The sequence below is a fragment of the Eulemur rufifrons genome, chromosome 21 (assembly GCF_041146395.1).
Source record: "Eulemur rufifrons isolate Redbay chromosome 21, OSU_ERuf_1, whole genome shotgun sequence".
Lineage (NCBI taxonomy): Eukaryota > Metazoa > Chordata > Mammalia > Primates > Lemuridae > Eulemur > Eulemur rufifrons.
The window spans coordinates 22,260,364-22,330,205 of record NC_091003.1 but is presented as its reverse complement, the minus strand read 5'-3'; the positions used below and the strand labels follow the sequence as shown (position 1 = coordinate 22,330,205).

Below are 69,842 nucleotides of genomic sequence, written 5' to 3'. Positions count from 1 at the left end.
AAATTTTTAGGTATCATTCAATATGTAAATATAAATATATATAAATCTACCTTCTCAAACATAAACTTTATGAAATTTAAATTACCATGAAGTGTATTCTGAGGAAATGTTATATCCAAGTTGAGATGCGCTATCAATATGTATCACAGATAGAATTTCAAAGGTTATCATTAACAAATGGAATATATCAAAAAATGATATTACACTTAATATGTAAATAATATATTCAACATTTTGTGTCAAATGAATAAATTATTTTAATTAATTTCCTTTTTTTTTTTTTTGAGACAGAGTCTTGCTCTGTCACCCGGGTAGAGGGCGGTGGCGTCATTGTAGCTCACAGCAACCTCCAATTCCTGGGCTCAGCGATCCTCCTGCCTCAGCCTCCCGAGTAGCTGGGACTACAGGCACCCGCCATCACACCCGGCTAATTTTTCTGTTTTTTGTAGAGTTGGGGTCTCGATCTTGCCCAGGCTGGTCTGGAACTCCTGACCTAAAGTGATCCTCCCACCTCAGCCGCCCATACTGCGGGGATCACGGGCATGAGCCACTGTGCTTGGCCCTCTTATTAACCTTCTGCTTTTCATTTTCTGTGGTAAATAGAAACTGCACATTCCTGGGAGGCTCACATGCTCTTGCTCCTGTACAGCACAGGAAGGGACTCCCCTGAGGCCAGAAGGGATTTGTCACCAGCAGGGGGCAGCAGTGCCACAGTGGGGAAGGCCCTGGGAGAGGCTGAACCTGCACAGGTGAGACCTGAGGAGGAGACCTGTCCCGGGGGGGCAGCAGGTGTCCAAGGTCCCTCCCCCACACTGGCAGGTTGGGACAGTTCATTCCATCCCCAGATGCAGCAAACACACTCTGAGTGTCACACTCAGACCTGGCCCCAAGGAAACGGATGGAGACACCAGGTGCCAATGAGCCCTTAACTAGGAAATGCATCAGAGAGGTTCCTGCTGTGGCCCAGGAAGCAGAGCTTGGGGGTGTCCCCACCATGGCCGGGACCCCTCTCCTGCTCACTCCCTGCACAGGTGCAGCCTCCTGGCCTTGCTCTGGGGCTCAGTCCCCACGGGTCCTAGGCTAGGCCTGGCCCCGACCCGTAGGCTGGGGACGCTGTATGGGGATCTCCATGGAAATGAGTCCCTGGTCTCTGACAGCCTCTCTGTCCCCCTTGCAGGCTCTGTGTCCTCTCAGGGGTGCTCAGGGCCATGGTGCAGACAGTCCTCAGCTGCTCAGGAGGAGACAGGGACGTCCCTGCTCTGACTTGGTACCTGCAGAATCCAGGCTGGTGCCAACAGTGGGCTGTCAGTGTAGCGACAAACATCCTCCTGCAGTGCTGAGCGATGGTTTCATGTCAGTCAGAACACAGGACCCCTGACCTTCAGCAGGGGACGGGCTGAGAATGACATCACATGGGGGTGACAACAAATTGGCCTCTGACATGGACAAAGGGAGACTTGAGACATACACATGCTGTCGTCCCTAGCCTGGCTCACACGATCCACCTTCATTAAGAAATACGCTTGGAATTGGGGTCAGGAGACCAGAATTCAATGTTGACATTGCCGCCCCCATATCTCCCTCCCTCTCCTCCTCTCTGACCCTCTCCCTCCCTCTCTCTCTCTCTCTCTGACACTAAAGCCTTTATTTGCCATCTGCTGTGACGTACACGCAACACTGACTTCCAAGAGTTCCCTCGAGAATCTCCGGACTGGGGTGACCCCGGCCCCATCTCCAGGTGTCGTGAGTCATCTACAGCACGGGTCCCTCACCCTGCTCTTCCCTTACCCCGGTCCCCCCCAGATCCCGGCCAGGCCCAAATCCATGTCCTGGTGCCCTAAGCCCCACTGTCACTTCATCCCCAGGCTCCTGAGGGTTCCCCCTGGGGACGGCAGATCCTCCGACCACGCAGGCTGCTGGTGTGTGTCGGTTCTGGGCCGCAGCTGCAGCTGCCAACGGACACACTCCCAGCCCCACACGGGGTGGCAGTGAAGGGCAGAAGGAGCCCAGGGTGACCAGGGACAGCCACTCATGAACGTCCCATGGAGCTCCTGCTGTGTCCCTGGTGTCATCCTGTGGGAACCAGGACGCGCCACCCGTGGTGAGACTGCTGAGCTCCCAGGACGGGGTGTGGCAAGGCCAGAGTGGGTCGGAGTGAACATGTGCTGGGCGGGTTCTCCTTCCTCTGACTTTGGGGCAGGAGCCACCCTCACCTGACAGTGCCCCGCACCCACAGCCAGCAGCAGTAATGGCCACCTCAGAGCCCCGCAGAAACAGCCAAGCCCTTGACCTGTGCGCAGGGCCACCCAGCACGGCAGAGAAACGTGCAGGACGCCCCCGGTGGACCTGCCTCCTCCTCCCGCAGATAGATATGCTCGCGCCTCGAGGGTGTCTGCGACCTCATGCCTGGCGTGAGGCAGGCAGGGCACGCAGGGAAGAGGAACCCTCCCCTGGGCAGCAGCCCGTGGGGCAGGGAAGCAGGGACCTGAGCAGCAGCTTCTGGATCTGCACCTGGACCAAGGGGACCCCTGAGCCTCCAGCAGCCTGTGCGGAGTGGCCACGAGGGGGCAGCAGAGAGTCACCTGGCAGAGCCCCCAGGGGCTGGGGCCCTGGGATTCAGGGGGATACTGACATACACGAAGGGTCAGTGACCACCTGAGACCTGGAGGGACAGGTGTCATCTTTTTCCAGCGTATCATCCTTGACACTGACACGCAAATCCTGTCCCTGCAAGATTTGTCTCTTGCACAATCCCCTTTTTACCCTAATACGAGTCCAAGCACTGCATCTACCAGAACACCATGGCGTGGCTGCTCAAACTCTGTCAGTGTCAGACATGTCTCGAGAATGGGGTCTGTAATGTGCCCTAAGTGCACACTGGGGAAACTGAGGCACAGCACCTGTGATCTGCACAGGAAGCTCACTCAAGGGCAGGAACTCACAGTAACTTCATAGCTCTTTAAAACTACATGTGCACTCTGCAAAGAACTTAATTCAAGCTCAACTAGTGGAGATTTTGACCTGAGGAAGACCCTGCAGCTGTTAAGCCTCATGGTGTCCCCTGTGGAAGAGGTTCCACAAATGCAGACAGACCCACCTCTGAGCTCAGCATGGCCAGGACAGCCCAGGAGTGAGGCCAGGAAACAGCCAGGGCTGGAGATGTCAGCTGAGACTTGGGGACCAGCAGGGGAAGGAGAATCTCTGGGACAGGAAGTGGCTCTGCAGAGGTCGCCCCTCCCCTCCCTGTGTCTCCTGGGGCTGAGCCCTAATCTGGAAACCACAGAGCTCCTCAGGCAGCAGCCCCTGGCCAGGGCTGATTTGCATCAGGGCAGGTCTCTCCAGCAAGGGGATAAGACAGGCCTGGGAGGCACCTGCCCAGCCTGGGCCTCGGGAAGCAGCATCGGGGGCGCCTCCACCATGGCCTGGACCCCTCTCCTCCTCGGCCTCCTCGCTCACTGCACAGGTGCTGCCCAGGGTCCCCGACCCGCCCAGCCCCAGGGCTCGGGGACCAGCCTGGCCCTGACTCTGAGCTCAGCAGGGCCCTGGCTGTGGTGGGCAGGAGGCTCTGACCCTGCTGAAGAGTGAGGGGCTGGTGGGGCCGAGACCCCCACACTGTGCTCGCTGGTGCCCTGAGGGCCCTTTCATCCCTGGATGGTCCAGGCCAGACAGGTGCAAAGGCCACCTGGGTGTGAGCCCCTCAGTCTCAAGCCTTTTCTCTCCTCATTTCTCTCCTTGCAGGCTCTGTGGCCTCCTATGAGCTGACCCAGCCACCATCAGTGTCGGTGTCCCCAGGACAGACGGCCAGGATCACCTGTGGGGGAAACAACATTGGGGGTAAAAGTGTGTACTGGTACCAGCAGAAGCCCAGCCAGGCCCCTGTGCTGATCATATATGGTGACAGCAACCGGCCCTCAGGGATCCCTGAGCGATTCTCTGGCTCCAACTCAGGGAACACGGCCACCCTGACCATCAGCGGGGCCCAGGCCGGGGACGAGGCTGACTATTACTGTCAGGTGTGGGACAGCAACACTGCTCACAGTGACACAGGCAGATGGGGAAGTGAGACACAAACCCCTTTCTCATCTGTGTCACCCTCTCCCTCAAGCCCAGGCGGACTGTGGACGCAGCACGAGCAGGGTGGCACCCACAGGCAGGCTCTGCAGAGGGTGGGCCAGGGCTGGACACTGCCTGGCAGGAGCAGGATTATCCTGTCAATCAGGGCCACTGTGTGAGTAGAGAATGGGGGTCTGAGTGGAAGGACAGACCGAGAGAGACCTCCGTTCACTGTCCTGTCCCTGGATGGCCGTATGGTGGTGACGGTCAGACCAACTGCTGGGATCTGTCCTGGGAATGGCCCAGCCCTGCTGAGGTCCTGAGCCCGAAGCTCCCACAGCAGCCTGAGATTCTGAATGGAGCAAACTATTGAAGTTGACATCGTGTCCCCTCCTCAGGGTGACCCACCCACCCAGCGCTGCTGAGCACCCTGCAGCTCAGAGCTGAGTGCTCGCTGGGAAGTGCTGCCAGGCGCAGAAAACTGTGTCCCCTCTGACAGAGGTCCAGTCTGATGACAGCCTGTGCCAGGATCCCAGCCCTGCCTGGGTGCCTGCAGCCTTGGTGGCAGCTGCTTCATGGTGACTGTCCCCTCTGCCAAGTGCTGCCTCCCTCGGTCCCCCAGGTCCTCTGTGCCTGCAAATATCCATCTCAGAGTCTGATTCTGACCCCACACTTGCCCAGTTGTGCAAGGATGTCTACTGTGGCTGGTTAGTTTGTCGCCAGTCAGGGTCCTCAGGATTCCCAAGCTCACACTTGGTTGTTGGCTGTCTCCCGCGGATATTTCTCAGCCAGGGTTACTTGTAACCAGAAACTTGAAAAAAACTTTGGGAAAAGTGTCATGAGAAGGCACAGTGTTCACCGGTGCAGTGGGCCATGTCGCTGCACAGTGGCCGTGCCGGTGCGTGAGTGACACTGTGCACGCTCTGCTCCACAGGACATGCTCTCTGCCAGCGGCTGAGCTCCGGCTGCTGTGCTCGGTAGCACCGTGTCCCCTGTAGACTCTGCATGGGACCCTCAATGGAAGGTCATAATAGCTGCAGCACAGAGGGACAGACAGGGGCTGAGGACACCACACCCCGGTTGTGCATAAGGGGACAAGGTCAGCTGGAGGAGGAGGAAGGTGAAGGAACCTGTCCTCTGAAGGTGGGATTTGCAGCGTGAATCTCAGCCGCCCATTGCCCGCCTGGCCTGGGGGCTCCTTGGAAACGTGGGTCACATGTGCAAGAGGTGAAGGGGACAATGACATGTTCACATTTTGGCCCATCTTCTCCCTTGGTTGTGTAACTCGCCCTTCTGCATGTGCTGTATTAGACCTTGTGCTCTGCACACACGTCTGAGGTCTGAATTAGTGATTCTGAAAGTGCAGATGGACGTAGGGACCAGGCCCTTTGGAGACATTTCCCATCCCATGAACCAGTGAACGCTTCCCTATAAGGGCTTTCATGTCAAAGTACAAGATTTTTGGATTTTGAAGAAAAACACAGTACACTGGCAATTCTTTTTTTTTTTTTTTAGCTTTTTATTTTATTTTATTTTATTTTTTGTAAATGTAACAATGTGTAGGCCTCTGGGGGTCCGAACATTAAAGTACAATGATAATTTTCTTTTTTTTTTTTTTTTTACAACATGAAATTATGTTAATGTTTTTAAAATTATTTTTTACTGTGATGAAATACATATGACAAAATTTACCATTTTAACCATTTTTAAGTGTACAGTTCAGTGGTGTTAAGTACATTCACGTTGTTGTGTAGCTATCACTATCAATACCATCCATCCACAGAACTCTTTTCATCTTATATAACTGAAACTCTGTACCCATCAAACAGTAACTCCCCGTTCACCCTGTTATTATTGTTTTTAGCTGAGAAGCATGGCTAGAACTTCTTTTATCTTTTTTTTTTTTTTATGAAATAATATGGGAAATATTCATGATAAATTATTAAGCGAACAGTGTAAGTTAAAAACAACAGTTTCATATTTTTTTTCCCCACCCCCCCTTTCCCGAGTCAGCACCTTCAAGTGTTACCACTCCCCAAACGGTGCGCAATGCACTCATTGTGTAGGCATAGCCCCATCCCCTCCCCCACCCCCCACCTCAGTCTGATGTCCAATTGGTGTCGTTCCCAGATTTGTATTTAGGTGATGATCAGGGAAACCAATTTTCTGGTGAGTACATGTGATGCTTGTTTTTCCATTCTTGGGATACTTCACTTAATGTAATGGGTTCCAACTCTCTCCAGGAGAACCATAGAGATGTCGTATCTTCATCATTCCTTATAGCTGAATGATATTCCATAGTATACATATACCACAGTTTACTAATCCAATCATGTATTGATGGGCATTGGGGTTGTTTCCACATCTTTGCTATTGTGAATTGTGCTGCTATAAACATTCGGGTACGTGTGTCTTTGTTACAGAATGACCTTTTTTCCTTTGGGTATATGCCCAGTAATGGGATTGCTGGGTCAAATGGCAGGTCTACTTGAATCTGTTTAAGATATCTCCATAACGCTTTCCACAGGGGTTGCACTAGTTTGCAGTCCCACCAGCAGTGTATTAGTGTTCCTGTCTCTCCACACCCACGCCAACATGTGTTGTTTTGGGTTTTTTTGATAAAGGCCATTCTCACTGGGGTTAAGTGAAATCTCATTGTGGTTTTGATTTGCATTTCCCTGATGATTAGAGATGTTGAACACTTTTTCATATGTTTGTTAGCCATTTTTATATCTTCTTTTGAAAAATTTCTATTCATGTCCTTTGCCCACTTTTTGATAGGGTTGCTTGATTTTTTCTTGCTGATTTTCTTGAGTTCTAAATAGATTCTTGTTATCAGTCCTTTATCTGATGTGTAGTATGCAAAAATTTTTTCCCATTCTGTAGGTGGTCTGTTTATTCTCTGGACTGTTTCTTTGGCTGTGCAGAAGCTTTTTAATTTAATCATGTCCCATTCATTTATTTTTGTTGCTGCTGTGATTGCCTTGGGGGTCTTCTTCATAAATTCTTTGCCTAGGCCAATGTCTGTAAGAGTCTTTCCTACATTTTCTTCTAGAATTCTGATTGTATCACGCCTAAGGTTTAAGTCTGTTATCCACCGTGATTTGATTTTTGTGAGAGGTGAAAGCTGTGGGTCCTGTTTCAGTCTTCTACAAGTGGCTAACCAATTCTCCCAGCACCATTTATTGAATAGGGATTCTTGTCCCCAGAGTATATTCTTTCCCACTTTGTCAAAAATTAGGTGCCTATATGAGGATGGTTCTATATTTGGATTTTCTGTTGTGTTCCACTGGTCTGTGTCCCTGCACTTGTGCCAATACCAGGCTGTTTTAAGAACCATGGCCTTGTAGTATAGTTTGAGGTCTGGCAAATTAATACCTCCCATTTTGTTTTTGTTGCTTAAAATTGCTTTTGCTATACGGGGTCTTCTTTGATTCCATACAAAGTGTATAATTATTTTCTCTATGTCTGTAAAGAATGATGTTGGTAATTTAATAGGGATTGCATTGAATCTGTAGATCACTTTGGGTAGTATAGACATTTTAACAATGTTGATTCTTCCGATCCACGAGCATGGTATATTTTTCCATCTATTTGCAAGTTCTGCTGTTTCTTTTCTCAGTGTTTCATAGTTTTCCTCATAGAGGTCCTTTACCTCTTTAGTTAGATATATACCTAGATATTTTATTTTGTTTGTTGCTATTTTGAAGGGTATTGAGTCTTTAATTTGGTTTTCCGATTGACTGTTATTGGCATATATAAGTGCCTCTGATTTGTGTATATTAATTTTGTAGCCTGAGACTTTGCTATATTCGTTAATCAATTCCAGGAGTCTCATGGTTGAATCCTGGGGGTTTTCCAGATATAACATCATATCATCAGCAAAAAGTGAGAGTTTGATCTCTTCCTTCCCTATTTGGACTCCCTTGATTCTGCTCTCTTGCCTGATAGCTCTCGCAAGGACTTCCAATACTATGTTGAAAAGTAATGGAGACAGTGGGCAGCCCTGTCTGGTTCCAGTTCTAAGTGGGAGTGCTTTCAGTTTTTCCCCATTCAGTATGATGTTGGCTGTGGGTTTGTCATATATGGCTTGTATCATTTTTAGGTAGGTTCCATCAATGCCTATTTTGTTAAGCGTTTTTATCATAAAAGGGTGTTGAATTTTGTCAAATGCTTTTTCTGCATCTAATGAGAGTATCATATGGTTTTTGTTTTTGCTTCTATTTATTACACTGGCAATTCTGACATGTTTCCCTGCTGCTTGGGCTGCAGTGAGGACGGCTCTGTGAGGCCCAGGCTCATGGAGACCTCTCAGGACATCTGCGCTGGGAAGTGACAGGGTTTCCAGTCCTCTCAGCACAACCTGGGACAGGTGAGGGACCCGTTCTCTGATCTGCTCCCTGAGAACGTGCCATCCAGGAAAGTGGGAGGACACGTGTGTGACGGAAGGGACACCACACCCGAGAGATGAGATGTGCTCAGCAGCCCAGAGACAGCTGCGCCTCTGGGTTTCCAGAAGGACATTGGTCCTCCCCGAGTGGAGACCTGGAGCAAGGAGGGAGCTTGTCCCAGGAGTGAGCAGGACAGAGTCTCCCTGGTCAGTGGGCAGGAAACCTGCTCGTGCTACGTGTGACCCAGGACGACTCACACCACACCTGTGCAGGATCCCCTGGGATGGCCACGGCCACCTGTGAGCCTTGCTTTGTCCCCACAGAGGACACTCCTTCACCTAGACTTTAGCAATTGAGTGACAACAAGACACATGACAGGAACCATGTATTTCTATCTGGTCACCTCAGTGGGATGTCACCCTGTCCCCAATGCACCACATATGTAGATTGTAGAAATCTCTGTTCTTAAAATGTTTCCTCCCATCACAACAGGGTCAAGCACCTGAATCAAACCAAATGTGTTGAGGGCAGGGCAGGTAAGCACCAGACCCAGGTGGCCTCAAAAGACGTGGAGGACACAGGGCTTGATAATAGCAGAGGAAGTGACACTCTCTGTGGCTCAGACCAGAGCTTCTGACATGTCCAGGAGATCACAGATCCCCTGAGGGGTCTCCCTGAGATGCAGATGCAGCCTCAGCAGCGCTGGGGGGGCCCAGACTCTCCGTGTCTGGCAGCTCCCAGGTGAGGCTGGTGTCGCTGGTCCTGCCGGGACCAGACTTTGAGTGGATGAGCCCTCGTCACCCTCCTTACTCAATCACAGTGACAATCAACTAAGAAAGTGCCTTCTGTGAATCAGAAGGGACCATGTTTCCCTCCTTCCATGGTGTCCTAGTCTGATGTCTGTTCCCATGAATGAACACCTGAGGCTGGGTGATTTCTGAAGAATAAAGGCCTATTTGGCCCATAATCCTGGTGGCTGGAAAGGTCCCGATTGGGAACTGCATGTGGTGAGGGCCTCAGGCTGGTCCATTCACGGCAGAGGAGAAGGGATTCGGCACGTGCAGAGACAACATGGGGAGAGAGGAAGCAAGAGAAGTGGGGAGAGGTCGGGCTCTTCCGAACCACCAGGTCTCTCAGGAACTAACAGAGTGAGACTCACTGTCCCCAAGGCAGGGCGTTCGTCTACCCACCAGGGACCTGACCCCGTGACCTCAGCACGTCCCATTAGGCCCCACCTCCAACACTGGGGATCCCATTTCCACCTGAGTGTGGGGGGACAAACATCCAACCCACAGCACCTGCCCCCCGGGCCTGGCCGTGCCCTTGGCCACCCCACACGCGTCCTCCCCTCAGGCCTGGGGCCCTGACTGTGCTGACTCAGCCCCTCCTGCTCCTGGACCCCTGACGGCCGGTCCCGTCTCCTGTGCTGGAGCAGCAGCAGCACTGGGGTCACAGTCGGTCCCCTATCACCCACAGGACAGGGCGGAGCCCGCACAGCTGAGGGCTCCAGAAGCAAAACTCAGAGACCCCAGACGCTTCCCAGGCCCCAGGCTGAGCCCATCTGAAGGGTGTTGAAGGGGCTCTGGCCCCGGGTCCTGGGTCACCCCTCCCTGTCCATGACTTCGTTCCTCAGCAGACTGGCAGGAGCTGGATGGTGGCCCGTGAGTGTGATTAGAGACCCCACCCGGGGCCCAGAGGGGCAGGCCTGGGAGGGAGGGTCTCAGGTGACAGGGGACACTGTTTGCTGCCTGGGGTGCAACAGGCTCCTGGGGAGGGAATTCAGACCAGCTGGGGGAGGAACACCCAGGACAGGAAGGGCCCTGCCCAGGGGACTGTGGCCTAGAGACAAAGGCATCTGCAAGGAGCCCAGCCCTGCAGGTGGTGCCCTGAACACACTGTCCCTACGGGGTCCGTGCTGCTGGCCAGGACTGCCACCAACCACCCAGACCTGACGGCTCAAAGACAGACACTCACTCCCTCTCTCTTTTGGAGGCTGGAATGAAGGACACTTTCTCTTCTGCTGTTTCAGGAGGAACAACGTCACCACATCCACCATCCTGAGTAGATGCCCAGGCTGGTTCCACAGAAAGCAAACCAGGGTGTCCCCTGTTATGAACCGTGTTAGCCACCAGCTGGCAGTGCTCCCTGCGTGTCCAGGGTCCATCCACGCTCTGTGACCATCATGAGAGTGAGCACATGGACAAGAGCTGCTGGCACGTGGACAAGAGCTGCTGCCATGGCTCCCAGCCAGGGGGGAACCCCAGTTCCTCAGGGGGTGGGCTCAGTGTAGCTGCCTCCCCGACAGAGCCCCCCAGGCCACTGGGCTCATCTGCTTCTCTCCTGCAACTGCAGGTCCTGGTGTCCTGAGCCCAGCTCAGCTCTGCTGTGGCCTTTGCAGCCCAAGAGCCTGCTCACCTCCCCCTCGTGCCTCAGTGGACTGAGCTGGAGGGAACAGTGTGAGGGGCCCTGCTCCCTCTGCCCCAGTGTCTCGGACCCTCAGTGGCATCAACCCAGCCCTTATGACGGTCCATCTGCACCTGCCCATCCAGACCTCAATGATGCCCTCTGTGGACAGTCACAGGACATAAACTGATTGTGAAATCTGTGCAGATAGTGATGGCAGTTTCTGGAGAACTGGGCACCTCCTCCCAGCACCAGGAGGCCACAAGCAAGGCCAGCTCTAGGGAGGCCACTGGGGGAGCTGCACGCACAGAGTCTGGACAAGACAGTGGTTTTGCTCTAGTTTTGCTGGGACACATCCTGGTGACGTCTCTGGGAACCAGTCCAGGTCCCTGCAACTGAAGGCCATTGATGAGGACAGCAAGCTGGGAGGATGCCCTGTCCTTTGGCCTGTACACAGAACAGTTCCGTGTGCACACATGGGTGTGCACATGTGTGCATGTGTGTGTGTGTGTCTGTACATGTATGTGTGTGTGTGTATGTACATGCACATGTTGGTGTTGCACGGAAGTATTGCCAGTGTCAAGTGTTCAAACCCAGAGCTTGTCTGTTTTCCTCCCCTCCCCCCTTCTTCTGCCTGTAGCGCCCTTGTGCTGTAATAAGCATGAGGGTGGGATCAGGACAGTGGTGGGAGGAGGAATGAACATTCGTACGTGTTTACTACACGGCGGGCGCTGCTCACAGCACTTCCTGTTTATTAGTCCTTTGATCTCAGCCACTCCATGGGACGAGCATTTTCAGCATCACCCACTTTACAGCTGGGGAATCTCTGGCAGAGATTTTTACACATGGACCAAGACAGAGACAGGAAGAACAACTTGCCTGAGGTCACAACCTGACAGTGGCCGACCCAGGGGCAGGACCTTAGGTCACCTGCCATGCAGGGAGCAAAGGGAGTGTCCCCACCTCTGTGCACACACTCAGGGAGGACAGTGCACCTGATTAAAGAGGAGAGGGTGGGGACAAGAGGGACCCAGAGGCCTGGGATGGAGGGCAGGAGTCAGGGCTCGGGGCGAGAGGCAGGGCAGGGAGGGCTGGAGGGTCAGGCTCTGAGCTGAGTGTCCAGGATGGACTCTTGACCACACTCACTGCTGTCTGTGGACTGTGGGAAAATCGTGTCCCCTCCTGATGTTGGTTCCCTCATCAGTAGACTGGGGCAGAGATTGTGCCCTTAAGCAAAGGGCTGCTGTGGGGTTTTAGGAATGTCCTTTTAGGGCGGTGCATGTCAAACCCTCAGCAGTGCCTGGTACATATCTAGGGCTAAGAGGCAGTCATTGTGCATGAACTAGTGACATAGGTGGGGTGGCATTCCCCCTGTGGACACCAGGGGGCACTGTGGGCCTTGCTTTGGGGACTGGAATAACTGCAGTTCCCTGGTAAAGCTCAGTGCAAAGGGCATGGCTGATGCTACCTTTGATCACCTCTCTATTAGGTGAACTCCGTGCTCCACTCATGACACCCTCCAGCCTCTTCTCATGAACCTGGAAAACTGCCAGCCTGGGGCCCTCAGGCTCAGGGCTCAGACCAGAGCTCAGAGAGACACTGGGGGATGGAACAGATCAGTGTTCACTGCTCACCAGGGAGCTGCCCCACAAGTCAGGAGAGGGAAGGAAGTAGATTTGCATGAAGAGACTCCCCTCCTGTGATAAGACAGCCCTGCAGGTCCCTGCCCAGCTGTGGCTCAGAGGCAGAGCTCTGGGGTGTCACCATGGCCTGGACCCCTCTCCTGCTCCCCCTGCTCACTCTCTGCACAGGTGCTGCCCCAGGCTCAGCCCCACAGCACCAGGGATCAGCCTGGCCCTGACCTTCAGCTCAGCACAGGGGATGCTGCAGGGTGTGTGGTCCTCTGGGAATGACAGTCTCACCCTCAGACTCACCTGTCCTGTCCTCTCTTGCAGGTTCTGTGGCCTCTCAGCTGACTCAGGTGCCTGCAGTGTCTGTGGCCTTGGGACAGACAGCCAGCATCACCTGCCAGGGAGACAGCTTAAGGAGCTATTATGCAAACTGGTACCAGCAGAAGCCAGGCCAGGCCCCTGTGCTGGTCATCTATGGTAGCAGCAACCGGCCCTCAGGGATCCCTGAGCGATTCTCTGGCTCCAAATCAGGGACCACGGCCACCCTGACCATCAGCGGGGCCCAGGCTGAGGACGAGGCTGACTATTACTGTGGCTCATATGCAGGAAGTTACACTTTCCACAGTGGTCCAAGTTCACGGGGTAGTGAGACCAAAACCCCCTGTGAGCTCATTCAGGCACCTCACTACTGATCTAAGGGTCTCATTTGCTTTGTTCTTTGATATCATTTTAATTTGAAATAAGTACAGGAAAATTTGAAAAAAATAATATAGAAGACTCCTGAGTAACCCAGTCCCAGAATCACGAACTTCTAACATGTTGTCATAAATGTTTTTTATTGTCTTTGTCTCTGTGTACACATATAGGCATATATTTTCGTATGTATGTATTACATATGTATATATGTACTTGTCTATGTATCTGTACATATCATATGTATATATGTACCCACAGAGACACACAGGCACATGCACACAAAATATATTTGTTTTCTCAAACTTTTGAAGGCATGTGGCATCCATAAAGCCACTAGGCCTTTACACTTTTGGGGGAATTATAATTCACATTGCATAAATTTCACCATTTTAAGTTGTAGAAGTCACTCTTTTTAGCTGTTGATAGGAACATGCAACCACTAACACTCTCTAATCCTGGAACACCTTTATGTCCCTTGGAGAAGCACCTCCCCTGTTACCTGTCACAGTCTGTTTCCCACGTCCCTGAGCCCTGCCACCCACTCTCTGTCTCTAAGGACGTGCCCATGTGGGCGTGTCCCATGACAACGGGCATGGCACAGGCATCCCCTGGATCCATGCTCCTTTTTCTCTTTTTTGAGGGGGATTCCGTTTTTATGTATTTTTACTTTGATTAGCTTCTCTTGCTATGGCTTCAAAAGCCCTAATGTTTTCTTCTGCAATGTCTCATCTGGTTTTAGTAGCCAGTGGTGGGTTTTGATTTTTGTTTGTTGTTTTTCTAGCAGCTACACTTTATCTTGTTTTGTATCATTTATTGTTTTGGAAACTTCCTTGCCATCCATTTCAACAGTGTTTTCTCTTATTTCTTGGGATACCTTTATACTAGCTGCTCTCAAGCCATTTTCACATAATGCCACCTGTGTCACCTCTGGGTAATCATCTGTCCATTGTCTCTCTCATGTCACTTGAAGTTTTCTTGCTTTTTAGTATGTCAAGTGAGTTTTGGTTCTCTCCTCAACATAACCAATATTATGTCATCAAGCATTGGGATCTCTACATGGTAAGTGGATAATTGTGTTTGCACAGGCTACTAAGGGGGGTTCGGGCTGCAAGTTCCAAACCACCTTCTGTGGATGAGGTTGTCCAGGTCACTGTGATTTATATACCTTTGCCCTGCTAGTTACGTCCGACCTGGGTGCACCACTGAGTGTCCTAGGTGGGATCTGAATCGTGATTCACCCGTTAATTTCATTCTCAAAGTCTGTGGCATCCTGTGTAGCCCAGATCGGTGCCTGCACAGCGCGGGGGTGAAGCCAGAATTCACACACGAGTCACACAGTTGCTTTCCCAGGCTCGTTCCTGTTCACATTCTCAGTGTTCCCAGTCCCTGGTTTATTTCTTGTTGGTCCTTGGATCCCAATATTGGAACTTTACTTCCCTGGCAGGGCAGGAACTTCCTTCATGAGGCCATTCCAGGGGCCCAGTGGCCCGAGGAGAGGAGAAACCTGCCACAGGGGTCTATACTCCCCTCGTGGGAGAACAGCCCTTGACAAAGAAGGAAATTTTCCTGTTACCTCCAGTGTCACTGCAGCCGCCCCACAGCATATCTGGGAGTCTGGGATATGGACAGAGAGAGAGGAAAAATAAAGGCAAACAAAACGAGCATCTCCCCGACTCACTGTGAGCACCAGGAGTTTCCTTTCCCGTCCCCAAGCCTGACCAAGAGGGCACGTGTGGATTCCTGTCTGTTCTCAGGTTTGTGCCCTTCAGCTTTGGGGCTGCCTTGAGCCCAGGGCGGGGACACAGAGAAACACGGGGGATCCCACAGTGACTCTGTGGTCTTTGAAATGCTGGTGCCATTTACATGTGTGTCACTTGTCCTGGTCCTCGAATAGCTCCTCTGTGCGTGGGCTGTGGTTTCACAGGTAAACCGAGGAGGGGAGACACGGTCCTGTGTGTCACAGTGTTGAGACAGGACCTGAGCTCATCAGCAGTCATTTTAACTTAGAATATTAGCAGAGTCTCATTGCTGGCGACAGGGAGAACAAGAGAAGCTGAGCACGTTGAGAAGCTTTGAGGGAACCAACACACACACGTGTTCCTGGAACATCGGTGCCTCCTCAGCATCCCAGGGGGGACAGAGGTCAGCTGGGTGGTGCCCGAGGGTGTCCTGAGATGGGGAAACCAAGAAAGCACGAAACAAACATCCAAGTGACCTTATAAAATGAATCACAGTAAAATAGAATTAAACCTTTCAACAAGTCAGAGATTCCTGGTGACTGTCACCGTGGTGCACACAGCAATGTCTGTTACCAGCTCGCCCTGTCTCACTCTGGTCACATCTCCGTGGCTCATGGACGGTGCAGAGTGGACTTCGTGGTCCTCATTTCTCAGGCTGAGAACCGGAGGCCCAGAAGGGAAAAGTCACCTGCTCACAGGTGGTAACGGCAGGATTGAGAGCAGCAGACTCAGAGTCAGGGTGGCGGCCGGTTCTGCGAGTCCTGGTCCCTCCACGGGATTCCTCCCCCAGGTGCCCCTGGGTGCTCCGTGGGGCCTGTGGGTGGGTGGCCTGGGGGTGACTGATGTGCTTGAGGGACTCGATGCTGCAGATGCTTCAGCACACAGGGTGGGGGTGGGGTGGGGACAGGGCTGCAGCTGGGGAGACCTGAGACCAACAGCACAGCAGGTGTCTCCACGGGGTGGGGGCCCCGTTTCCTATCCACAGAGAGACCCAGGAGGTGGGTGCCCAGCAGAGGGCACTGCAGGGTGTGCCCATGCCTGGGAGGGCCACAGAGTCATAGTCACATCACAGCAGAGACATTGAAAGGCCAGGAGCTCACTGGGCTGAGGGACTTCAGCAGCTCTATCTGTCCCATGCAAATCAGTATAAAGAAAGGGAGTTCCTGGTATCAGAATATACAAACTGAGTTTCAATCCGCTCAGCTGAGCCCTGCTGTCCAGGGACCCAGAAGTCCCCGAGTGCAGGCCCAGGGCAGGGCGGGCAGGAGAGGCGGCTCAGGACGCGGATTTGCATGGAGGCCCCTCCTCTGAGCAGGGATAAGAGAGGCTGGAGCAGGCCCAGCGCTGGGCTCAGGGGCAGCGCTCTGGGGTCTCCACCATGGCCTGGGCTCTGCTCCTCCTCTCGCTCCTCATTCAGGGCACAGGTGACACCTCCGGGGAAGGGGCCTCGGGGACCTCTGGGCTGACCCTTGGTCTGCTGCTCCTCAGGCTCCCCTGGGGCCCCGCACTGACTCACCAGAGTGTGTTTCTCCCTCTTTTCAGGGTCCGGGGCCCAGTCTGCCCTCACCCAGCCTCCCTCCGTGTCCGGGACTCTGGGACAGACGGTCACCATCTCCTGTGCTGGAACCAGCAGTGACGTTGGGGGTTATGATGATGTCTCCTGGTACCAACAGCACCTGGGCACAGCCCCCAAACTCCTGATTTATTATGTGAATAATCGGGCCTCGGGGACCCCTGATCGCTTCTCTGGCTCCAAGTCTGGTAACACGGCCTCCCTGACCATCTCAGGGCTCCGCACTGAGGACGAGGCTGACTATTACTGCAACTCGTATAGGAGTGGTGGCACTGTCCACAGTGGTGCAAGTTCCTGAGGAAGTGAGACCAAAACCTGCCCTGAGCTCGCAGCCCCTCCTGCTCTGAAGACACTTCCCCTCCCTGTGCAGAGGGGGCTGCAGGCCACACGCCTGGGGAGTCCCTCCCCTCCCAGCCCCTCCTCTCCCTCCCTGAAGTCCAACCTGCTCTCTGGTCCACCATCTAGGACAATGACAGCTGCCTCTTCCCTGTGTGACGTGGTCCCACATGTGCAACTGTTTCCAGCTCTGCAAACGCAAGGGCTCTGTGACAAGGAACTGCCTGCTGGGTGCAGTCCCTGCTGTTTGGGGAAATCCTCACCCTAAACGCCTCCCCGTCTCCTATCCCATGCCACCGCATGAGGACCAGCCTGGAGAGGAGTCATTAGTGACGTCTCCAGAAACGGTGTCTTACCCAACCCGGTTCCCACCAGGCTCTAGTGCAGGTGGCCCTGCCTGCTGGGCTCATCCTCGGCATGTCTGTACTGAAGCAGGTCCCCCTGGGACAAGGTCTGAAGGTACTTTGGAGGGATAAATACAAGGGGAAGATGTTGCTTTTCTCTTATTGTCCTGCTCTTTGCTCCAAAACCTCAGGCTGCTGCTCAAGGGAGAGTCTGAGTGACACAGTCTGTGCTGTGTCACCATCGTCCCTCCCCTCACAGCACTGAACCCCTGTCTGGAAACACCCACAGGTCCTCTGTGTCCCCTTACGATGGCAGTTTCCAAATGGCCCCATAGGGCAGAATTACCTTGAGTGACTCCTTCCCCATTGACTTTGAGCACGTCTAATTTCCATGGGGACAGTAACTTTCTAACTGGAATCCTACTTACTCTACTGAGACAATCAATTCTAACAATAGTGAGACATGTCCTGGGTTCAAGATTGAAATTTTCTGGAATTTTGTGAGATCATTTTTAAACATGGCCATTACTATTGTTTAGATTTCACAGACTTCAATTAAATAGATGACATTAAAAATAAAACACATCCATTGTCTATTGCTGCATGGATATTATTCCTAAAACAGCATGTCAGGGAAGAAATATTTGGGATCCATTAGTTTGGGGCCTCCAGAACTTGAGAGCAGCTGGTTCCATGGTCTGGGCTCAGGTTTCTCCGGAAGCTACAGCCAAGCTGTCTGGGGGGTGGGGGGGCTGCATTGAGAGGCCAGAGCAGGGGTCCAGGCCCTGGTCTGAGGGGACCAGCCCCTGTCCCTGACCTCTTTGGCAGATGTAGGTGAGCTCAGGGAAAAGGGAGGGCTCCCAGGGGGGCAGCATCCCTGAGTCAGAGGGAGGGGTCTGTGGGGCCCTGGGGCTGCCCCAGCCTGTCTGGGAGAGGTACGAAGAAGGGGGTTCACTGAGGAACAGGACAGAGGACACTGGCCAGGGACCTGAGCCATCTTGGCAGCTCCATCACTTGGGCTGTCAAGCAACTCAGAGGTAAACCCTAACATGAGATTTCCTGAAAGAAATTTGAAATTGGCCCGTCTTCAAATTTTTCCTTTCCAAATAGTCTTTTGGATAACTTTGATTCTTATTATTATTATTACTTTTTGCTTTTTCTTTTTTGTTTATTAACCGCTGGCTCGTTGGGCCCCATGTCTTCCAAATCCCATGCTAGTGTGAAACTCAGTATTTATTTCTCTTTAACAGATCTTTCCATATTTGAACAGATTTCTTTGTCTTTCTATGTGTAATTGATCAAAGCTCAGACACAGTATAGAGACTCTTCACCAAATACATTTATAGACTCTGTGTTCACTATACCTGCAGCTGCTAATCTGTGCAGTGCAGCGTAAGGAGAGTGTTTCCTCTCTTGAAATAGCCTCTGTAACATGCCTGCCCTCCCTGCTATTATGGGAATGGCTGGGCTTTCTCTCTACCTGTAACATTTTCTTGTGATATCCCTGTTTTTTCTATTGAAGATGCAGCTGGTATTCTGGTAAGATGAGACAACTTTTTCACGGCTAATGACCAGACAATAGCGCGACAAATGGTCAGAAGTCACTACCACCCCTCCTGGTTGGAAATGTCAAATATTGCCCCTGATTACAGCAACCTGGAGCTTTCAGGGTAAGAAACTCAGTTTCTGTTATGTGTGGGCAGATTCATGGCTCTGTGGGTGACAATCTGAGCAAGGTCACTTCTGCGTCCTCGCACGGATCCTTCCCTGCCCTGTCCTCACACTTAGTCCCAAAGGCATGGCCCTGAACATTACATGGGTGACCTTTTAAGAGCACATCGGTGGGACACACAAAATCATGGCTATTCTAATACGCTTGTTAATTTGAAAACATCTGAAGAAGTTATGACACAATTTGGGAGGAATAGTTGATAATAAAAATTGGCAAATTGTTTCTCCCTGACACTGATGCTATCTCTTTTCTCTAAATCATAATGGAATGAAAATCTCAGAACATGAGAAAATAGACTCAAGTCCAAAGTGTCTCTTGCCCATTTGCTCCCCAGTGACTGTGTTGCCCAAACACTATGTGGGCACAGCTGACAGGGTGCTCGGCAACCAGCTGAAGGCGGATTCTCTGGCTGTCTGAGTGTCCTGGAGCAGGGAACGGAAGCATCCCCTCTACGCCTGCTGGTCCCCTGTGTGCAGACGCCACTGCATGTCCCCGCTGACCCCCCAGGAGGGCTGTGCAGCCCTGGCCTTGCCGTGATGGGCACCTGCCTGCAGAATGAGACTGGCTGCTCCCTAACACGGGGCGCATGGGCTTCTCCCACTCGCTGGGACTTGGTTTCCTGCCAGACACATGTCTGAAAAGGTGTGCCACCTGTCACCTCCTTATTCAGAGCTGCATGTCCCACTGCTGCTGGAGTGGGACCTCGTGGCCCTTCTCACCCTGAGCGATTTCCCTTCCACAAAGTCACACTCTGTTTTCTGGCCCCCACAGGGGATAAAGGAGACTGTGCACAGCGTGGAGGTGGGAAGGCTCCAGGATCAGCCCATCATGGTGGGGGAGGTGTCTGTCCTCCTTCAGCTTTGGGGTGACTTTGCCCTAGCTGTACACCCCTGCTTAGTCTCACCCTTGACCAAGGCCTGAACTTCCACTTTTTCCAAACTCATTTCTTGATGCAAAAATACTCACTGTGTGTTTGTTTCCATCCTCCGGCTGGCGTGTCCGTCTCCCAGCCAGCAGCCACCCCTGGAGGTGAGCTGGGGGTTCTCAAATGAAGTTGCCTCGTGAAGGGGTGTCTAGAAGTTACACCCATAACTGCCACCACCCAGAGCAAATGAGCGTCTGGTGCAGGGGACACAAGCTCTGCGCCCTGGTCTCCAAGGTGGACACACCCTGGGTGCAGGTGTCATTCACAGTTCCCTACAGGAGCAGGCTGCAGCCAGACTTCACCTTGGTCCCTTCCCCACCTTCCTCCTCATTCTCCTTTTCTGGTTTCTTTGGAAAACATTCCTCAATAAATTACATAGGCCCATTTTCCTATCTCAAGCCCTGCTTCCTGGAGACTGTGCATAGGATGGAGTGAAGGGTGAGGCCCTGTCCTGGTGCGCCATGTGTAAGATTCTCACGTGCACCATTTCTAGTACATATCTAGTTTCCGAAGAAACCCCAGGCATTATTCATTACGAGGCTGCAGGACATTTCACGGTAATATTTTAACCAACCAGCCCGAAGCGTTATCACCAAGACTCTGATCTTACAAACAGCACAGCACTGAGTGTCCTCACGCAGACTCCTGTGCGCTGAAGTGTGGGTGTGGCCATCGGATGCATTTCTAGAAGCAGAGTTGTTCTAGGTGGAGCTGTCTGTGTGAGGAACACTGTATCTGATCACTGTATGGCCTGAGGTCTTGCTTGGGGTAAGAAGATACTTTCATCATTTATTTGACTGGATTTTGGGTCCTTCCAAGACAGTCCTATGTTGCAATCTCAGGACTTTGTCTCTAGGTTTTTGCTGTGAGTTTTGGGAGAATTTCATTATGAGGAACAGACTCCCCTAGATGGAAAATCAAGGGCAGGGAAAAATGGGTAAGGCCAGGTTGTATCAATATCTGGAATAATCCATTGCAAACTCTGAGAAAAGGGGCTTAAAATCAGCATTATAACTGGAACCAAAAATCAATGACATGATCAGAGATCTGGGAATTATAAATAAAGCAAGAAATATATCAATGAAGTGTAAGTTTTAGCTGTATTGGCTATTTGTATAAATGATGAAAATTATAAACCTTAGAGTCTAACACGAGAATGAAGCAGAGAGGTTGACACAGTAACCTGTGAAGATCCCACAACCAGCTGCCGGGAAAGAACGGCTCCTCCGTGGTGGGCAGGTGCCTGTGTTGCAAGTCATCATTTGCAATGACTCAGAATCTCCCCCCTGCTCCTGGATATGAGGACATGTCATTGTGCACCCTCCTTCCCTCCTATCAAGGGCACCCTCAGCCCACGAGGAAACCTCAAGGTCGACCAGGTAAACACTGCGCGTTTGCGTGACCATTGCCGGGTTTCTTTATTTGCACATCATCACGTTGACGCTCAAGGCTAGAATTGGAAGTCGGAGTTTCACAGGCACATGGGGGATTCATCCTCTTTTGACTCTACTGTTTCTGACTAGGATTTGTCTTAGTTAATTGGGACATATTATCCCCTTCAAACAATACAATTTTGGTATTTTAAATTTCATTGTCTGTATCAATTATGGCTCTTTTCCATACACTGCCAAGATATGCCATGGTGACTGTTTATGAAATTCAATTCATGGGCATTTGGATTATTACTGTAATGATATCAAGAGAGCACACACACGATGACCCCGCATGTAACTCACACATGATGCTGATACTTCTTGCTCCGTGTCTTTCAGTTTTAGCGAATCAGCTGGGAGCTTTGACTTTTCCGAACTCCCAGATGATAACAGGGAGGGCAGACAAATTGACACAAAGTTGTTATTTTTAAAAACCTCAGGTTGAATCAGACCTGGAGTCCCACCTGCACTTTATTTAGATGATATTCAGATGAGATTTGGGTCTCACAGTGGATGCTGAGTTAGTGAAGGTTTGGGGTGGTTGGGGTGGGGGTGCGTGTATTTCACAGGTGAGACAGACCTGATTCTGGGGAGTCCACAGGGTGGAAGGATATTGGGGAAGTGTGTCCCCCTCAGATTCATATGATGAAGCTCCTACCCACAGTGTGGGACTGAATTGGGGCCCAGGATCTTTAAAGAGGTGATTAAGTGACGATGAGGACATTAGGGTGGGTCCTGATCCAATTGACAGGTGTCTAAAGAAGAGATAAATTGGACACATGGAAATGAGACATCAGGCATGACCATGCAGAGCAGAGACCCTCTGAGGTCACAGCAAGAAGGTCGCCCCCTGCAAGCCAAGGACAGAGGCCTCAGGAGAAACCAACATACAGACACCATTATGTTGGCCTTCCAGCTTCGGAACTGCCAGAGAATAAGTTTTGCTGTTTAGGCCACTGGATTTTTGATACTCCGTGATGGCAGCACTAGCAAAGGACATCTAGAGGGACCCTGAGGCCTAGGATGAGGGGGAGGGGAGTCTGGGCTCCAGTTGGGGCAGGGCAGGGAAGGTGGAAGGTCAGGCTCCCAGGTGAGTCTTCTGGAGGGATCCTGGCTCCACTCTCTGCTGTCTGGGACACCTGGGGAAAAACATTTCACATCCCAACATTGATCCCTAATGAAGGCTGGGCCTGGGCACAGGGCTCCTAGTCCTCCTCTGACACACTGTGAAAATCTTCTTCAGGTTACACTTGTAAGTCACTCACTAGTGCATGTGGCACATAGTGAGTGCTGAGAAGTAGTCTCTGTGCCTGAATTAGTGACACATGTAGGGTGGCATTTCTCCTGTGGGCACCAGGGGGCACTGTGGGCCTTGGTTTGGGGATTTCAATAGCTCCAAGTCCCCTGGTAGAGCTCAGGTGCAAAGGGCATGACTGATGCTTCCTTCCAGGCCCTTCTATGAGGTGCAAACCACTCTGCATTCCTGACACCCAGTTGGCCCTTTAATGAACTTCATAAATTACCAGCGTGAGGCCCTCAGGCTCAGGGCTTGCACAAGATCTCAGATACATTGGAAATTGAGAAGGATTCGCATCCTCTGCTCACCGGGCAGCCACCCAACAAGTGACAAGAAATAGGGAAGTAGATTTGCATGAAGAAATTCCCCTCCTGTGATAAGACAGCCCTGCAGGTCCCTGCCCAGCTGTGGGCTCAGAGGCAGAGCTCTGGGGTGTCACCATGGCCTGGACCCCTCTCCTGCTCCCCCTCCTCACTCTCTGCACAGGTGCTGCCCCAGGCTCAGCCCCACAGCACCAGGGGTCAGCCTGGCCCTGACCTTCAGCTCAGCACAGGGGATGCTGCTGGGTGTGGGGTCCTCTGGGAATGGGACCCTCATCCCCAGACTCACCTCTCTTGTCCTCTCTTGCAGGTTATGTGGCCGCTGAGCTGACTCAGGTGCCTGCTGTGTCTGTGGCCTTGGGACAGACGGCCAGGATCACCTGCCAGGGAGATCGTATATTTAGCGTTCTACCAACAAACTGGTACCAGCAGAAGCCAGGCCAGGCCCCTGTCCTGGTCATCTATGATGACAACCAGCGCCCCTCAGGGATCCCTGAGCGATTCTCTGGCTCCAAATCAGGGACCACGGCCACCCTGACCATCAGTGGGGCCCAGGCCGGGGAAGAGGCTGACTATTACTGTCAGTCATTGGACACTAGTAGTAATAGTGCCACAGTGACACAGGCACATAGGGAAGTGAGACATAAACCGCCTCCCTGTCTGTGTCACCCTCTGCCTCCAGCCCAAAACGAAATGTGGACAAAGTCATGCCAGGTCACTCAGATCTGAGACCCCAGGCTGCCCTTCCCTCCCGCCCTCAAGGCAGGTGCTGCAGAGGGCGGGTCAGGAGAGGGCGGGGCTGGCAGGAGCAGGCCCCCTGGTATTGCCCACCCTAGAGTGAGACTTTGTGAAAAATGATTCCAACTCTATCAGAAAGGAAGTATAGTGAGATGGAGACATCTGTCACGTGGTTAAGGGGTCTGGATTTCCATACGTGTGGTGTCTGAGCCTAGCCCAGCACCTCCATTCATGCCCAAATATCCCGGAATATTCCTACGCAGTACCGAGGGTCACCTGCATCTGAGTCACGGAGTCCTGAGGGTCTGAGCAGAGGAGACCAGTGTGGCGCACCCTGGAGATCTGCTCCTCAGGGCGGAGCCACCAGCCCTCTGGGGCTCCAAGCTCTGTCCTCACTGGGACTTGCTTGGGCTGCAGAGAACTGCCTAACCCAGGTTCTGTCCCTCTGAGGGTGTGGCTTATGTCCCATAACTGCCTGAGACCACAGCCAAGGCCCTGTCTCTGGGGAGGGTGACCTAGAAGGGCCTCCCAGCTGGGGCCTCCATCATAAGCACATTGTGGGTTTTGCAGGTGTGGCTCCCACATAGCCTTCCAGAGAGAATGTCCCACACCCCCTGCATCCAGTTTTCCCCCTCAGAGTCTGACTGCAGGGAACCCAGCACACAGAACAGTCCACAGAGAAGAATATGGAAGAAGAGAGAGCTGCTCAGACACAGAACTCTGGAAACTGCAATTAGTCCTGAGCGCTCATGAGCACTGTGTGGAAGGAAAGGAATCACCCAAAGACATTTAAGGGAACATTTGCAGGGCACAGACACACATACGCACAATCTGGACTGTGTTTGTTCCTACAACCAGAGTGGACAAGTACCTAATTAGGGGCATCAAACTGACCTGTTAGAAGAGCTTTGCCCCAGTACCAGGGAAAACCAGCTGTGGACGAAGGTCCTCTCCTGTCCCAACCAGGGCAGGGTAAGAACAATCCCAGTGAGGGTCAAACTGTCTTCCAGTTACTTGTCTGAATCCAAGAATGAAAAGCCAAAAATATATAGAGAAATACAAAAATGCCATGCCCCCTACAAGGAAAAATATACACCGTCTACATGCTGTCAAAATTCCATCAAGAAAACAGGAAAATATGAAACATAGCAAGCAGCAAAGTTGAACACTCTGTGTTGGCTCTGAAATTACACAGGCAATAGAATTCCTAGATTAGGGTACAAAAGAAGCTAGTGTAATCGGACCCCATCTGTTCTGGAGGGTAGAGAATGGATGGAACACATTAAGAGAAAAAATTAAGGACATTAAAAAAGACACCGAAATTGAATTTCTAGACGTGACCACCAGAATGTGTGTGATAAAGGATACACTGGATGAGATTGAAGCCTAATAGATGCTGCCAAAGAAAAGACTGGTGAACTTGAGGACACAGCAATAGGAAATAGTGATAGTGACACACAGAAAAAATATTGAAAATAAGAAGAACAGCACACCAGTGAGTTACAGGACAAATTCATCCAGCCCCAAATGACGTAATAAGACTCACTGAAGGAAAGAAGTTGGGGGGATTGATTGATTGAAAAAATATTGAATGAAATCATGACCAAAATGATCCAGATTTGTTAAAAGCCTTCTGTTCCAAGAATTACAGACAAACCCAAGATCAAAATACATTCAGAAATGTAAATATAGTAAGAAAACTCAACAAACACACATCTGATCAGATCACTAAAGAACAGTGATGCAGGGACACTGTTAAAGGAGAGGCTGGCACGGTGGCTCAGACTGTAGTCCCAGCACTGTGGGAGGCTGAGGTGGGAGCATCGCTTGAGCCCAGAAATTTGAGGCTACAGTGAGCTATGAAGGTGCCACTGCGCTCCAGCCTGAACAACAGAGCAAGACCCTGTCTTAAAATAGGAAAAAAAAAAAAGATACAGACAAAAAGACCCCTAAGCAACCAAAGAGAAAATCCATGTTAGGTACAGGACAGCAACACAGCAACAAGGGCAAACTTCTCATGAGAAGCAACGCAAGCAAGAAGACGGGGACCCACACCTTTAAGTGCTGGAAGAAAAAACTGTCACCTTGTATTCTTTGCCCAGTGAAATATCTTTCTGAAATGATGACCAAAAATAAAAAATAAAATTTTTCAAATATATAGAAAGTCATCATCCACAAACCCTTACTAAACTAAATAATAAAGGGCTCCCCTCATACAGAAAAAAAACTATAGCAGAGAGAAATGTGAATCTACATGAAGAAAGGAAAACTATTACCTATGGTAACCACCTAGACAACTATGTTAATATCACATAATATACAAACGGAAGGACTTGAACAGCGCTATAGAGCAGCTAGACTTAGACAAATACAGAACTCTCCATTTCAGAAAAAAATAACTTACCACCCAAAGCAATCTACGGATACAATGCAATCGCTATCAAATACCAATGACATGTTTCACAGACATAGAAAATAAATCCTAAAATTTGCGTGGAACCACAGAAGACCCCAAATAGCCAAAGCAACACTGAGCAAGAAGAAGACAGCTGGAAGCATCACACTACCTGACTTCAAAGTATACTACGAAGCTACAGTAAACACATCATGGTATTGGTGTAAAGACAGACACACAGACCCAGCAAATAGAAGAGAGAACCCAGAAATAAATCCACATATTTACACACAACTGATTGCCCAGAAATGAGCCTAGAACACGCATTGGGAAAAGAACACGTTTTCCAATCAATGTTGCTGAGGAAATTAGTTATCCACATGCAGAAGAATGAAACTAGACACGTATGACTCACCATATGCAAAAATCTACCCAAAATGGGTTAAAGAGTTAAATGTAAGACCCCGAACTACAAAACTAAGGGCAGGAAACATACGGAACCGAGGGGAAATGTTCCAGGACAACAAAAGGATTTATGGCTGAGACTGAAATCTGAAGGGTCCCCCAAACCCAAAAGTCCCCCCAAGTTCTGCTGAGGACTCGCAGCCCAGCGCCCAGCTCTGCCCACACGGCTCCCCCTTCCTGTCCTCTCCGTGGTGCTGGGTTCTCTGCTCCGCCTGAATCCCACACACTCCTCTCTACGTGGGACTTTGCTTCCTTGGGAACATGCCATGCTGCACTTGTCTTTTTCTCCTTTTGTGTTAATGGTGGTATAATTTACATCCGGTACTATCCAGCCTCTCCACAGAACTTCTGTGACTTTTGACACATGCATTCAGGTGTGTGAACACCTCAAACAAGACAAACAACAGTATCAACCCCCATATGTTCCCCAGGTCCCGCTGGAGTCACACCGTCCTCCCACCCCAAGCCCTGGCCACTGCGGATCCGCACTCCTGTGGTTCTCCCTGCGTCGGAACATCACACACACGAAATCACACCTGGGCAGCCCTTGCCTGTGGCGTCTTTCACTCAGCATCATGCACTAGAGATCCCAGGCTGTCGCCTGTGTGCACAGTTCATCCCCTTGGTGTTGCTGAGTGGCATTTCCTTGTGAGAAGAAGCACAGTTCGCTTGTCCGTTCCCCGGTGAATTAACATGCGGAGGGTTTCTGGTTCCACTATGGCTGTTGCAGAGAAAATCTGAAAAAGAATTTAGTAGCAAGTTTTTGCGTGCACCTCAGAAGGAAGGGGACTCACACCTGCCTGCGGTCTCAGCAGGACGTGACCATGCTCCGCCTGTCCCAGGACAGACCTCAGCCAGGAGGGTGGGGACAATGGTCATGGGGTCGGTCATCAGGAAGGAGACTGTGACCTGAGGCCTGGGAGGCCGAGGCTGATTTGCTGACCTGACAAGCAGACGGAGGAAGCTGGGCCCCACCCCTTCCTGCTCAGTCCCCGTGCTGCCCCCACAGCTGTCCGAGAGGGGACCCAGGCGTGTGGAGTCCTGTGCGCCCTCGGGAGGAGCTCAGGGAAGGGGCTCTGCAAAGGCTCGTTTCCCACATGGAGGATGTGGGTGCTCCCAGCTGAGTCAGCAGGACGTTCCCAATGTCATTAGAACAACAGACGAGGCTGGTGTAGAAATCCTCCCCCCACAAACGCCAAGCAGTGTGTGATGACATGAATATGACAGTAATGGAGAAAACATGATGATGATGATGATGGTGATTTAAACACATAACTGGGATTTTGTGCCAGAAACTGCAGGTGTTCCCAATTACAATGTGGCTGTCCTTACTGGGCTAGTGACAGCAGTCTTGGTGCACATGTACAGGAAGTGAGGGTCCCTGTAGGTTGTCACACACGGTTCTCTGGACTTTTGTGTTTTTCAGAGAAGAGCTACAGTTTACCCTGCAGGCTCCATTGTGTGATGAAAACCCATGGACCAGACACGGGCATTTCAACCCTCAGACTCAGACACAGAAGTGGCAACGGCCCCACCTGCCTGCACATCGCATATCTGAGCTCTCTGTGCTGGGCTGGGCAGGGCAGGGGGTTCACACTGGCACAGAGCGAGGCTGGACTCTCTGGTCCCCACCCACCAGGTGACAGGTGCTGTGGGGGAACCTGGAGGAGGGAGGCTCCTGCTCTGAGTGTCCTCCACCAGCAGGGGGCGGCAGAGCTGCAGCTGGAGCAGCAGGAGAGAGGCTGGGGCTGCCCAGGTGGGGCCTGAGGGGGAGGCCAGCCTGGGGCAACAGGGTGTCCCAGGGTCACTCCTCAGACTGGAAGGCAGCACAGTCCATCCTGTCCCCTCGGGCTGCAGAGGCCTTGTCCTGAGGGTCAGATTCAGCGTCACCCAGGACACTGACGGGAGCCGGGGCACAGTGAGTGTCTCACCTGGGAAACGCAGCTGGAGGGGCCTGGGCCCAGGTGTCAGCCTCGGCAGCTCCCACAGCCTGGGATTCCCGGGGATCCTCCCCCGAGGTCAGGGTGCTCTGTGAGGGGGGCACAGTGTGAGGGGACAGGGCTCCCAGGGCCAGGTCCTTCCCCAGGAGATGGCCTGAGCCTCCTGCCCACGCTAAGGGCATCGTCCTCCCTGTCCAGCTGTGGTCCTGGGAGCTGAGCCTCTGTCCTGGGCATGGCAGAGTCGCCCCGGCCACTCCTCCCTCTGCCTCTCCCCGCTCCAGGTGGACGCTGCCCTCAGGCCACAGCTCCTGTGCTCAGGTGGGGTCAGGGCTGGGGCAGTCGGGACCCTGGTCCTGGATGGAGCCTCCGCTGCTGCCCATGGGAGACTCTGCCCAGAGGGAAGGGGACTCTCGCCTGCCTGCGGTCTCAGCTCTGACCTCGGGGCTGGCCTGGGTTCAGTGACAGGATCTCTGTGGGTGGAGGAACCACTGACCACCCCCCTCCAGAGCTCACACCCTGTGCAGAGACCCTGACCCTGGGACCCTCACACAGACCACGGGGCAGAAGTTGGAATCTCGGGGAGGTGGGTTTCTGGTGCTTTTTATAGGTTTCCATACAATTTTAATGAGAAGAGAATGAAGAATGGAAGCATTGAGGGTCACAACTCTTAGTCTAGTGTGAGGAGGCTGATGTCATATAAGGAGCCACAGCGTGTGTGCCTGAGACTAGACCTTGTGACGCAGCCACACAAGTGCATGGTGCATAAATGACCAAACTACTTTATCAGAAATCCCTGTCCAGTATCCTAACAACACAGAACAACATCTAGATGACATGACCAGGATGGACCAAGGTGAGTCTGGGGACCCAGAGGGGAGATGGAGGAGGAGGAAGAGGATGGTCTGGGTCCCCCTTATGCTGGGTCAGGTGTGGTCAGTTATCTCAGCGCCCAGCTCAGCCCCATGGCCAGGCTCCGGGAAGGGACATTGCCCTGCCTAGCCTGGCTGAGGACAGACCACAGCCAGGACGGTTGGGACAGAGGTCATGGGGTCAGTCCCCAGGAAGGTGACTGTGACCTCAGGACTTAGACTCCGAGGCTGATTTGCTGACCTGAGAAGCACATGGAGGAAGTTGGGGCCCCACCCCTTCCTGCTCAGTCCCTGTGCTGCCCCCACAGCTGGCTGAGGGACATCCCTCAAGGGGGAGGCCCAGGGGACGTGAATTTGCATAAACACCAAACACTCCCTGCCCCACAGGGCCTGAGAGGGAATAAGAGAGGCCTGGGGGAGCCCAGCTGTGCTGTGGGCTCAGAGGCAGAGCTCTGGGGTGTCACCATGGCCTGGACCCATCTCCTGCTCCCCCTGCTCACTCTCTGCACAGGTGCTGCCCCAGGCCCTGCCCAGGCTCAGCCCCCACAGGACCCCAAGCTGCGCCTGCCCCAAACCCTAAGTCCAGGGCAGACACAGCCTTTGGGTTAAACCCGCTGATAATGGAACCTTCACTCTTAATTTCTTTCTACTCTTCTGTCTTGCAGGCTCTGTGTCCTCCTATGAGCTGACACAGCCTCCCTCGGTGTCAGTGTCCCCGGGACAGACGGCCAGGATCACCTGCTCTGGAGATTTACTGGATAACAGATATACTCAATGGTACCAGCAGAAGCCAGGCCAACCCCCTGTGCTGGTGATATATAAAGATAGTGAGCGGCCCTCGGGGATCCCTGAGCGGTTCTCTGGCTCCAGCTCAGGGAAGACGGTCACCTTGACCATCACTGGGGCTCAGGTTGAAGACGAAGCTGACTATTACTGTCAATCATATGACAGCAGTGGTACTTATCCCACAGTGACTCAGGCAGATGGAGAAGTGAGACACAAACCCCTGCCATGACTGTGTCACCCTCTCCCTCCAGCTCCAGGAGGACTGTGGACACAGCCATGAGCAGGGCTGGCCCAGGTCACACAGACCTGAGAACCTCAGGCTTCCTGTCCTCCAGCCCTCCAGACCGGCTCTGCAGAGGGTGGGTCAGGGCTGGATTTGGGGCTGGCAGGACCAGACTGTCCTGTTGCCCAGGGTGTGAGTTGTGCATAGAGGGTCTGAGTGGAAGCACAGGCAGAGGGTGATGTACATGTTGTCCTGAATCGGCCAAGGGACAGGGGACTCTCAGCTCTCAGTTCGATGCACTTGGTGTCCTGTCTCCGGGAAGAAGCCTTCTCCTTTGCAACTGAGACCTCCAGACCAGCAGAGCAGAAGGCAGGGGAAGGGGACATAACGTGGTTGCCAGTGGATCCCTGAGGACATTACTGAGTGGAGCCACTCCAGGCCACCCTCATGCTCCTGGACCCATGGATGCTGGCTGTGGGGACACAGTGTCACACACTGGGCACTGACTCACAGCATGTGCCCCGACCTAGAGTACATGGCCCCAAGGGCACATCAGAGACCCCCTGGAGTGCCCTGACAGTGGGGCGTCTGTAGCGCTCAGGTAGTAATTTTGGCAGAAGCGCCGCTGCCAGGGAAGCCAATCGCTATCTGGAGCAAACGTCAGTTCTCCTGAGAAGAAAGAATTTTCCCTGCCACATGGGAAGACGTCTAATCAAAGTCATCTCGAGCAGGTACCTGGCTGTCCCCACAGGGAACGGCAGCAACACGGAGCTCAGTGTGGTCTCTGCTGCTGGTGGATGGTCACCCCACAGTGGCTGTCACCAGGCCAGCTCCAAGTCGTGGCCTCTGCATTAATGAGACTGTGGACACCCTCTGTCCCTGCCACCAGGGCACTTTGTAACTGAGCCCGTTGGCAGTAACAGCAGGGGGTGGAGAAGGAGGCTGTCTGGAGTCCACAGAGCCACCGTCCTGTCCCCCTACTGTTAAAATCACGTCCTTCTGAGGTCAGATCTGGTGACTATTTATGTAGCAGACAAGTGTCCTCACGCGCTCTGCCCACTGGGGGAGGTCGATTCACATGTTTCCCCTCCACACAAATTTGTAATCAGTATTCTGATTGATCTCACGGAGGCAGATGCTGAAATTACTCAGCCCCTGCCTGTACGTGCTGTGAACCGTCCCCCGGGTAAGCACCCGCTGGACGGAACAGACGAGGATGGACAGAGTGACCCTGTGCTCCCTCCCAGCGCTCGCTGGGGACTCGCAGAGGAGTTTGCAAAGGTTCACAGGGTGTCACCTGCAGTTCAAGGTTTTCTTCAATCAAAAGGAACCCTCGTCAGAGACGCAACAGTCAAGCACGAAGCATGACACTGTTTTCTCTCCAATATCCGCTAAATTTAAATATCAAGTAAACACAAAGGTCATTTGTGATCATTAGGGGTTTGAAAATGTATAAAAAATGGAAACTTTTCATAATACAAATCAGAATTATACACACTATCCTAGCATGAAAAAATATGTAGAAGATTTATATTGGAATCATGTATTAGGTAAATTAGGTGCAAACACTGCAGTAATTTTGGGAGAACACTTTGCTGGGATGGATAAGTTCACAGTTGCTTCTCAGTAGATGCAATTGCCCACTGATGTCAACGTTAACAGACTGGGTTGTAGTGTGTTTGACCGTGGTGTGCTCCTGAATCCAGTTCATCAATTGTTGCAGAAAACATGAGCCACTTTTGTCACAGTGGATGCAAATATTCAAGGGAAATGATATTTAGGTGCCCAGTTTTGTTACTGGAAAATTTTTAAGTATGATGGAATACATAAATATAAATCTATGTAAATCTACCTTGTCACCCATAAACTTTATGAAATCTAAATTAATATAAAGTATTTTCTGAGGAAATTCTGTATCCAAGTTGAGATGTGCTATAAATATGTATCACAGTTAGAATTTCAAAGATTTATTATTAAAAAATGGAACATATACAAAAGCTATATTTCACCTACATATGTAAATAACATTTTCCACATTTTGCATTAAATGAATAAATTATTTTAATTAATTTCCTCTTTTTTTTTTTTTTTGACACAGAATGTTGCTCTGTCACCCGGGTAGAGGGCGGTGGCATCATCGTAGCTCACAGCAACCTCCAACTCCTGGGCTCAGCGATCCTCCTGCCTCAGCCTCCCGAGTAGCTGGGACTACAGGCACCCACCACCACACCCGGCTAATTTTTCTGATTTTTGTTGAGTTGGGGTCTCGATCTTGCCCAAGCTGGTCTGGAACTCCTGACCTAAAGTGATCCTCCCACCTCAGCCGCCCCTACTGCTGGGATGATGGGCATGAGCCACCGTGCTTGGCCCTCTTATTAACCTTCTGCTTTTCATTTTCTGTGGTAAATAGAAACTGCACATTCATGGGAGGCTCACATGCTCTTGCTACTGTACAGCATGGGAAGGGACTCCCCTGAGGCCAGAAGGCATTTGTGACCAGCAGGGGGCAGCAGTGCCACAGTGGGGAAGGCCCTGAGAGAGGCTGAACCTGCACAGGTGAGACCTGAGGAGGAGACATGTCGGGGGGGGGGGTGGCAGCAGGTGTCCAAGGTCCCTCCCCCAGACTGGCAGGTTAGGACAGTTCATTCCATCCTGAGATGCAGCAAACACACTCTGAGTGTCACCCTCAGACCTGGCCCCAAGGAAACGGATGGAGACATCAGGTGCCAATGAGCCCTTAACTAGGAAATGCATCAGAGAGGTTCCTGCTGGGGCCCAGGAAGCAGAGCTTGGGGGTGTCCCCACCATGGCCGGGACCCCTCTCCTGCTCACTCCCTGCACAGGTGCAGCCTCCTGGCCCTGCTCTCGGGCTCAGCCCCCACGGGTCCTAGGCTAGGCCTGGCCCCGACCCGTAGGCTGGGGACGCTGTATGGGGATCTCCATGGAAATGAGTCCCTGGTCTCTGACAGCCTCTCTGTCCCCCGTTGCAGGCTCTGTGTCCTCTCAGGGGTGCTCAGGGCCATAGTGTAGACAGTCCTCAGCTGCTCAGGAGGAGACAGGGACGTCCTGCTCTGACTTGGTACCTGCAGAATCCAGGCTGGTGCCAACAGTGGGCTGTCAGTGTAGCGACAAACATCCTCGTGCAGTGCGGAGCGATGGTTTCACATCAGTCGGAACACAGAACCCCTGACCTTCAGCAGGGGACGGCTGAGGAAGAAGTCACTTGGGGGTGACCGCAAATTGGCCTATGACATGGAAAAAGGGAGACTGAGACACACACATGCTGTCGTCCCCAGCCTGGCTCACACGATCCATCTTCATTAAGAAATACTCTTGGAATTGGGGTCAGGAGACCAGAATTCAATGTTGACATTGGCCTCCCACCCTCCCTCTCTCCCTCCCTCCCTCTCTCTGTCTCTGACACCAAAGCCTTTATTTGCCATCTGCTGTGACGCACACACAACACTGACTTCCAAGGTTTCCCTCGAGGATCTCAGGACTGGGGTGACCCCGGCCCCATATCCAGGTGTTGTGAATTGTCTACACCACGGCCCCCTCACCCTGCTCTTCCCTTACCCAGGTCCCCCTCAGATCCCGGCCAGGCCCAAATCCATGCCCCGGTCCCCTAACCTCCATTGTCCCTTCATCCCCAGGCTCCTGAGGGTTCCCCCTGGGGACGGCAGATCCTCCGACCACGCAGGCTGCTGGTGTGTGTCGGTTCTGGGCCACAGCTGCAGCTGCCAACGGACACACTCCCAGCCCCACACAGGGCGGCAGTGAAGGGCAGAAGGAGCCCAGAGTGACCAGGGACAGCCACTCATGAACGTCCCATGGGGCTCCTGCTGTGTCCCTGGTGTCATCCTGTGGGAACCTGGATGCATAATCCATGGTGAGACTGCGAAGCCCCCAGGACGGGGTGTGGCAAGGCCAGAGTGGATCGGAGTGAACACAGTGCTGGGCGGGTTCTCCTTCCTCTGACTTTGGGGCAGGAGTCACCTTCACCTGACAGTGCCACGCACCCACAGCCAGCAGCAGTAATGGCCACCTCAGAGCCCCCGAGAAACAGCCAAGCCCTTGACCCGCGCGCAGGGCCACCCAGCACCGCAGAGAAACGTGCAGGATGCCCCGGTGGATCTGCCTCCTCCTCCCACAGATAGATGTGCTCGCGCCTTTGCGGGTGTCTGCGCCCTCGTGCCTGGCGTAAGGCAAGCAGGACACACAGGGAAGAAGAACCCTCCCCTGGGCAGCAGCCCGTGGGGCAGGGAAGCAGGGACCTGAGCAGCAGCTTCTGGATCTGCACCTGGACCAAGGGGGCCCCTGAGCCTCCAGCAGCCAGTGCGGAGCGGCCACCAGGGGGCAGCAGAGAGTCACCTGGCAGAGCCCCCTGGGGCTGGGGGCCTGGACCTCAGGGAGATGCTGACATGCAGGGAGGGTCAGTGACCACCTGAGACCTAGAGGGAATTGTGTCCCTTTTTTCCGGAGTATCATCCTTGACACTGACATGCAAATCCTGTCCCTGCAAGATCTGGCTCTTGCACAATCCGACTCTTACCCTAATACGAGTCCAAGCACTGCATTTACCAGAACACCATGGCGTGGGTGCTCAAACTCTGTCAGTGTCAGACATGTCTCGAGAAGGGGGTCTGTAATGTGCCCTAAGTACACACTGGGGAAACTGAGGCACAACACCTGTCATCTGCACAGGAAGCTCACTTAAGGGCAAGAACTCACAGTAACTTCATAGCTCTTTAAAACTACATGTGCACTCTGCAAAGAATTTAATTCAAGCTCAACTAGTGGAGATTTTGACCTGAGGAAGACCCTGCAGCTGTTAAGCCTCATGGTGTCTCCTGTGGAAGAGGTTCCACAAATGCAGACAGACTCACCTCTGAGCTCAGCATGGCCAGGACAGCCCAGGAGTGAGGCCAGGAAACAGCCAGGGCTGGAGATGTCAGCTGAGACTTGGGGACCAGCAGGGGAAGGAGAATCTCTGGGACAGGAAGTGGCTCTGCAGGGGTCTCCCCTCCCCTCCCTGGGTCCCCTGGGGCTGAGCCTTCTCTGGAAACCACAGAGCTCCTCAGGCAGCAGCCCCTGGCCAGGGCTGATTTGCATCAGGGCAGGTCTCTCCAGCAAGGGGATAAGACAGGCCTGGGAGGCACCTGCCCAGCCTGGGCCTCGGGAAGCAGCATCGGGGGCGTCTCCACCATGGCCTGGACCCCTCTCCTCCTCGGCCTCCTCGCTCACTGCACAGGTGCTGCCCAGGGTCCCCCACCCGCCCAGCCCCAGGGCTCGGGGACAAGCCTGGCCCTGACTCTGAGCTCAGCAGGGCCCTGGCTGTGGTGGGCAGGAGGCTCTGACCCTGCTGCAGAGGGAGGGGCCGGTGGGGCCGAGACCCCCACACTGTGCTCACTGGTGCCCTGAGGGCCCTTTCATCCTTGACCTTCTCTCTAGGACAGGCAGGGAAAGGTCTCCTGGGTGTGAGCCCCTCAGTCTCAGGCCGTTTTTCTCCTCATTTCTCTCCTTGCAGGCTCTGTGGCCTCCTATGAGCTGACCCAGCCACCATCAGTGTCAGTGTCCCCAGGACAGACGGCCAGGATCACCTGTGCGGGAAACAACATTGGGGGTAAAAGTGTGTACTGGTACCAGCAGAAGCCAGGCCAGGCCCCTGTGCTGATCATATATAGTGACAGCAACCGGCCCTCAGGGATCCCCGAGCGATTCTCTGGCTCCAACTCAGGGAACACGGCCACCCTGACCATCAGCGGGGCCCAGGCCGGGGACGAGGCTGACTATTACTGTCAGGTGTGGGACGGCAACACTGCTCACAGTGACACAGGCAGATGGGGAAGTGAGACACAAACCCCTTTCTCATCTGTGTCACCCTCTCCCTCAAGCCCAGGAGGACTGTGGACACAGCACGAGCAGGGTGGCACCCACGGGCAGGCTCTGCAGAGGGTGGGTCAGGGGTGGACACTGCCTGGCAGGAGCAGGATTGTCCTGTCAATCAGGGCCACTGTGTGAGTAGAGAATGGGGGTCTGAGTGGAAGGACAGACAGAGAGAGACCTCCATTCACTGTCCTGTCCCTGGACGGCCGTATGGTGGTGACGGTCAGACCAACTGCTGGGATCTGTCCTGGGAATGGCCCAGCCCTGCTGAGGTCCTGAGCCCGAAGCTCCCACGGCAGCCTGAGATTCTGAATGGAGCAAACTATTGAAGTTGACATCGTGTCCCCTCCTCAGGGTGACCCACCCCCCTAGCGCTGCTGAGCACCCTGCAGCTCAGAGCTGAGCGCTCGCGGGGAAGTGCTCCTGGGTGCAGAAAACTGTGTCCCCCAGTGTGTACCCCTCCCAGAGAGGCCCAGTCTGATGACAGCCTGTGCCAGGATCCCAGCCCTGCCTCAGTTTAGGATGACCTTGGAGGGCCCCAGCTCTGAGCTCCCTGCGTGGGTGCCTGGGGCCTTGGTGGCAGCTGCATCGTGGTCACTGTCCCCTCTGCCCACTGCTGCCTCCCTCGGTCCCCCAGGTCCTCTGTAGCTGCAAAACTCCATCTCAGAGTCTGATTCCAGGAGCCAACCTGAGAGGACCAGCTGTCCCCACCATGGCCATCAGGGACCCGAGGAGGCCTCTGTACACTGGAAATCTCTGGTTTCTCTCCTGAACCCCCAGTGTGGGCTCCTAATGAGCAGCTAGATGTGACCGTCCCCTGCGTGTCTGCAGAGTGACCAGGGAGCCTGACGGGCAGGAGCTCTGGGGTCAGAGGGGAAGGGAGGGAGACCCTCCCGCAGCGAGTCGAGCCCCAGGGGGAGCAGCAGCCTCAGCCCACACAGGGAGCCCCAGGTGCACCCACAGGGCCAGCCTCGGGGTGCCTCACCCGCACCCCACATCCTGCAGACTCATCAGCCCTTTCCCCAGCCCTGACAGACGTGCACATGTCACCAAATTGTGCAGCACACGCTTCAGCCCATCAGAGGTCACAGCGACACAGACGCCACAGCCCTCCCTGTCACCAGGAAACCCGTTCCCGTCTCCAGCAACCTCACAGCTCCACATATCTGCCCATATTATGGTAGAATCTGCTGGATTCTGTGGCCCAAACAGCAGGGCAGGTCACACCACTGCCCGCACCTGCTGTGGAGCCTCCCTGCTCTGCGGCCACAAGACATCGTGTGACTTTTCCTGGCTCCTGATTCATGGGTTGGAGCAACATCCCCCAGCGTGAATTGTGCTGTTTCTGGGAACCAGCGTGACCTTACAGGCTTTGTGCTTCTTTCTTTGTGGAGGAAACTGCAGGATCTAATAATGTGTCCTTTATTTTGTGGGAGCCAGGTCAGCATGCCCCAAACAGCTAAGCCCTTAGCGTTGCAGCTAATGCGGAAGAATGACTCTTCTTTCCGTTTATCTCCCGCTCTCGGAGTCCATGGGTCTCACCAAAGTGCCAACAGATCTGCCAGTCCATGCACGGCTGTTCCCAACACCGCCGCAGGCTAGATCCCTGGGATGTTGTCCCGCACGTCCCGATGGCCCAGGCCCCACACACTGTGTCACGACAGGGAAGGGAGGGTTCATGAAGCCGAGGGGATCTAACGTACTAATAAATGCATGCTGTCGTCCAGCCCACGTGAGCGCACACCGTCTGCCTAAGTGGTGCATCTGTGCACAGGCAGCCGTGTGGTTCTCTTCTAGCAGATTCCACATCTGGCACAGAGATTGCAGATGGGACCAGGAGCTCGCTGGGTGCGTAGAAATCCACTTCCACCTTCCAGCACCAGCTCAACTATCGTGCAGGCCAGTCCCATCATGAACACGCGGGTCCTGCAGGAGACAAGAAAGTTGTGTCGCACGGTGAAACCCTGCTGGGATCCTCTGCTTCTTGGGGGGACCCGGTCCCAAGGAGGCCCCAGGGGCCATCTGTCCTCTGGGTTCCCGGAGGAGGCCTCCCTCCTTCCTGTCCTGAGATGTCACAGAAGCTGGAGAGGTAACAGCGGACACCAGCTTGGCCCCATCCCGGGGAGGTTCTCCGGACCACGCACTCCTCATTTCTCCCCAAGGTGCAGACTCTAAGCCATTGTCTCGTGGGCACAGAGAATCTGCGTGGGGCGGTCAAGGGCTGTGTCAGCGGGTCGTGGCGATGTCTGCGCAACACCGTCAGTGTATTTATCTCACCTAAGTGCGCACTTACCCATGATTACAGTGTGAAAATGTATTTTATGCTTATTTTGCCATAATTTAAAAATTGCGTGTTTGGGAAAAAAGTAAAACTTGTTTAATTTTGGAATCATTTCATTCTACAGAGTTGAAAGAACAGTGTGAGGAGCACTCTTCCCCCTCCCTATGTGAGGCAACCCCCCCCCCCACCCTGTATCTCTCTCTCTCAGTAATTAAAAAGGATCTCTTGGCCGGGCGCAGTGGCTCACACCTGTAATCCCAGCACTCTGGGAGGCCGAGGCGGGCGGATCGTTTGAGTTCAGGAGTTCGAAACCAGCCTGAGCAAGAGCGAGACCCCGTCTCTACTAAAAAAAAAAAAAAAAAAAAGAAAGAAAGAAAGAAAGAAATTAGCTGGACAACTAAAAATATACATAGAAAAAATTAGCCGGGCATGGTGGCACATGCCTGTAGTCCCAGCTACTCGGGAGGCTGAGGCAGGAGGATCGCTTGAGCCCAGGAGTTTCAGGTTGCTGTGAGCTAGGCTGATGCCTCTGCACTCTAGCCAGGGTAACAGAGCGGGACTCTGCCTCAAAAAAAAAAAAAAAAAGATCTCCTATCTGGCCTCAGGTGACACTTCCCAGGTGTCCACGAAGGTCCACTGAGGCTATTTAATGTGCTGCCCACCAGAACCCTCAAGATCCACAGCTGACACTGGGTTGTTTGCTCTCTGGAGCCAGCATTTCTGAGCCAGGGTTGATTGTATTCTGAAGCTTGTGGACAGTTTTGCAAAAAGCACCACAAGAAAGTACAATGCCCATTGGTGGCAGTGGGCCATGTCCCTGCACAGAGGCTGTGCGGGTGTGGGAGTGACACTGTGCACGCTCTGCTCCACAGGACGTGCTCTCTGCGAGCGGCTGAGCTCCGGCTGCTGTGCTCGGTAGCACCGTGTCCCCTGTAGACTCTGCATGGGACCCTCGATGGAAGGTCATCATAGCTGCTGCACAGAGGGACAGACGGGGGCTGAGGACACCATAGCCCTGTTGTGCATAAGGGGACAAGGTCAGCTGGAGGAGGAGGAAGGTGAAGGAACCTGTGCTCTGAAGGTGGGATTTGCAGCATGAATCTCAGCCGCCCATTGCCCGCCTGGCCTGGGTGCACCTAGGAACTGTGGATCACGTGGGCTAGAAGTCAAGGGACTGTGACGTGTTGACATTTCCTCCCATCTCCTCCCTTGGTTGTGTAACTCGCCCTTCTACATGCACTTACTAGACCTTGTGCTCCGCAGACGTGTCTGACGTCTGAATTAGCGATGCTGGAAAGTGCAGGCGGAGGCAGCAGCCAGGGCCTTTGGAGACGTTTCCCAGCCCAGGAACTCCTGAACACATCTGTGCAAGGCTCCAGATTTCAAGGCACACGATTCTGGGATTTGAAATGAAACTAAATCTTTGGGAAAACCACGATACAAAAGGAAACCCCGGCGTGCTCCCCGTAGCCCGCACGGCGGGCAGAGCTGACTCAGCAAGTCCCAGGCTCCTGGGCCCTCCCGCGAGATCTGTGCCAGGAAGCCACAGTCCTCTCCCGATTTTCACACAGCCTGGGACAGGTGCGGGACCTGTTCTCTGGTTCTGCTTCTGAGAAAGAGGCATGAGGAGAAGGGGGAGGACACGTGGCCCAGGAGGACGGCAACCTGAGGAGGAGACGCCCTCATGTGCCCTGACCCAGCCCCACTCTGCATTTGCACAAGAAAGAGTGTCTTTCCAGCATCAGCCCCCAAAGGCGCAGGGTCTGGGTGCCCCACCAGGGTCCTCACCTGCCCATGTTCAGCTGCTGCAGCGCCCTCTGCAGGCAGCTGGACCCACAGGGAGAAGCTTCTCCATCAGGGTCGGAAAGTTCTGGCTGAGGATGTTCCCACATTGACTCCCCCAGCCAGGCCGGCCCCAGGACACCCAGGAGAGGTTCTTGTTTGGGGCCTACTTGTCCTGGGTCCTGCTGTTCTCTCTTCCTCCCCAGGTGACCCTGGGATTGTCACTCCCTCTCTCGGCCCCTTCCCTCCTCTGTCCAGTGCCCTCAGCAGGTCTGTGGGACACCAGGGAAAGCAGCGATCAGCCATCCATGGGGACCCTGGAAAGAGGGAACCAGGACAGGGGCACAGGGAGCAGCCAGTGTCCCCTCATGGCTGCAGGGAGGACACGGTAGTGAGGGGAGGTGACTAAAGAGCAATGAACACTCACCAAGAGGCTTCAGCCCCAGTTACAATAGGGCAAACCCAGGGGACACATTGAACTCCCTGTGTGTCACCTGTCCCTGCCCTGGCAGCACCGACCTGGAGTCCACAGGACGTTCTGAGCTGCTTCCAGGTCCCCTGATTTATTAATGGAAATTTCCCTGCTCACACCTGTCCACACATCATCCTGGCCCCAAATTCTTCACTTGCCAAAAATGTCACACTGGCCTTGAGCTACTTGGAGTCCTACACCCCCTCCAGGTTGCCACTGTCCCTTCGGATCTTCACACACACCTGACTCTTCCCCACAGGGCCCTGACTCAGGTCTTCCCCACACACTGCCTGTGACTGGTGTCCCTTCCCGTCCTGAGAACAGCTGCAGAGACACCTGCTCAGGGACCCCCCCCCCCCTGCTTATTACACACCTGCCATCATCTCCGGTCTAATCCCTGCCTCAACTCCCTGCACGGCCACCGCCCCTGAAATGTTCTACCCCTCACACGATTGTTCAGTAGTTACTTATTTGTGTTAACTATTTTTAAAAATCACACAGACATGTTTGTAATTGCAATGACAGACACACAAAACGGAATCATTGCTGAGAGTTGGCCACGCTCCCAGCAAAGAATCGGGTCCCTCAGGCAGGGGTTGTCGCAAAGAATGAGAAAATAATAGAAAATAGAAGTAAAACAATATACAGAGGCAAAAATACAGTTTATAAAGAATAGATTTATGAAAATAGAAAAAGTGGGGATACTCGGGGCTCCCCACAATATTCCTGTAACTTGTAGGGCCAGGACTGAAGTTTCACACCAGTATTTATAGGTACAGTGATCGGTTGTCAGGGGTAACAGATTTACATGATAATAGGTAGTTTGTTTTAGGTTTAAAGTCTCCCACAAGGCTTCTATATATCCCTTAATTAACTCTATCTATGTGAACAAACGGTTACCAAATCTTTCTAGGACAAACTTCTAAGTTCTAAGATAAAACGATCACTTTAGCAGAAAAGTTCAACAGAGACATAGTGGCTCCATAGTTCTTTATCTAGTTATTGTGGATTGAGACAGGTCTTCAGGAGTCTAGCAAAAGCTGTCCCTTGGGCTAATTGCTCTTAGCCACAGGTGTCTGTCTCTCCAGCCAGGCACTTCTTTGATCAGCTCCTGTCCCCATGGCTCCCTGCAAACCTGCTTTGTCCTTCAAAGTAGGCGAAAACCACAGGCTTGAGACTGCAGTGTCACCTTGGAAGGCAGCTGCTGCTGACCATTGAGAGGCCCTTCTGAGGCCAGGCAGCTTTTGATATGCGAACTAACAGGTTCACATATTCCTTCAGGGCAAAGCCTTGCAAAACTCCTGAAAGCATTTCGGTTTCTAATATAGTCATACTAATCTATTGGCTGACAAAACATGAACAGCAGGTTGCTATTTCTCACCCAGAGAAAATAAATCTGGAGTTGGAAGGCTGTTGATCTCCAGATATTGAATAAGGCCGTGAGGGACCAAGAATGCTTCCTATTTTCTTATTCCGTCATTTCTATTCCGGTGGTTTTGCTTTCATTTCTGTTGACTTCACATCTCAGCATGGCTGCTGCAGCTCCGGCTCTCACACTGATGGTTCAGGGAGAAAGGTGCTGCACCCACCAGGTCTGTTTCTTTCCTTCACAAGAATGAAATTTTCCTGAAAACTCTCCAGCCGACTGACCTGACATCACAGGGATCAGGGCTGGGCCGGGAGTTCTATCCTGGCTGGGAGAGACTTGGGAAAGGAAGCATCTGGCACATGATCTAGAAGACACTGCACAGGTAGAAGGTGGCAAGGACTGTCTCCTGGGGTGCAATTCACTGTCCCTTACCCTGGCCCACGCCCAGAGGGCAGCTCTTGAGTGCAGGAGCCGGGTCTTGTTCATGCTGAACGCCCAGGACAGAGAGTTCTGTGTTGGGTGCAGTAGCCACCACTGCCCCGCCATGGCCCTGAATCTGTGGCCACCAGTACAAACAGCCAGTCCCTGATTCCTGTGTCCCTGAGTGCCACACCTGGCTCCACACACATGACCTCCCACCTCAGAGAGAGTACAGGAGAGCCTTAGGAGGGGCCCCACTTTCAACAAATGGGTGTGTTCATTTTTCACTGGATAATCTGAGCTTCTCGTGCCTGGGGTGAGGCAGGCAGGGCACACAGGGAAGAGGAACCCTCCCCTGGGCAGCAGCCCCGGGGGCAGGGAAGCAGGGACCTTAGCAGCAGCTTCTGGATCTGCACCTGGACCAAGGGGGCCCCTGAGCCTCCAGCAGCCAGTGCGGAGCGGCCACCAGGGGGCAGCAGAGAGTCACCTGCAGAGCCACCAGGGGCTGGGGGAGGGGCCTCAGGGAGATGCTGAGATGCAGGGAGAGTCAGTGACCACCTGAGACCTAGAGGGAATCGTGTCCCCTTTTTCTGGAGTATCATCCTTGACACTGACACGCAAATTCTGTCCCTGCAAGATCTGGCTCTTGCACAATCCCCCTCTTACCCTAATACGAGTCCAAGCACTGCGTTTACCAGAACACCATGGCGTGGGTGCTCAAAGTCTGTCACTGTCAGACATGTCTCAAGCATGGTATCTGTAACGTGCCTGAATACACACTGGGGAAACTGAGGCACAGCACCTGTGATCTGCACAGGAAGCTCAAAGGCAGAATGCACAGTAACTACATAGCTCTTTAAAACTCCATTTGCACTTGGCAAAGAATGTAACTCAAGCTCAACTACTCAGAGATTCTGACCTGAGGAAGACCCTGCAGCTGTTAAGCCTCATGGTGTCCCCTGTGGAAGAGGTTCCACAAATGCAGACAGACTCACCTCTGAGCTCAGCGTGGCCAGGACAGCCCAGGAGTGAGGCCAGGAAACAGCCAGGGGTGGAGATGTCAGCTGAGACTTGGGGACAAGCAGGGGAAGGAGAATCTCTGGGACAGGAGGTGGCTCTGCAGGGGCCGCCCCTCCCCTCCCTGGGTCCCCTGGGGCTGAGCCCTAATCTGGAAACCACAGAGCTCCTCAGGCAGCAGCCCCTGGCCAGGGCTGATTTGCATCAGGGCAGGTCTCTCCAGCAAGGGGATAAGACAGGCCTGGGAGGCACCTGCCCAGCCTGGGCCTCGGGAAGCAGCATCGGGGGCGCCTCCGCCATGGCCTGGACCCCTCTCCTCCTCGGCCTCCTCGCTCACTGCACAGGTGCTGCCCAGGGTCCCCGACCCACCCAGCCGCAGGGCTCGGGGACAAGCCTGGCCCTGACTCTGAGCTCAGCAGGGCCCTGGCTGTGGTGGGCAGGAGGCTCTGACCCTGCTGCAGAGGGAGGGGCTGGTGGGGCCGAGACCCCCACACTGTGCTCGCTGGTGCCCTGAGGGCCCTTTCATCCTTGACCTTCTTTCTGGGACAGGCAGGGAAAGGTGTCCTTGGTGTGCGCCCCACAGTCTCAAGCCGTTTTTCTCCTCATTTCTCTCCTTGCAGGCTCTGTGGCCTCCTATGAGCTGACCCAGCCACCATCAGTGTCGGTGTCCCCAGGACAGACGGCCAGGATCACCTGTGGGGGAAACAACATTGGGGGTAAAAGTGTGTACTGGTACCAGCAGAAGCCCGGCCAGGCCCCTGTGCTGATCATATATCGTGACAGCAACCGGCCGTCGGGGATCCCTGAGCGATTCTCTGGCTCCAACTCAGGGAACACGGCCACCCTGACCATCAGCGGGACCCAGGCCGGGGACGAGGCTGACTATTACTGTCAGGTGTGGGACGGCAGTAGTGATCATGGCACAGTGACACAGGCAGATGGGGAAGTGAGACACAAACCTGCCCACCCAGCCTGGCTCCCCCGGCCTCGCCCTCCCTCCTGCCCCGCTGAGCAGGACTCGGCCTTCCATGCGGAGAGGACTTTCTATTCCCGCGCTGCCCTCACACTCCTGGGAGATGGGAGCAAGGTCCTGCCCTCCCCAGGCTCAGCTTGTCCACTGTAAACAGGGCAGGTCACTTTAATGCTCAACTACCAGCTGCCAAAGACCACAGAAACCCTGCTATACAGGCAATGCCCAGTCCGTTAGCATTAAGGGACAATGACCCTTAGACAGAGTGATTTTAGTGTCTGAGAAGAGGCAGGGTAGCAGAAGAGGTTTATAAGGCGATCTGAACTTGAGTGGTTTTAGGCAGGTCTTACGAGGTGGGAACTTGCTAGAATTGGGTCACCTCTGACATCACAGCACAGGTCGGCGGACACAGGGAGGGGAAGGTCTCGAATCGAGTCTTGATTACTAAATCTGGATTCGGGCAATGAACGATGTGCCCAGCTGAGAGCCGTCTGCCCCCTGGCGCCAAGCGTCTACCTGGTTTGTGGGGATTCGCTGCAGCGATGAGCGAGAGACACTGCCTGTTGTTTACAGCCCATCCTCCTGGCACGACTGTCCCAGAAATAAGAGTTAAGTTGTCACAGCTGCCTCGGTGCCCTGCACCAACATTCACTGCAGGCTGAAAAGTGAGTGACAAGGGAAGAGAGTGGACTTTATCAAGTCCCTAGACACAAACAACTCCACGTGCAGGGTGACAGGTGTAGGGTCGTGTGGCCCAGTCCTGTGGGAGCTCGTTCCCCCTTTGATGGAAATGACCACGTGGGGGTCCCCCAAGGGAGGAGTTGTATGTGTCTAGGAATTCAATTTGGGGCCTTGGGGTCAGTACCAGGGATCAGTGACGTCACTGTGAGTTAATGCCCTGTGATCCCTTTTGCTGGGGTTGGGGCGGGCGTGGCGGAGGGCAGAGCTGGGGGTCACCTGCGGTGTGAGTGAGTTCAACCCTGGGGGTCTTGCCAAGCTGGGGGCCCCTGGGTATAGAGGGACCTGGTGTTGAATCCTGGTCCATTAATTCATTTGGCCCAGAAATATTCACGGAGGACCCACCGTGTGCCCAGTGCCACGCCAGGTGACCAGGGATGCGGTGTTGGACGGGACAGACTGCCGCTTCCCCGCTACAGGCTGTGTGTTGGATGCATAGCGTTTATGTGCGTTTTTCTAGAGGGCGTTTTCTCAGAGTTCCAGGCAGAAGCAGGACGAGGGTGAGGTGAGTAAGGCACTCACCTTGAACGCCAAATATAAAGGAGCATCCAAAACCTTAGAGATCCAGATAAATAATATTTAATGCAATATTTTTAAAAACCAAAATTAATGCCCCAAAAAGCTACAATGAACAAAATATCAGGATCTGACTCCCCTCGATGGCTTCCTTCCCCACCCCCACCCGGGTCCTGGCCATGGTCCCAGGGTGCGGTGGGTGCCGGCGAGGATGCCCAACCCGAGTCTGGCCCCTGCGTCCCCTCCTGCCCCTGCCACGGGGGCCCTCCCCGGTCTCAGCCTCCCCCTCTGAGGAGCTCCAGTCCCTCTGGCTCAGGCCTCTCCACTGCTGGTCTCTGCTGCTCCCTGCTGGACTCTCGCCTTAGGGCTGCACCCCCGCCAGCTTGGGGGACAGTTTGAGGTTAAAAACTGAGATTTCCCAAAACCCCACCCTCCCGTCCTGGGCTGGCTCCACCCCATGTCCGAAAGGGCTGGTCCTCCCAGGTCTCTGGCTGGCACTGGTAAGTCCCAGGACACAGTCTTTACACCAAGGTGCTGTGTGTCTCAGGCAAGAAACTCTCCCTCTCTGAACCTCTGTTTCCTCCTCAGTAGGAGCTAGCAGATCCCTGCCAGATCAGTGAGTCTGTGACACCTACGGAGGGAGCAGGAACCTCTCCCCATTTCCCGGAGGAGAGCCGGGGTGGGGGCTGCAACCCCAAGATCACCAAAGGAGCTGGGGTTTTGTGGGGACCTGGGGACCCCTTGGAGGGAGCTCAGGAGATGCAGAGCCTGCTCCTGACTGTGAGGTCTCTGAGAGATTCAGAACGTTTGTCATCTGCCATCCTGTGCCTCGCACCCTCCCCCTGGGCCCCAACAGTGAGAAGCTCAGGATGAGATAAGAAAGACCAGGCGGCTTGAGTTGGGGGAAGGTGGGGAGCGGGGAGCTGGGGGCCCCTGGGCCTGGGAGAGGGGAGTCCTTGGTGGCCGGTGGTCGCAGGTGGAGTCTCTGGGGCAGGGGACCGACCAGCAGGAGGCTGGGGTGCGGGGAGCCCTTGGACATGGGAACAGGACAGAAGGGAGAGCATCACGCCCCTCTGCTCCAGGAGAGAAGGACCAAGGCCGGACCCAGGGGGCTCTGCCAAGGTGCCAGGGACCCTGAGCAGGGGGGTCCACTGAGTGGGACAGCTGGACCTAGACTTCTCTGCCTGGGTCTGAATCCATCCCTTGCACATCTCAGAACAGGAAGGGGTGAGGGCGGGCCTGCGTGGCCAGAGCTGCAGCTGCACCATCTGGGGAGGCCCAGCCCAGCCCTCGAGGGTCCCCAGGGTCCAGCCCAATCCGGATTTCTGACTGTGGCCAGCATAGGAGGATGTGGTCTGCGGTGGCGACGTCTGCCCAGAGACCATGGCATGTGCAGGGGCGGGGATTGGGGAGCAGCTGGGGATGCTATGTTTAGGGACAGCCCCTTCTTCTCCCCGAGACCTGGGGCTGTCCCTGGGGGGAACCACAGCTTCTGGCTCCTGAACAGTGGGTGAGCGTCACACCCACAGGGCGGGTCTGGGAGGGGGCAGCATCAGCCTGTACCCCCAGGCCAGACCCTGTCCAAGCCCCCAAGGTGCAAGGAGCCCAAGGTCAGAGGCAGGAGTGGACCAAGTCCCCCGGTGAGAGAGAAGCTGGACTGGATCAGGGGCCTCCCAGGGCCTTCCCCTGTACCCTGCATGACATCTGTTAGGGCATCCACACCCCGTTACTGTTCAGTGCCTTGCGCATCTCCAAGATCAGGAATGTGTGGGGTTTATTTGTATAATCCGGCCCTCAGCACCAGACCTGGCCTTCAGAAGTTGCCCAGGAAATGTTTGTGGAGTAGAAGGAGCCAGCCTGGAGATCCTTGAATGTGGATCGGATGAGCTGAGTCAAACCACTAAATCCCGATTGCCATCCTCAACATCACGTCCTCGCTCATTCGTCTCTTTCTTCCTCCTCCTTCTCCTCGGTGGCATCATTAGCAAGAACTGTGAACGGTCTGAGACTTTACCCTACTCGCAAGCTCAGGAGTAAGCCTGCCATGGTTTCAAGGATACTGGCAGGAGACACAAGGCTCCCGGCTCAGAGACAAAGGACAGTTCATCATTCACAGCAACTGCCACTGCCCACGTATCAGCAGTGTCTTGCACCAGTTCCACGAGGCAATGCAAAGAGGACAAGGTGGCATCTGCACACCTGAGCGTGGGGACCCCAAATCTTTTATACTGGACAATAAGCATGCCTGCCCTGTGCGCCAATGGGAGACACTGCCTGTACTTTCCAAGGTTGTTCACTATACAGACATCCGAGAAAAGAGAGTCCGGAAGAAAGGCAACCGGTGCCTTTGCTGGAGAGACCCGAGGTCCACAGCAGACTGCTGTCTCCCAGCAACTGCAGTCTGCATCGAGGAAACAAAGGCCCAGGCTGTTTGTCTGTCACCACATCCCATGAAAATAGCGAGACTGATTGTCACCAAAGGTAGCCGGAAAGTTAAGAAGTATCTGAGTCAAAATTTGAGCCAAGCGACCCTCAAAGGGGCATCCCAGGAAATTCACTTTGGTGGGAGCTGGGAGGCGCCTTTTAGAGTCGCAGAAAACCCCTTGAGGGCTGCAGATCTGAACTTGAGAGATGTATTTCAGATTTTGTGGCAGAAAAAGCAACAGGGAATCAAGAGGACAGATCCCCACTGCAGTTCTGTACCGTGGCAGAGCAGGGCACCTTGTCATCGGGATACAGGGTCCTGAGGATCTCCTCAGATAATTGCACACTGGGCCACCAGGGCCACCAGGAAGAGTGGGAGCTGCGGGAGGTAACAGAGCCCCAAGGACACCAGGGGCAAATGAGGCAGAAGAAAGCTCTGTTTACCAAATTCAGTTCTTGTTTAATTGAGCAGCTACTGTGTGCTTAGCTCTGAGCTTTGGGTTTTCCCCGTGCACAGAGCAGTGTGTTACCGCCTGGACGTGGAGGGCTGTGTCATCATCAACAAAGCACACCCCGGTGTTGTGCAATGGCCAGGCCTCCGAGTCCAACTCTAGCCCTGCCGCCTCTTGGCCGGGTGGCATCAGGAAAGCCAGGAATCTGCCTGCACATCAGTTCGTCATCTCCACAAGGGCGGGGAGCAGGCGGTGGAGAATCTCAGCTCCCAGCGTTAGGGCTTGGGCAGCACTCAGCCAGCGCCACACTGCGCCATTGTCATTACATTATGTATTGTATTCCTGGGCTTCAGAACAGACCCAGCCCAAAGCACCTGCCCAGCCATCTCCTCCTCCACCACCACCGAACAGAACTCAAGCCTGGGCTCCCTCCGGAGCCAGGCACAAGGCTTCCAGGTGCACAGAGGACTGGACATGCCGGGGACTGGCTCACTCCTACATTCCAGCTCACCCTGCACCGTACTCCAGGATCGACCTTGGACCCTGCATTCAGCTTCTCTAGACTTTCTTTTTCTCACCTGTAAGACAGGCACTCTTGCCCCAAGGACACCCCAAGAGTTGTTCTGAACCCCAAAGTAAGAGAAGGGCAAAAGGGAGTCGGAATTTGTTCAACACCCACTAGGTGCTTCGCAGACACGTGGTTTCATCAATCCTCGTAACCTCCCTGCTGCAGCAAAACTCTGTCCCCATTTTACAGATAAAGAAACTGAGGCCCAGAGGTAATGTAGGTCTAAATGGACTCCACATGCATGATTTCACCACTACTCCTTGCCTGAAGGATATAGAATCACTCCCTGCAGGGCCCTTGCCTGACTCAGGAGAGGGCCAGAGAGGAGCTGGCCAGGCTTGGCCAACCCAGCCAAGGAAGGGACAGTCCTGTGTGGCCAGAGTGTGGCCTGCAGGGTCCTGCCTGGGGAACCGATCAGAAGAGAAGCCACAGCCCCAGCCCTGAGCTCAAGCCCTTGGGGACTCCTGTTCCGCTGGGCAGCTCTCCATGGCCCCTGCCTCCCCAGGGAGCTGCTCACAGACCCAGGGTGCCCTTGGGGAACTGGGGAGGAGGGCGGGTCAGCTGTGCCCCGCCCAGGGCCTGAGGGGCGGAGCTAGCCTGGTGGCTGTGGTAGGTGTCAGTTGAGCCCTGGATCCTGACCACAGCAGGGCAGTTGGTAAATGTCCCTCTGGGAGAGACCCCCAGGGCCAACAGCCATAGACCCTGGAAGGGGCCAGACTGGGCTCAGGAACCAGAGCCAGTCCAGGGGGAGGACAGGGCCACATGGACTGGGGCACATTGGGACGGTTGCTGACAGAGAGAGGGACAAGGGTGTCCCACTCCAGGGAGCCCACACCACAAGTCGGGCCACAGGTGCCTTTGACCCTGAGGGCGGATGAGGCTCGGGAACGGGCAGGTGGGCCGTGAGGGCCCTGGGGCACTGGGTCCTGGCCCCAGGCTGCGCTGGCCTCTGCTGCTGCTGGGCTTGGCCCTGGACACCCACGGCTTCCTGTCCTCGACGGAGGCACCTCGGAGCTGGGCCCCGGGCCCTGGAGTCTGGGCAGGAAGCAGCCGGTCCAGCATGCAGAGCGCGTGGAGCAGGTAAGGGACAAGAGACTCGGGGGGATGCGGGGTCCTGTGGCCAGAGCCGGGAATGGGCGACCCATGGGGAGACCAGCCGGGGGGTGAGAAGGCAGGTTAACCCCAGAGGGGGCCTGGGCGACACTGGCTTTAAAGGGTTGATATTTTGTCCATCATGGATTTATTTGTTCAAATTCATTTTTATTTTTAATATCATATTAAAATACTATTTATCTTGATTCCTGAATTTTCTGCCCCCTCCAAATTCCACACCAAGGCTGGCACCTCACTCTCCTCCCCCTAGTCCTCTGGGTAGGGCAGAAGTGGAGGCAGGATGTCCTCGTCCTCGCAGCTGGTGACCACTGTCCACACAGGGTGCCCAGGCCTCCCTCTGCCCCTCCCCCCCTGGGGATGAGCCCCCTCCGCCCCCGACCCTCGCCCGGCAGGGGCCACTCCCCGGAGCACCAGGCCGTGGGCTCCAGCTGATGTTGTAGGGGGCCTTCCCTGGAGTCTGCAGGTCCCCAGACCCTTAGCCAAGGACGCTTAGTCAGAGTGGCCTCCTGGGACTGTCCCCTCTGGAGCCCGAGCCCACCCAGGGTGCAGGTGCCTCCAAGGGAAAGGCCCGAGGGAGGCTCTGTGGGGGCCACGGTGTGGCCCACCTCACTGTGTGACCTCAGGGCTCTCTTCTCTGTGCGTGGTGGGAAGTCCCCAGACAAAGCACCAAGCATCTGGGTCCATCTATGACAACCGGTGACAGCAGCCCATCATCACAGGCTCGCTTCACACCCATCAGGTACTAATCGTTTTAGAGGCAGAACCTTCCTCTCAGTGGCCCCAGAAGCCATTGTCTGCTGTTATCCTCATTTTACAGACAGGGATAAAGGGTCAGAGAGGTGAGGCCACCTGCCCGAGGTCACACAGCACATGGTCATAGACAGTCCAAGAACTGTAAAAGAATGCTCTGACCGCATCAGCAGGTTCTGCGTTTTATAAACAAACGGTCCAAGAGAGGGGGTGGTCTGCAGGGCGCAGGGCGCAGGGCTTGGCTTGGTCTCCCCAAGGCGTCCACTCTGGGACTCGGTCACCTGCGGTTGCTGAGGCCAGGCTGGGCTTGCAGAGCTGGGGGCCTGAACCAAGGCGGACTGTCCAGTCGTGGGGACAGACCCGCGGCCCGTTTTAGGAGCGACAAAGGAGGCGGCGTTCCTCCCTGTGCGGGTGGGATGCCCAGCTGGTCTTGTAGATCTCGGGGTGCTGGCCGGTGTCGGGCGCCCACAAAGGTGGTGGCATGTGGAGCAGGCGCGGAGGCTGGCGGAGTGGGGGTGGGGGATGCTGGCTTTTATTCACAATCGGTCGGGGGAGTCCTGGGAGAACTGAGTAAGGGACCCTCAGAACTGGATTCGTGTTTTGGAAAAATTGGCTCACTTGGCTGCGTTCGGGCTGGGGAGTTGGGGAGCCTGCGCCCTGGGGTGGCGAGGACGCGCCGGCAGCGCCACCAGGGGCCAAGATCCCGGTGACACAGGCGGGCGAGTGGAGGTGAAGAGACGGTGCCCGAGGCTGAGCGGGGAGGAAGGGGCGCTCTCTCGGGGGCTGTCTATAGGCCTTTAAAATGTACAACCATTTTAGTAATGGGCAGCGAGCCACAGAAGAAAGTGTATTTATCTAAATTGTGTAATTCCACTTCTAGGAATTTATCCCGGTGGGGGCATGGGGGAGGCTATAATCAGAGCTGTAACCAAAGGCTGACAAATGATGGTCAGCTCATCATTATCAAGGACGGGAGAAAACTGGAACCAACGCGGAAACAGGGTGTGAGGAATCAGAGTCCTCACTGCACATCTGTCCTCAGGAACCTCACACAGACCATCAGAATTCTGTTTCCCAAGCATCTCTAAAATACGGAAAAGCCCATTTTTATAAGGATAAGATGCTAATAAACAGAATGCTTCCAACTGGGTTTTTAAAGTACATGTGCATTTTCAAAATGCTGTCCAAAAACACAGAAAAATTTCAATGGTGTGTCTCTGGCTGGTGGGACTTCACCTGATTTTAATTTTAGCTTTATCATTGTAACTTCATAATTTTTCTGCTTTTATAAAAATGTTCACAAGGAGAGATGTTTCATTTTTATCTTCCATAATAATTTTTAACGTAAGAGTAACATGTACTTTTTGTAAAAAAAAATAAAAAATAAGCACCGAAGTATATAAAGTAAAAAGTGATTCCTCTTACCACTTTGGGGGAAGACTCTTCCCCTGCAATTTATTCCCCAGAGCTGGCCATGGTGTATATATTTCCAGACCTTTCCTATGTGCATACGTCCCTGAAAACACACACACTCGCGCGCACAACACACACACACAGAGTTGGTGCTGGGATTTTATTTTTCAAAAATAGAGGCACATTCTACATATTACCAGCTTTTTAAACAATCTCTCACTGACATTTTCTGTATCAGTTCATATGGGTACACCACGTTCTGATACTAGCTTTATAAGAAAATTTGGATGAACCAGGATTTATTTAATCATGAACCTATTAATGGATAGTTATATTGTTTCCATGAAAAAAATATATATAAATTCCAAGCGATGCTGCAGTGGAAATCCCTGTGTTTGTGCGCATGTGTGTGTGTAAAAAGTGCACTTATGTATCTCTACTGGATAGATGCCTAAAAGTGGAATTACTGGGTGAGAGAATGTGCTTTTGAAATGTTGTTGTTGGTGCCCAATTATGGTTCCAAAAGCCTGTGCTCACTCGCTACGGTGAATGACAGCGTCCTCTCGTATCCTTGCCAATTATGGGATGTTGCTGATCTGTCTTTATTTTGCCCATCTGAGGAGCAAAAAATAGAATGTGTTTATTGTTTTATTGTCTATTTGATCATTGGTGAAATTTATTACTTTTCATATTTTTATTGACTGATTTTTTTTCTGTTTTGTGAATTGCCTGGTCATCGTGTTGCCTGCTTTTCCATTCAGTTGCTTGTATCTTCTTATATTATGCACCTATAGCTACTCTGAATATATTTGGGATGTTAACCCCTTGTTTAGTATATACGCTGTAAATATTGTCCCCTGGTCTGTTTTAGGAGTCTTTTGATTTTGGAGTCTTTCACACTAAAGCTGTTGTTAATTTTTACGCGCCGGATTGGTTTAACCTTTTCTTTATGGTTTCTGTGATCCCTGCCATGTGTAGGAAGATCCTCTTTGTTTCGGTATCATAAAATCATTGTTCTATTTAATTCTGGTACTTTCATTGGTTTGGTGTTCTGTTGGTTTTTCCTTTTTTTTTTTTTTACTTCCTCTGGAATTTATTTTTGTGTACATGAAAATGGAACCTTATTTCCCACATGGAAAGCCAATCGTCGTACATGTATTGAACACCAATGTACCTTTTGTCAAATACGAAATTACTGATTTATTTCACATTCTCTCTGTGGTTCTCTGGATCTATTGATCTATTCCTGCATCTGCCCTGTTTTAATTATTTGAGCTTGATGGTATGTTTTGATATCTGGTAGGGAAAGAACCCATCATTGGGTTCTGAAACCCATCATTGGGTATCACTGTTCCTGAAAATATTCATATCTATTCACCGTCGTGCCTACTGTTGGACTTCAGAATCAGTTTCCTAATTTGCAAAAATTATTCTTTTGGTGTTGTGTCTATAATTTCATGGCGTATGTGATTAATTTGAGTAGAACTGATATTTTTACGATGCTCAGCATTTTTGTCCAGGACCGTGATGTTCCCTCACTTTTCTATTATGTCCATTAGTCAAGTGGTTTTATATTTTATTCATGCAAATATTGCACATTTTATGTTGCTTATTCCTAAGGTGTTTTATCCCTAAGGTTTTTTAAATGTAATTTTATTGAAGTTGTAAATTTTCCCCCAATTTCATATTCTAAATACTTATTGCTTAGGTAGCGGGCAAACCTATTGACTTTTGTATGTTGCTCTCGTATCCAGCCACTGTAACTTTCGTTATTAGTTCTAATAGTTCATCAGCTGATTATCCTCAGTGGTGGTTGTCTTGTTTTTGTTTTTGCTTTCGTCCACTATCACATCATTTGCAAAGGACAATTTTCTCTTTTTTTCCTAATACTTATGCCTCCTTTTTTTCCCTTTAACTCATTTCATGGGCTAGAATCTGTAGAATATATTAAATAAAAGTAAAAGTGGGCAACCTTGCCTTGTTACTGACTCTTAAATATTTTGTCTTTAAGTACGAAGGTTGCTGTAAGGTTGGGGAGATGTCTTTATCAAGTTGAGGAAGTTTCCTTCAATACCTTAATAAAAGACCGGACGTTTGCTTTCTTTAACTCAGAAACAAGTGTTGAATTTGTTACTATTAGATTCTTTTATGAAAATCTTATGTGCATGTGTTAAATACAACTTGTTGCTAAGGTGAAAAATCGCTGGCCCCATTGCAATGGGTATCTTCCAATGTAAAGAAATTATCTTGGGAGACAAAATTAGATTTGGCAAAACTTGAGGATTCTTGCCATCCCAAACTCTTAGAGTGTGACTTGGGTGTTTCTTCCTTTGCTCTCAAGTACTTTAATGGTATCTTGTGTTGTGGTAGGATGTCCAGGGCACGGAGGGGAAAGCATTCTGGGATGACTCCCGGCCTCTGGCCTGAAGAGCAATTGCTGAAATGAAAACTGTGGCAGGGAGCAAGTTTGCAGGGAGATGAGGAGTTGAGCTGGGGACTGTTGAGTGGGAGGAGCCTGTGGGGCCGTCCAGCAGAGGTGGGTTGAGGAGGCAGAGTGTGTGTGAATCTGGAAGCAAGAACCAGAGAGGGGGACCCTGCCAAGTGTCAACATGCAAAACTGTGCCTGGCACAGATGGGTGTTTGGCAGTCATTGTTGGATGGATGGACAGGTTGATGGATGGGTGGATGGATGGATGGCAGATGGACAGACAGATAGTTGAATAAATAAAAAGATGGATGGACAAATGGATGGATGGATGGATGGGAACAGTGGTCTGAGAAATCAGAGAAGGCGTCACAAACAAGCTGGGACTGATCGTGTCTCTCTGGATAGAAACGAAGGCAGAGGAGTTTCCAAGAGGGGGAGCCTCGAGTCAGGAATGACCCGGTGTCCTCGTCCGGGAAGGAAGCCAGCCGGGGCCTGCTGGACCTCAGGGACGTGTGGGAGAGGAGGACTCAGAGGCCCTGACAGGGAGGCCAGGAGAGGTGGCGCAGGTCTGAGCCGGCTCAGCGCTCCCTCGGCCACACACGCAGCTGCCCGAGAGGACACGTCCCCGGGGATTTGCTGAGCACCTACCGCGCCCAGCGTTGCCATCTGCACTGACAGCCTCAAAGGGGGACACTCACTGGGGTGACTCCAAGGCTGAGAGCAGCACCTGCCTCCAACAGGGGACAGGCACGGGGACTCCCCCGGGGGCTGGTCACACACCTCCCCTGGGCCTTGTCACAGCCCCGCCCTGTGCCCCTCACACCCAGCAGGTTCCTGTGTGGCCCAGCCCCCGGGGGGGACGGGCGCCAGGTGCTGGCCCCGCGGGTTTTGGTCTGAGCCTCAGTCACTGTGGTATGTCTTCGGCGGCGGGACCCAGCTCACCGTCCTAGGTAAGTGGCCCTCACAACCGTTCCCAACCTGTCTCTCCCTCTGCTGTCTCCGGAAAGTCCGTTTTCTCTCTCCGGGGGCTCCTTCCCCTCTGCCGTCCTCAGCCTTAAGGACATCAGTGGGCTCGGGGGAGGCGGGTTGGTCTCAGGGTAGCCAGCAGGAAGGGCCCCAACAGCAGCAGCCGCCACCCCCAGGTTCCAGCAGTTGCCCACTGGGTTGGCCAGGGAGGGGCTCCTTCCCCGCTCCCGGCGCAGATGCCCGAGTGGGGCAGAGGCCAGTTCTGACGAGGGCCACTGCGGCAGTGTTAGAGACAGTCCCCGAGACCCCGGGGTCTGGGCTGGGGGCTGGATGCCCATCCAGGCTGAAGGAGCCACCAGGGTCCAGGGACACGAGTACAGGGGGTCACGCTGGGGGAGACACGTGGAGGATGCAGAAAGGGCTCCAGATCTGGGCTGCAGCTCTCTGGCCTCTGCTGGGCCATGAGGACGGGGGGACACAGAGAGACGGGTCAGCCTGGGCGAGGTGACCAGACTCCAGCCCTCCCAGCATGGGCAGCAGAAAGGAGTGGCTCCCTCGGGGCAGAGGCTCGTCTGTCCCCGGAGCCCTTCACCCCTGGGCCTGGAGTCTCACCTGCCCACGGTCACTCTCCTGCCTTCCTCAAAGGGCACCTTAGACTCAGGAGGTGACAGAAGGGGGGTGAGTGGGGGTACAGAGAATCCCATGGCTGCCAGCAAAGCCAGGAGTCACCGAGGTGCTGAGGGGTCTTGTGGCAGCCGTGCCCTGGGGTCTGGGGAGCGGCCCGGAGAGCACAGCCGGGGTGAAGGGTCCTGTGGTCAGGCTGGTGGGGACGGGGAGACGACGGAGCCTCAGAAGGGCCCCGGGCTGGCCTGGCGGAGCCCACTCCCCCGGGACAGCTGAGTGGGCCGGGCTGGGCCAGAGCCTGGTGCCCGAGGGGACAGGAGGCTCCAGGCCGCACCGGGCACTGGGCTCAGTCTCGGAGCTTCCCCACACAGAGCCAGGCCTGTCCTGCGGGCTGGGCAGGGACCCCCTAGATCACAGAAGAGGCTCCGGGCACTGGAAGGATCCAGTGGGGGGTCCTGGGTCCGGGGCTGAGGGATCCGGAAGTCGGGGCCAGATTCCAAACTCAGACCCAGAGACTGGGAGGAGGGAGCACAGCCTGCCCCAGAACATGGGGAAACTGAGGCTGCAGGGGGGGTGGCTGGTCAGGTCACCTGAGAGCGATGACCTGGCTTCTAGCAGGGTGCAGGGCTGTCTGCTCTCCAGGGGGCTCCAGTAGGAAGAGGCGACACACAAAAGAAGGAGGGTCCTGGGTGCACCAGACGGCCACAGCGTGAACGGTCACAGAGACTTCAGATGGCGGGTAGGGGGGACAAACACCCAGACTCTCCCTCAGCTTCTGACACCCCTTCCTCTGTCCGCACAGGTGGGCCCAAGTCCGCCCCCTCGGTCAGTCTGTTCCCACCCTCCTCTGAGGAGCTCCAAGCCAACAAGGCCACACTGGTGTGTCTGATCAGCGACTTCTACCCGGGCGCCGTCACCGTGGCCTGGAAGGCAGACGGCAGCCCCGTCACCCAGGGCGTGGAGACCACCCAGGCCTCGAAACAGAGCAACAACAAGTACGCGGCCAGCAGCTACCTGAGCCTGTCGGCCGACCAGTGGAAAGCTCGCAACAAGTACAGCTGCCAGGTCACGCACGAAGGCAGCACCGTGGAGAAGTCAGTGTCCCCTGCGGAGTGTGCTTAGGCCCCGGCCCCACCCCACCCTCGGGGGCCTGGAGCTGCAGGGGCCCAGGGAAGGGGTGTCCCCTCCCTCCCAGCTCATCCCAGCCCCTCCCCCTGCACCCAATAAACCCTCAATAAATATCCTCGTTTTCAATCAGAAATCCTGCTCCATCTCTTTATTTCCTCTCATTTAATTTGACACTTCTCCCACATTCTCAACACGGTCTTGGGAGAATCCTGGCACCCAGTGGTAAAGGAGCCCAGGGGAGAGGCTCTCAGTCTGCCTGGGGCCTCACCCCAGCAGGGCCTTGCTCAGCCAGACAGCCCTCTCCACACTCTCCTCTGTCCCCTTCAGCCAGCAGGCCGGCACCCGCTCAGACCAGAAGGTTCTCACAGCCATTCTTTGTCCTCAATAAAGACCTAATCGTGGATCCGCCGCATCTCCAATGTGCCCCGTCTGTGTCTGTTTGTTTCTGTGGGGTGAAGGGTCACAGCGCAGGAGCAGGTGTAGATCTTGATGAGGTCCCACCTGCCTGTGGTCCCACACCCCTCCGTAAGCCACCAGGGACCCGGGTGAGCTCTGCGCGCTGCTGCGAGCCTTGATCCACAGCAGGAGGGCTGTTCCTGCACAGTGGATCCCGGGAAGGGAGAAGGACCCTGGGAAAGGAACAGGGGCATCCCTGGGAGAGGAGTCAGGTGAAATCCAGAGGGACCCAAGAGCCCAGCTGTGGGCTAGATGCAGAGACAACAGGGAAAGACACCCTGACTCAAGGCCACCGTCCCAGCAGGAAAGAAGCTGGAATTCCCTGTTTACCACTGGGAACCAGTCAGAGGAGTCTTTAACTCATGAATGGTCCGTAGTAATGCAGTCACCACAAAGTCATTAAAAGGTTTGGGAAATGCACACACGGGTGCATTTCTCAGATTGCTCGATCTATATTGGCTTTATAAACCCACTGACAGGTCCTGCTGCAGTGAAACAATTTCATAGGATGGAACCCAGGTTTCCCAAAGCATGTTCAGCTCCTGTACACATGGAGAAGACACATGCTAAGCTGAAAGTGCCCCGAACTCCATCAATCCGCTTTGGAGACATGGTGTGAGCTTGATGCATATGAGGGGGAGGTGTCTGTGTGGGGTGGGCTGGGTGTGGGGCCATGGCCGGGCTCAAGGTCACCACGAGCTTGGAGCTGGAATCTCGGTCCTGGGAACCTGGACCACTAAAGTCAGGCTCACAAAGACTCACTTTATGGTTGGTTTCTGCATGGAGCCTGGGGACACTGAGCCTGCATCTGAGCAGGACATGGTGACATTGGCCAAATGAGAAAAGGCACCGACCCCACCGTAGCGTGGACAACCACTGCTTGCCTAAGTGGCTCAGTCGGAGTGGAACTGGGGAGTAGTGGTGCCGAGTCACACCAGGTCGGGGCACAGTAGTGGGGCTGAGAGCAGAGTCAACGTCAGGTTCCACGGGGACCCAGCACCCCACACCCTCCGGCCCTCCCCCCCCCCACTGCCTCCCTCCCTCACTGGGGCTCTGCCTCCCCCACCACACGTGCACCTGTTGTCCGATGTCAGCGACACACTCGCCCCAGGAACCCTGACTGCAGGCGATGTGGAGGTTCCCGCCATCTCTGTAGGTCCTCGGTGCCCTGGGGGCCCTCAGCCACCCTGTCTCTGCCTTTGGCACATCAGGGAACACATCTGAGTGACTAAACGGGCCAAGCACAGACTCCGTAGGGACAGAATTGGCCCTGCTTCTCCGGACAATCAGTGGACGCCCATTCCGTACTCGGGCCGGGGCCTTTTCTCATGCGTGGGATCTTGTCACTCCCGACAGGTCTAAAGTCACAGCAGGGCAGCGAAGGTGGTCCTCTTGCTGCTCCTTCATGGCCACCCCTGCCCCATAGCCCAGGCTGCGGGTTAGAATTAGGCTGAAGGGTTCTCCCGTCCAGCATCTGCCTGAGCCCATTTCATACACGTGAAAACTGATGCTCCGGAGGGCCAGACCCGTAGCCCAGCTAGGCACATGGCCAGAGGCCACCCTGTCCCCCTTGCTGCCCCAACATCAGCCTCGTTTCATTGGGCTACAAGTCTATGTTGTGGAGAATCTGGAAACAAAATCAAGGAGAGGAAGGAGCAATAAGGACCCCAACGTCCCATCACAGCACCATAGGGGGCAACTCACAGACACTCTGACCCCCACAGCAGAATGTCACCTGCCTCACTCCATATTTAAACCCATTCCACACATCCTGTCATTTCACCTGTAAATATTCCGTGTCTGTCCAGGAAACCTATGCACCTAAAAATAAACATAGTATTATCACCATAAAAAGAAAGTATCAGTAATTCTTTAATATCGAAAATCACTCCAGGTCTCATCAAATCCCTCGGGGATGCCATAGTGTATTTACTTCGTCGTGCACTGGTGCTGTTGTGATTTTCTGGGTTTTCCTTTGTTGCTGAGGCTTCAACAAGGTTTGAATCTGTGATGAGTGTGTGCTTCAGGCCTGGTGTAACCGGGGGAATCTCCCAGATCGCTCCAGTGTTCCCGGCAGGGCAGGAGCCGCAGGAGCCGAGAGCTGCTCCCGGGAGGTTCCCAGGGTCGGGACGCAGCCTTGGCCTCCCTGAGCTGGAGCCCAGCGCCCCTGTCTGCTTCCGCTCTCCCTGGAACGTGCTTCTGGCAGCCAGAGATCTCACGGGGTTCAGGCTGGACATTCGCAAACTCCTTTCCAAGAAGTTCGCTACTTCCAGCAATGACACCCATGTCGGCTGGTCACTCGTTTAGTGACATTAGCTGAGTCGAATGAGCAGGAATGAGGAGGGTCGATGTTTCAGGTCACGTCATTATCCTGAGAATTGCAGACTCTTCATGAAGGGAGGGTCTTTGAGGTGCACTTCAAACACCCAAGGGTGGGGTTCACGCTCTAGGACAGACACACTTTGCACAGAGATGAGCCAGGGCCCTGCAGTGTCATAGGTGAACCCTAGTGCTTGCTGTGGTGCTCAGCTGGAATTAAAGAGACAGGTACATAACTAGATGCACTGAATAAATATGTGAAATAGGTGTGTTGGAATCCACTATCATTATATTAATGTTCTAATGATGACATCTGGCCACATTGGTAATGACAAGGAGACTACAAATAATGGACATCCACCCAACTGAAGTGTCCTAGGGTGGGACCTGAGTCCACTTTCATGACCCCAGGGGACTGCCATGGCTCTTGCTTTCTGAGGTGACAATATATTCCATCTCCTCAAGTCCCTTTTGTGGGCCAAGCCTGGAATCAGCCACTGATCACACTTCCCTCTAGTGGGATGTGATGTTGGCCACCACACTCAGGACCCTCGCTCATTGGAATGAGGCAACAACAGCCACCACACACCTGACCCACTGACATCAGTCGAATTGAGGGGACACAGGGCATGCTCCCAGGTCAGCCTGGAGGCTGAGGCTGGCATTGCCCACGGGGACGAGCCAGGCCTCACTGGCCAGGCCCATGACAACCAGGACAACCCAGGGAAGGAGGGGCTGACACCCCTGCAGTCAGGGCTGGGGTCATGGGAAGGTTCCCGGGACACTGCTCTCCAAGGAAGCCTGCCCTTCCCTGGGGGGAGGAGGACACCATGTGTCACCCAGGGGTCTCACCGAGGGATCAGGGATGTGCTAAGTCTGCTGAGGATAGGCCACCTGTCCCCTTCCACAAAAATTCACTCCTTAGTGACACAAATGCCCTGCAATGAACTACTCATTCCTGTTCCTGGCAGATGGCCCCTGGGAAAACCCAATCCAACTTCCTTCGGGAATCCTGGTATCAGGGATTCTGCTGATCGTCACAGGATGTCAAATGTCCTGTTAGCTGTGGGGCTAAGGGTGGGGCCGTGTGGTCCCCCTGCTGAGCAGATGCCACCTGGGGCAGGGACTCACTTCCTCCAGCACAGCTGCAGCTGGGGGCTGGAGCTGGGGGTCTCAGGGAGGGGTTTTTGTACGAGCCTGTGTCACTGTGTTGGGTGTTCGGCGGCGGGACCAAGCTGACCGTCCTAGGTGAGTGCCTTCTTCCCCTCCCTTCCCAGCTCTTCTCAAGGATTCCGGCACTTTTCCGCTGTTTTTGCTGTTTATTCTGTATCTTGTCTCAGCCTGGGGTCAAGCTTTCAACCTGGACCCAGCTCTGGGGTCAGGACCTCCCCTCCCTGCTCAGACTCCTCAGTGCCTCCCCCTTCCCCTCTGACCCCAGAGCCAGCGTGCTGGACCTGGTGACCTGGTCAGGCTGAATTGTCTCTCTGTCTGTCTGCCTTTGTCCCTGTCTGTCTGTCACTCGGTCTGTCCAAGAAGCTTGGGTTGCTAGGAATTGTTCAATTCTGTCCTCTAGTGCTTGGACCCCTGTAAGACCTACTTTGTCTGTGGGGTCGATTGGGTCCCATAACATGGGGAAAAGGGAGCAAGAGACAGGTAGGGAGTGACCACCTGGGAGGCTTTAGAAGGACCGGGAACTCTCAGGGCTGAGGCCAGAGAACCACAGTTCTGAGACTCAGGGCCGGGTCCCCTGGGCTGTGGGACTCAGGGTCAAGGACAGGAAAGACATAGGAGGTGGGGGCTGCCAGGGCCTCAGGGCGGCCACAGCAGAGCTCTGAGCCAGCCTGGGACTCAGGGAAGCTCCGGGAGGGCGCAGGAGAGGAGGCTCTGGGTGCGGGGGGTCAGCCGAAGGTACTCACAGGGGAGGGTGTGAGGGAAGGTGGGTCCCTGGGGCTCCTTGGGACACAAGCCCTCCCACTCCGCAGTGACAGAGGACAGAGTCCGTAGCGTGAAACCTCTGCTGCTGTCACCAGGTGCCGAGGGGGTGACAGTGACACCAGAAAGTCAGTGGAGTAGGAGACACTCAGGGACAGCAGACAGGCTCCCTCTGTCCTCCCCAGCACCCGGGCTCTGACCCCAGAGAAAGGCCCAGGACACAGATCTGGGCACAACAGGCTGGAAGGGGAAAAGGCCCCAGAGTCCCTCAGAGAGAAGAGTCAGGGCACAATTGTCCCCTGCCCAGACCCCACAGGAGGGCCTAACCCTCACCTCATGTGCTCAGGGGACAGACAAGGCCTTGAAGGGCCCGTGAGGATGGCAGGAGGAGCCAGAGGCCACACAGGGGCAGCTGTCTGTGAGGGAGGCCAAGGCCCAGAGAGGGCTCAGGACAGGGGATGGGCAGGGACAGGCTCTGGGCCTCCCAGGACAGACAAGGGGTTTCTCAACGACCATGACCTACCCTCCTGTCACAGACCCTCGGACCCACAGCCCCTGCACAAGGTGCCCTGACCTGGGCTTGGTGGCCGCAGGCCCCTCCTCACACCCTGAGGTCAGGGGCTCCCCAGGTGGACACGGGACTCTGACCTCCGCCCCTCCCCCACCCCACAGGTGGGCCCAAGTCCGCCCCCTCGGTCAGTCTGTTCCCACCCTCCTCTGAGGAGCTCCAAGCCAACAAGGCCACACTGGTGTGTCTGATCAGCGACTTCTACCCGGGCGCCGTCACCGTGGCCTGGAAGGCAGACGGCAGCCCCGTCACCCAGGGCGTGGAGACCACCCAGGCCTCGAAACAGAGCAACAACAAGTACGCGGCCAGCAGCTACCTGAGCCTGTCGGCCGACCAGTGGAAAGCTCGCAACAAGTACAGCTGCCAGGTCACGCACGAAGGCAGCACCGTGGAGAAGTCAGTGTCCCCTGCAGAGTGTGCTTAGGCCCCCGCCCCCACCCCACCCTCGGGGGCCTGGAGCTGCAGGAGCCCAGGGGAGGGGTGTCCCCTCCCTCCCAGCTCATCCCAGCCCCTGCCCTAAACCTAATGAACCCTCAATAAATATCCTCGTTTTCAATCAGAAATCCTGATGTCTCTCTTTATTTCTCCTGTCATGCTTAATTCCTAGCCTCTCCCCGGGTTCTCAGTGGGGCTGGGGACATGCCAGCAGCCAGTGGGAACAGAGCCCAGTGGGAGAGGCTAAAGTTTCCCTGGGCACTGCCCAACAGCACCTTCCTCACCCACATTCCCCTCTGCACACCTCCCCTCTCTACCCTAGAGCCACCAACCTGGCACCAGCTCATCCGGGCAGGTCTCACCCCCTTCCCGCTTCTACTTCTCAGTGAAGACGTCCTCACGCACCATCCTGCATCGCTAGTGTTCCTTTGTGTCTGTCCATGTCACTGGGCTGAGGGGTCTCTGCTCAGAGCTAGGACAGTTCTGGGTGAGAGCCCATGTCCCTGTGGTCCCACCCTAACAGCCAAACTACCAGGACCCGGGTGAGCTCCCCGTGTCCTGGGAGCCGTGATCCAGAGCAGGAAGCTGTTCCTGGACAGAGGACCCTGGGACACAGTCCCTGACCTATCGGGAAGAGAGAGGGTCCCCGTGAGAGGGACAGCGGCAGTTTCTGACAGGACAATCAGAAGAAATGAAGGGGCTCCCAGGGGCACGGTTGGGGGCTAGAGGCAGACACAACAGGGAAAGAGACCCCGAGTCAAGGCAATAGTCTCAGCAGGAACAGAAGTTGAAATTCTCTGTTGCACTAGGGGGACCGTTCGGGAGAGTGTTTGCCATGGGGGGTGCACGGTTGTGCTGCCAGCAGGGGGTCATAGGAGGGTCTGGAAAATGACACGTACAGGTGCGTGTCTCATGCTTTCGCAATGCATGCTAGCTAAGTAAATGCACTGAAAAGTCCTGCTGTGTGAAATACTTTCACATGACGAAACCCAGCTTTCCCCAAATCATGTGGATCCCCTAGTCCACATATAGAAGACCCATACTACTCTGAAAGATCCCGTGCTCCATGGCTCCAGTTTGGGAACACGGAGTGAGGTTGATGCACATGAGGGGGCGGTGTCTGTGTGGGGTGCCATGAGCGCTGGGCCATGGTTGAGCTCAAGGTCACCACTGACATGGAGCTGGAATCTCCATGCTGGGGAATCTGCACCAGCAAAGTCACATCCGCAGTTACTTTATGTTTGGTTTGTGGATGGAGCCTGGGGACGCTGAGCCTACATCAGGGTGACGACATGGTAGCCTTGGGCAAATGAGAAAAGGCACCGACGCCAGCAGAGGGTGGGCATGGACTGCTTGTCCGGGAGGGTCACTCAGCGTGGAATTCGGGAATATTTGGAACAAGTGAACTAGGTCACTAGGCTGACGGCGACCCTAGGTGGGGGCTGACAGCTAAGTCAGGGTCAGGCTTCCACGCTGACTCAGCACCCCCAGATCCTTCCCCCACCGGACCCACAACCTCCCTCCCTCACTGGGGCTCAGCCTCCGCCTCCCCACGTGTACCTGCTACCTCATGTCAGAGACACACTCGCCCCAGGGGCCCTGACAGCAGGCGACGTGGCCTCCTGGATGTGGAGGTTCTGCCTGTCTCCGTGGGTCCACAGTGCCCCAGGGGCTTCCAGGACCCTGTGTCTCTCCCTCCTGCACAGCAGGGCGTTCAAACCCGCCTCCTCCACTGCTGCTGGGTGGCACAGACAGGCCAGGAACAGAATCTGCAAGGACACGGAGCTCTGGAGGAACAGCAGGGCTGAGAAAGGGCACCTCTTGGTCCTCATTCGGAGCCACCCCTGCCCCGATCCCAAACTCTCAGCTAGAAGGAGGCTTAAGGGTTCTGGAATCCACCGCACCTGTCTGAGCCCGTGTCACCGAGCATTAACCTGAGACACCCCAATGCCACAGCAGCAGTAGCCTTGCTGGGGGCAAAGCCAGGGACCACCCCATCCCCACCTGCTGCCCCAAGGCTGACCTCCGTGTACCATCTTACACGTTTATATCCCAGACAACTTTGAACCCAAAACGGAGGAGAGACCAGAATGACAATGACTTTCGCATTCCCATCACCCAGCCCTGAAATAGAAGCACATGCTGTCTCCTGCTGACCCAGCCCCGAAGGAAGATCACCTCCCTACTCAGCCTATAGAAGCTAATTCCAGGCATCTTATCTCTCCCCTGCAAATATTGCCTGTCTGTCCTAGAAAGATACAGACCTAAAACTAAATATGATATTAGCACACCTATACAGAAATTATCAGTAATTCCTTAAAATCAAAAAGTAACCCAGGTCTCATCAAATCCCTCGGGAATGCCATAGTGTATTTACTTGGTCGTGCAGGGGGGCCGTTGTGATTTTGTGGGTTTGCCTTTGTTATACGAGGCGTCAACAAGGTTTGAATCGGCCACAGGTGTATGTGTTTTGGGCCTGTGGTAACCTGGGAGAATCTTCCAGATTGCTCTAGTGTTTTCTGCCAAGGCTGGAGCCGCAGGAGCCGAGAGCTGCTCCCGGGAGGTTCCCAGGGTCCGGACGCAGCCTCGGCCTCCCTGAGGGGGAACCCAGCACCCCTGTCTGCTTCTGCTCTCCCTGCAAAATTCTTCTGGCAGCCAGAGACTTCATGGGGTTAAGGCTGGACATTCGCAAAACTGCTTCCCAAGGAGTCTGGAGCCTTCCAGCAAAGACACCCATGTCGGGTGGTCACTTGCTTGGTGACATTAGCTGAGTCAGATGAGCAGGAGTGAGGAGGGTCAATGTCGCAGTCCACGTCCCTCCGTGGGGGCTGCAGTGTGACCGTGACAGGAGGGCCCTGCCGCTGCAGGTCACCCACCCAGGGGTGCGTCTCATGCTCTTGGAAGGAGACACTTTGCGCGGAGACGAGCCAGGGCCCTGCAGCCTCCCGGGCTGAACAGCAAGGCTTACTGGTGGAGAACTCTAGAAAGAAGGAACAAATGTGTGAAATGCTTGTGTTTGAGTCCATCGTCATTATGTTTGATTGATGGTGACGTGTGGCCACATTGCTGATGACAAGGGGTCTGTCAATCCTGGACATGTGCCCACCTGGAGCCACACCATGCTGCACCTGGGTGTATGTTCATGGTCCCAGGGGACTTCCGAGACGTCTGGTCTCTGGGGTGACAGCTTGTTGCAACTCCTGATGTCCCCTTCTTGCCCCAGGCCTGGGATACGCCACAAGGGATGCTCCCAAGGTCACCCCGCGTGATTAGGCTCGCATTTCCCACAGGGACCAGGCAGTGCCTACGGGCCTGGCCCGTGACAACTAAACCAGCCAAGAGAGGGAAGGGCTGACACCCCCAGATTCAGGGCTGCATCCTAGGCAGGTTCCAAGGACACTGCGCTCCAGAAAAATCTGCCCTTCCCTGAGGGGAGGGGCACCTCCATGCGTCACCCCATGGTCTCAACGGGGGATCAATTGCGTCAACTCTACTGAGCAAAGAAACATACCCCCTTTGAGAAGAGTTGTCTCCTTGGTGACACAAACGCCCTCCAATCAACTCACTCTTGTTCCTGGCAGACGGTCTGTGGGAAAATCCAATCCTAGGTGCCGATGTCCTTAGGGAGTCTAGGTTTCAGGGATTCTGCTGCTGGTCACGGGATGCCATCTGCCCTCTTAGCTGTGGGGATGAGTGTGGGAGCCATGTGGTCCTCCTGCTTAGCAGATGCCACCTGGGGCAGGGACCCAGCTTCCTCCCTCACAGCTGCAGCTGGGGGCTGGGGGGGGCTCGCAGAAAGGGGTTTTTGTACCAGCCTGTGGCACAGTGTGCTGTGTTCGGCGGAGGGACCAAGCTGACCGTCCTAGGTGAGTCTCTTCTTCCCCCTCCTTCCCTGCTCTACCCCGGGTTTCAGGCAATTTTGTGCTTTTTTTGCTGTTTTTCCTGTGTCTTGTCTCAGTCTGGGGTAAAGCTTTCTCCCTGCACCCAGCTCTGGAATGAGGATCCCTCCCCGCCCTCTTAAAACTCCTGCATGCCTCAACCCTTGCCCTCTGACCCCTGAACCAGGGAACTAGAGGGGTAGCCCACTCTGACTCTACACTCTGTCTGAATAAGTGTCGGGGGGGTCTGTCTGTGACTCTGTCTATCCTATCTGTCTGTCCTTCCGTCTCTTTGAAGAACTGTTGGTTCCCTAGGACTTGTTCTGTCCTGTCCTCCCCAATCCAGGCCCCTGTCAGCCCTGCTTTGTCTCTGGGGTCACTTGGGAACCATCTCATGGGGAAGAGGAAACAGGACACAGGGAGGGGGTGACCACCTGGGAGACTTTAGAAGGATCCGGAACTCTCAGGGCTGAGGCTGGGGAACCACAGTTCTCAGGCTCAGGGCCGGGTCCCCTGGGCTGTGGGACTCAGGGTCAAGGCCAGGAAAGACATAGGAGGTGGGGGCTGCCAGGGCCTCAGGGCGGCCACGGCAGAGCTCTGAGCTGGCCTGGGACTCAGGGAAGCTCCGGGAGGGCGCAGGACAGGAGGCTCTGGGTGCGGGGGCTCAGGCGAAGGTCCTCACAGAGGAGGCCGTGAGGGAAGGTGGGTCCCTGGGGCTCCTGGGGACACAAGCCCTCCGGCTCCGCAGTCCCAAAGACAGAGGACAGAGCCCATAAGGTGAAACCTCTGCTACTGTCACCAGGTGCCGCGAAGGTGACTCCAGCAAAGTGTGTGGATTGAGAGACACTCAGGGACAGCAGACAGGCTCCCTCTGTCCTCCCCAGCACCCGGGCTCTGACCCCAGAGAAAGGCCCAGGACACAGATCTGGGCACAACAGGCTGGAAGGGGAAAAGGCCCAGAGTCCCTCAGAGAGAAGAGTCAGGGCACAATTGTCCCCTGCCCAGACCCCACAGGAGGGCCTAACCCTCACCTCATGTGCTCAGGGGACAGACAAGCCCCTGAAGGGCCCGTCAGGATGGCAGGAGGAGCCAGAGGCCACACAGGGTCAGCTGTCTGTGAGGGAGGCCAAGGCCCAGAGAGGGCTCAGGACAGGGGATGGGCAGGGACAGGCCCTGGGCCTCCCAGGACAGACAAGGGGTTTCTCAACGACCATGACCTACCCTCCTGTCACAGACCCTCAGACCCACAGCCCCTGCACAAGGTGCCCTGACCTGGGCTTGGTGGCCGCAGGCCCCTCCTCACACCCTTAGGTCAGGGGCTCCCCAGGTGGACACAGGACTCTGACCTCCGCCCCTCCCCCACCCCACAGGTGGGCCCAAGTCCGCCCCCTCGGTCAGTCTGTTCCCACCCTCCTCTGAGGAGCTCCAAGCCAACAAGGCCACACTGGTGTGTCTGATCAGCGACTTCTACCCGGGCGCCGTCACCGTGGCCTGGAAGGCAGACGGCAGCCCCGTCACCCAGGGCGTGGAGACCACCCAGGCCTCGAAACAGAGCAACAACAAGTACGCGGCCAGCAGCTACCTGAGCCTGTCGGCCGACCAGTGGAAAGCTCGCAACAAGTACAGCTGCCAGGTCACGCACGAAGGCAGCACCGTGGAGAAGTCAGTGTCCCCTGCAGAGTGTGCTTAGGCCCCGGCCCCCACCCCACCCTCGGGGGCCTGGAGCTGCAGGAGCCCAGGGGAGGGGTGTTCCCTCCCTCCCAGCTCATCCCAGCCCCTGCCCTAAGCCCCATGAACCCTCAATAAATATCCGTATTTTGAATCAGAAATCTTGATCTCTCTCTTTATTTCTCCTCTCATGCTTAATTTCTAGCCTCCTCCTGGTTTCTCAATGGGGCTGGGGACATGCCAGCAGCCAGTGGGAACATAGCCCAGTAGGAGAGGCCAAAGTCTCCCTGGGCACTGCCCAGCACCACCTTCCTCACCCACAGTCCCCTCTGCACACCTCCCCTCTCTGCCCTAGAGCCACCAGCCTGGCACCAGCTCATCTGGGCAGGTCTCACCCCCTTCCTGCTTCTACTTCTCAGTGACAATGTCCTCACGCACCATCCTGCATTGCCAGTGTGCTTTTGTGTCTGTCCATGTCACTGGGCTGAGGGGTCTCTGCTCAGGGCCAGGACAGTTCTGGGTGAGAGCCCATGTCCCTGTGGTCCCACCCTAACAGCCAAACCACCCCGGACCCGGGTGAGCGCCCCGTGTCCTGGGAGCCTTCATCCAGAGCAGGAAGCTGTTCCTGGACAGAGGACCCTGGGACACAGGCCCTGACCTATCGGGAAGGAGAACGGCCCTGAGAGAGGGACAAGAGGCAGTAACTGACAGGACAATCAAAAGAAATGAAGGGGTCCCAAGAGCTCATCAGTGAGCTAGAGACACACAAAATACACAAAGAGGACCTAAGTCAAGGTCATAGTCTCAGCGGAAACAGAAGTTGAAATTGGCCATAGCATAACAGGGACCATTCAGGAGGGGCCCATAGTTGAGCTGTCACCATGACCTCATAAAAAGGCATGGAAAATGGCACCTACAGGTGCATAGCGCAGAAATGCACAATGTATATTAGCTAAGTAAAAGCACTGACAAGTCCTGCT

At 54.3% G+C, this 69,842-nt stretch overlaps 3 protein-coding genes across 3 annotated transcripts; all 3 read left to right on the top strand.

Moving 5' to 3' along the window:
• The first annotated feature begins 35,494 nt into the window (after positions 1-35,494).
• Positions 35,495-68,987, top strand: LOC138401845 (immunoglobulin lambda-1 light chain-like). Its single transcript, XM_069497455.1, has 4 exons — positions 35,495-35,540; positions 35,817-36,109; positions 67,143-67,182; positions 68,565-68,987. The coding sequence occupies exons 1-4, from the start codon at positions 35,495-35,497 to the stop codon at positions 68,882-68,884; spliced, it is 699 nt and encodes a 232-aa protein (XP_069353556.1). The 3' UTR covers positions 68,885-68,987.
• LOC138401843 (immunoglobulin lambda-1 light chain-like) lies at positions 43,803-63,397 on the top strand. Its single transcript, XM_069497454.1, has 4 exons — positions 43,803-43,860; positions 44,137-44,431; positions 61,595-61,629; positions 62,986-63,397. Exons 1-4 carry the CDS (start codon positions 43,815-43,817, stop codon positions 63,303-63,305), a joined length of 696 nt encoding a protein of 231 aa, XP_069353555.1. The 5' UTR covers positions 43,803-43,814; the 3' UTR covers positions 63,306-63,397.
• LOC138401846 (immunoglobulin lambda-like polypeptide 5) lies at positions 50,059-57,713 on the top strand. The gene is made up of 4 exons (XM_069497456.1): positions 50,059-50,264; positions 51,348-51,387; positions 55,736-55,838; positions 57,281-57,713. The coding sequence occupies exons 1-4, from the start codon at positions 50,059-50,061 to the stop codon at positions 57,598-57,600; spliced, it is 669 nt and encodes a 222-aa protein (XP_069353557.1). The 3' UTR covers positions 57,601-57,713.
• Positions 68,988-69,842: the final 855 nt, after the last annotated feature.

Excerpts from the sequence above, each read along its gene's own strand:
- LOC138401845 (XM_069497455.1), top strand. The coding sequence starts at position 35,495 with ATGGCCTGGACCCCTCTCCTCCTCGGCCTCCTCGCTCACTGCACAG. Across the intron at positions 36,110-67,142 it reads AGGTGTGGGACGGCAACACT|TGTGCTGTGTTCGGCGGAGG; the intron begins GCTCACAGTGAC and ends CCTGTGGCACAG. Across the intron at positions 67,183-68,564 it reads GACCAAGCTGACCGTCCTAG|GTGGGCCCAAGTCCGCCCCC; the intron begins GTGAGTCTCTTC and ends CCCACCCCACAG.
- LOC138401846 (XM_069497456.1), top strand. The coding sequence starts at position 50,059 with ATGAGGCTCGGGAACGGGCAGGTGGGCCGTGAGGGCCCTGGGGCACTG. Across the intron at positions 50,265-51,347 it reads ATGCAGAGCGCGTGGAGCAG|GCTGGGCTTGCAGAGCTGGG; the intron begins GTAAGGGACAAG and ends TGCTGAGGCCAG. Across the intron at positions 55,839-57,280 it reads GACCCAGCTCACCGTCCTAG|GTGGGCCCAAGTCCGCCCCC; the intron begins GTAAGTGGCCCT and ends CTGTCCGCACAG.
- LOC138401843 (XM_069497454.1), top strand. The coding sequence starts at position 43,815 with ATGGCCTGGACCCCTCTCCTCCTCGGCCTCCTCGCTCACTGCACAG. Across the intron at positions 43,861-44,136 it reads CCTCCTCGCTCACTGCACAG|GCTCTGTGGCCTCCTATGAG; the intron begins GTGCTGCCCAGG and ends CTCTCCTTGCAG. Across the intron at positions 61,630-62,985 it reads GACCAAGCTGACCGTCCTAG|GTGGGCCCAAGTCCGCCCCC; the intron begins GTGAGTGCCTTC and ends CCCACCCCACAG.